Below are 70,948 nucleotides of genomic sequence, written 5' to 3' on the forward strand. Positions count from 1 at the left end.
CAGAGCACTAAATGGTACTAAATAGTACAGTGGACAGAACATTTGTCTTGCACGTAGCCAACCTAGATTTGATCCCTAGCACCTCACGTGGTCCCCCAGCCCTGCCAGGAGTGATGTCTGAGCAGAATCAGAATACTGCTGGGTGTGTTGTTCAAATATTTTAATAATAAAAAGTTATTTTTGGGAAGTAATGAGGGCTGGGGGTGGGCCACACCCCTTGGTGCTCAGGGCTTACTCTAGGCTCTGTATTCAGGAAGCAAAACAACCTGCTTCTAAGGGCTAGGAGCGGGGCTGGAGTGACAGTACAGCGGGTAGGGCGTTTGCCTTGCACTCGGCCAACCCAGGTTCAATTCCCAGCGTCCCATATAGTCCTCTGAGCGCCGCCAGGAGTGATTCCTGAGTACAGAGCCAGGAGTTAGCCCTGAGCATCACCAGGTGTGACCCCAAAAGCCAAAAAAAAAAAAAAAAACCCAACCAAGTGCTAGGAGCCTCGCTAGGCTAGTTTCATGGCCTCAGTAAGAGATCTGTGAAGGAAGAGGACCCCAGCCACCTCTAGTGAGGCAAACACAGGCTCTCTCATCACTGTCCCTCCCTGGGGAGAAATGTTCATGAATTTCTCTCTAGGTCTGGCCTCAGATCCTGAACAGAGAACCCTGAGCAAAACAGTGCAAGGCCAAGAACAGAGAACAGCATTTCGAGGCGTTATTCAAGCTAAGCTGCTGCTCCCCTTCATGGCTGGTTGCACATTCCCCATGGCTACTTGGGCTGGACACAGAATGGATTGATAGGTGATGAACCCCCAGCAGTAGAAACAAGACTTAGATCTTATGGGAATGGCGAATGTACACTGGGGCTGAGGGGGGAAAAATAAACTATTCCCAGGGGTAGTAGTTGGGGAATAACCCCAATTTCACCTGAGCGCCTGGAGATGGTAAAGTTATGAGTGAGAAAGCAACATCTTTAGGAAATGGCAGGTCAGTTTCAAAGCAACCAAGACGTGACAGTGACTTCCTGAGTGCCTGGAACGTGGCCAAGAGCAGCGGGCGCCTGGAGGAAAGCCATCCTTACCCATGGGGCAGCGGGTGTGGGAAGGCCCCATCCATGGTCCAGAGGGAGGAAGACCTTCGGCAGTGTAGACAGCAGAGGGTCATCACTGAATATAGGGCAAGCTGGGTCAGGATCCTGGGCTCAGTTATGTGAATGGAGAATGTAGGATGAAGACGGTGGGCGGGGCGGGGGGGGGGGGCGGCTGCCTGAGAGGGTCAGCCCTTCAGAAGAACAAGTCACAGGAGAAACGCACAGAACACAGCCTTTCCCCGTGTGGTGCCAACTCCTAAAAATCTCCAGGGTTGGGGCTGGAGAGATAGCACAGCGGGTAGGGCGTTTGCCTTGCACGCGGCCGACCCGGGTTCAAATCCCAGCATCCCATATGGTCCCCTGAGCACGGCCAGGGGTAATTCCTGAGTGCAGAGCCAGGAGTAACCCCTGTGCATTGCCAGGTGTGACCCAAAAAGCAAAAAAAAAAAATAAATAAAAAAATAAAATAAAAAATAAAAATAAAAATCTCCAGGGTTAGGGTCAGAGGGCAGAACCTGGAACCATCTCTTTCTCCTCCTCCCACTAACCAGACCAAATAGTGGCAGCTGGGTAGGGAAGGAGAGCAGTGGCTCACCAGGGATTGTCACGGGGGCCCAGACAGCTCCACAAGCGCCTGAGGTGGTAATCAGACTGAATACCCAGGATGGGGGAGAGGATCGCCTTGGACACCAGCTCTTTGGCTACGGATGAACAGCTGAAGGGTACTTATTTTGGTTTTGTCTTGGGGGCCACACCTGGTAGGAGAGTGCTCAGGGTTTATTCCTGGCTGTGCTCAAGCCGGGACTGAACCTGGGTGGGCTGCATGCGAGGTGAAGGCTTTCACTACTGTCTTATTGTCCCAGCCCTGCATTGCTTTTCGTTTTGGTTTGGGGGCCACACCCAGCTGCGCTCAGCACTTCCTCAGGGCTCTGCACTCAGGAATTACTCCTGGTGGGGTTTGGGGGACGATACAGGATGCCAGGATTGAACCCAAATCAGCTGCATGCAAGGCAGCCTACCTGCTGTACTATATGGCTCTGGCCCCAAGTGCTACTTTTAAACACGCTTCACTTGCACCTACAAAGATAGCTCCTGCAGAAATTAGCTGCATTGTTAAGGTCACCATCACTATCATTCCAGTGTTCATCGATTTGCTTGAGCGGGCACCAGTAAGGTCCATTGTGAGACTTGTTATTTTTTTCTTGGCCTACGAACATGCTATGGGTAACTTGCCAGGCTCTGGTTGATTCCAGAATATATAGATGTTTATCTATATAGACTCTAGAATCTTTTTTAGTGTTGTCACTGGTGAAATGGGGAATACACCATATGAAATGCTTAGTCCCTTAAACGCATGTAATATACATGGCATTTATTCTCCATTAAATATTGGTCATTGGGGCTGGAGCGACAGTACAGCAGGTAGGGAATTTGCCTTGCATGCAGCTGACCCGGGTTTGATCTTCGGCATCCCATATACTTCCCTGAGCACTGCCAGCAGTAATTCCTGAGTGCAGAGCCAGGAGCAACCCCAAGCATTGGCAAATGTGACCCAAAAGCCTGTATGTCATTAGGGGCTGGAGAGATAGTACAGTAAGGCCCTTGCCTAGCACATCCTGGTTCATTCCCACATGGTTCCCCACACCACCAGGAATAACCCTTGAGCACTGCCAAGAGTGGTCCAAAAACAAAACTTGGTCATTATCAGGAAAGTATCCACGATTTTATTCCAATGTGTAAATCCTTAATTACTTTTTTTTTCTGAAATAGGGAACAAATACAATTCAGCTCCTACACAAAATTTCCACCATTTTTTTTTTTATCCAATGGGGTGGGAGGTTCGGATGAGGCTCACACCTGGGGGACCCAGTGGAGGAACCCAGGTGTGCGGGACCCAGGGCAGAGATCCCCAAGGCTGCTCGGATCGGGACTGGGCCTCTTCCACCCAGATCCCCCATTTCCCAGTAGCTAGGCAGTCACATCCAGAAACTGCCCCCAGCGCCATGTAATCCCATCAAATGCCAACATCCAGAGACTAAAACCAAGCTCCTGGAAGAGAGTAGTCTCTTGCCCCTGTGCCTGGCTGTCTTCAATAGGTTGCACTTCCCTCTCTGCCCTGAGTAGAGCCTCGACTGTTAACGATCTCTGGAACCCAGCCACGGCCATGCTCAGGGCAACTCTCCACACGTTTGGACGAGCCTCACGCATGGGGGAACTGGTGGAGGAATCCAGGTGTGCAGGACCCGGGATCGAGATCTCCAAGGCTGCTCGGATCAGGACTGGACCTCTTCCACCCAGATCCCCCATTTTCCAGTAGCTAGGCAGTCATACCCAGAAACACTGCTCCCCTCTCCCCCACCCCTGCCCCCATGTAATCCCATCAACTGCCAACACCCAGAGACTATAAAACCAAGTTCCCAGAAGCATGTGACCGCATCTAACAGCCTAGTTCTCCCTCTTGGAGATCTTGACAAGATAGTCTACTGCCCGCTCGGGAGAGCCTGGCAAGCTCCCTGTGATGTATTCATATCCCAAATACAGTAACATATATACATACCTCTCGGAGAGCGTGGCAAGCTACCGAGAGTATCCCGCCTGCTCAGCAGAGCCTGGCAAGCTACCCATGGCGTACTCGATATGCCAAAGAAACAGTAACGATAGGTGTCTCATTCTCCTGACCCTGAAAGAGCCTCCAACTGTTGGGAAAGACGAGTAAGGAGAGGCTGCTAAAATCTCAGGGCTGAGTGTAACAGAGATGTTACTGGTGCCCGCTCGATTAAATTGACGAACAACGGGATGACAGTTATTCAGTGACACAGTGGGGTGGGAGGTGGGCACAATTGATTAACACCCAATCTAGCTTCATTACCTTAGCCCACCCAACTTCACTTTGACACTTTTCCAGTCAGGATTGGGTCAGGCAGGCAGAACGCAGAAACAAGTCCTTCCCACAGTACCTGGTGGATGTGCTGCCTGTGGGCATCAGGGCAGCCCTCAGGCCACTGGGGGAGAGGGACGTGGGGGGTCCTACACAAATTTCTGGCATCGGGCGCAGCTACTCACCCAGAGGCCACCTGGTGCTTCCCATGAACATGGGTGGCCCAGGACTATCACTGGAAGATGGAGGCACAGTGGGAAGGGAACAAGAATCAGGACCCCGGTTGTGTCAAGGCAGTCCCTTCCCCGGCCTGCCCTTCAGCAGGAACAGGACAGCTGTCCCAGGAGGCCTGGGAAAGACAGGGTGCTGGGAAGTGCGGCCCATTCTCCACACTCAGGCACGGTGGCTGCCATCTCAGCCTTTCGGGGGCTCCAACCCAGACGTGCGCAGGGCAAGCACAGGGCCTTGCTTCCTCCACGAGAACTCACGTGAGGGGGTCCCAGACTCCCCGACACCTTCCCAGAGACACAGACGTACTCAGCTTTCCATAGAAGTTTTTTTTTATTTTGAATTAGAAACAGCAGAATGAAGTGGTTTGTAGCTGAAACAACCTCCATGGGAAAGAAAACTGGAGCGCTCGCTCGTCCAGCAAAAGAACAAACTCCCAAAGTCAGAGCCCGCTGTCCCGCCGCCCCTGCACAGGGTTCGCGTACAGATTTGTGGGTGCGAAGGAGGGTACAAATTCCAGGGGTAACAGCTGGCAGCCCCCCCACCCCCACCACCCAAGTACAATTTTCCAAGTGGCCGCAGTTACAAGACAGGGTAGCAATGTCACAAGCAGCGCCTCTTCCGCCCCCCACGCCGTGGTTCCCGGTCATACAAATCCATCCTCCTCCCTCCAGAGGAGCCGTCCCAGGCTGGAAGGCCAATTCTTGCTGCCTCAAGGGAGGCAGGGCCTGTGACTGGTGGTGTCTGGGACCAACCTGGGAACACGGTAGAGAAGGGAGAGCGTGGACAGTGGCAGAGTTCTGTTCATTCTGGGGCAAACTCATTCTCTGTTGAAATTCATTCTGAACACCTTACATGGAAGAGGGGTACACATTTACACGGAAAGGTTACAAGTGGCCCGAACTCCAATGGGGTAAGCAGTGAGTGGAGACGTCAGCACCCAACAGGAAGCCTCTGTTACTGTGGGGGACACTGAAGTCACCTGGCGGGGGGGCGGGGGGTGAGCAGCACAGGGAGAGTCTCTGGCAGGAGTGGGGTGGGGGACAGAGTAGGGGACAGAGTAAGAAAGCCGTGCCTGATGAAAAAGCACATCAAGTGGAGAAAACCGCCAGAGTGAAACTTATTCACGGGGGGAGGGGGCAGGGGGGGAGAAAAAAAAGTTGGGGGGAATTAAAAACAATCCAGCGGTCACTGGGAAAAAATGACTCCCCCTTTTTTATTAAAAAAAAAAGATTTTTTTTGGTTTTTTTTGTTGTTGTTTTTTAAATTTTTTGGAACGTATTTTTTAAGGTATTTTTTTTTCCTTTGGAAAAAGAAATGCTTTCCCCCCCTAACCTAAGCAAGTGGAGTTGCCACTACCTAATTTCTCTCTATTGTCTTGCTAAGAGGTAGATAAAACAAAAGTGAACGGGGCTTCTATGAGGGGGTCCCTCAGAGGGTGGGGAGGGGCTAGGGCCGCCCACTGGACTCCCCAACTACAAAGACAGCCTGAGGGACCAGCGGGCCCTCAAGGCCAAGGCTCCAGCCCCCCCCTTCTCCTAGTGCCAACTGAGCTGCAGACGGAGAAGGGCTGAGAGTGGGGCTGGAGCACCTCAGAGAAACCCTGTTGGAGAGGTCTGAGCTCTGGCGTCCTGACTTTGGGGCCGAGTGGTAGGTACCAGGCCAAACCCCAGACTTTACCTCGAACCGGCCCCCTCTGGTCGGAGGAGAATCTTCCTTTCCTCGCCCTCTGGTCTGACACAGATACAGAGCTGAGGAAAACTAGAAAGGAGGGCGCAAAACCTGGGACCCCGGGCCAAGGCAGGCAGGAGGGGAGAGGCCATCGGCCAGCCCCCTCCCATCCCAAACGGTCTGAGTGCGGGGTCCGGGTGGGGCTGCCTAATCCCTCAAGGTCAGGTCAAGCCTTCCGCGGCACTGGCCTCGACTCACTTCTCGTGGCCGGGAGCCTCGTGCCCTTGGTTCCAATCTGAACTGTAAGGGTTGAGGTAGTTCATCCATTTACACTCGTAGCACCCATCACTGTGGTTACTCAGACACGTGCTCCCGGGGAGCTTCCTGCAATTTCCTTTCAGAAAAAAAAAAAATCTTTTTCTTTTTGTCTTGTCAGTCCGGATTCAAACCATACTAAGGCACCGGTTATGGTGCCCTAAGACTGTGCCCCGAGGGGCTGCACTGGGCTGAGGGGGGCAGGGCCTCTGGCCCTCAGCCTCAACATCCACCTTCAGTTACTAGGCCTCCCCCTCCATCCTGTACCCCGTCGGGAAGCCTTATGTATCCAAAGGGAAGAAACTCAAGTTTTAGCTGGTGTCACTCTACATCTGCATACAAGAAACTTTCTGCATCTAAATCATGGCGAGTTTGGGTGGAAATGGCTTTGAGTCCCCTGGCGTGAGGAGATGAGCATTCTCCCATCTTCCTGCTAGTCAGCTCAGGCCCTGCTGTCTGCCTTCTGTGTGTAGGCCAAACAGTTTCATGGTTTGGATGTCAAAGCCACTGGGATCTCCCCACTTGGGGGGGAAAGGAGACCCCACCCTGGACCTGGGCGAGCAGAGGGAGGGGAGGGAGGTTCGAGGCTTGGCTTCAGAGCCAGGAAAGCCCGAGCGCCCCCTCCAGGCTCTGTGAGGTAGTTACACGGCAAGGCAGTTCCCAGTTTGGCAGAGGATCTGTCTGAGGTGGGAGGAGGGGAAGGCACCCTGGAGAGCTAACTGAGGCCCCTCCTCGCTGCCAGTCTGCCAGCCTGAGAGGGAACTGGCCCGCCCACTAACTCTGCAGTGGGGGCTGGGAGAGGCGAGAGCATGTGGCCCCGAGGGGCCGCATCTCCCTTCCCCAAAGTGCAACCAGGAGCCCGTGGCCCCCTTTCTCAGCTCCCTACCCCTTGGCAAGAACCACCCAGACCTTGGCAAAATCCCCCAGGAACCTGTGAGGGGAAGCGACTGGTCTCGAGCTCACACTTTTCCCAGGAGCCCTCCCTGATTGGGACAGCCCAGGCGCGGGTTCGAAGATGGCTTCAGAAAGGGCCCCTCTCGGCCTCTGTCCGTCTTTGGCACAGAGGAAAACGGACACGAAGGAGCAGCTGGGGCGGCCATTCCGCATCCTCCAGGTTTTGCTGCCGGAACGAGGCATGACAGACTAGCTCCCAGCAGCCCCCAGGAAGAGAGCTGCAGGGGGAGGGGTGGAATGGCAAGGACTGAGGGAAAGAGAAGGAAAGAGGAGTGATCACACTCCCAGTCCCTAAACATGGCTCTCCTCCCGGGGCCCCTCCGGGAGCCCAGCCCGAGCTCCAGTGCAGAAGGCCGCCAGAGCCCCTGCGGGAACAAAGCCATGGTGGGTGGGGGGTGGGGGGGCGGAGGGGGGGACTGTCAGATGCAGCTTCCAAGTTAGTGAATGAAACCATCTTGGTTTTTCATGTGTTCCACAGAATTAAAAAATATACATATATATCCTAAAGAGATGGTCTTCCTTACAAACATCCACGCAGCACACACACACCTCTCAGAGCACAGAAGCGGTTTTGGAAAGTTGCTTTTCTCACATCATCTATGCCGGTGCTTCTCACCTGGAGACGGAGGCGCTATGTGGGAGGAGCAGAGACTGCCCCAAGACCTGGCCTTCCGGGGAAAGGCGGACCCACCAAAACGGGGTCCTCGACCCCGCCAAACCTTACCCACTGAATCCTAGTCCTGCTGCTTTCTGGTAGGGTGGTGTAGCTTTCGCAATTTCCTGCTGGCACAAGGGGCCATGCCCGACCCTGCCTGGCCACACTCTGGGTCTCCTGGGGGGAGGGGGAACTGGGCCCACCAAAAAGGGAGCAGACCCCCCCAGGAGAGTCAACACTGCAACAACTGTATTTCAGGTACAACTGCGGGCTTCTTTCTTTCCTTCTTTCCTTCCTGATGGTAGTCTGAACCGGATCATCAAAGCATGCTTGCTGCTGGAAACTCACACAATGGCCGATGTCTGAACTGGGATCTGCTTTGTTGGGGGGGGGGGATAAAGCATCTATAGAGCCAGAGATGGAAGTTGGGAGACCCTCTGTGGGGTTGGGCTGGATGGGTAGGACTCACGCTGGCCTGAGAGAAGCCGACATGGGCCCCTGCTTCCTCTTGTTCTCTGGGGTACAGTTCTGGGAGGAGGGGGATCAACAAGAGAAAGGAGGAAGACAATGAGACAGGAGCCTGTCCTGCTCCCGAGCGCCCTCCCCCTGCCCCTCATTCTCTACCTTGGGGTCCACTCTTGAGAATCTATGAGACCGACCTTAAAGAGGAGAGGGAGGAGGGGGCAGCTGTCTGACAACAGGGATCTAGACCAAGGAAACCACAAAGGTCGGAAGTGAAATAACAATGAGAAAATGAAAAAACAGTGCAAGGACACAGGGGGTGGACCCTGCGGGCGTGAGGGGACTTGCTGCTCCCATCAACGGAATCTTGGCTCCCATATTTCAGACAAGAGAAATAGAAGTGTTGTTGGGTTTTGTTTTTCTTTCTTTTATAAAAAAAAAAAAAAGGGTATTTTTCTTCTTAGTTATTATTTCTCTCCTCGATAAAACGGAGGCAATATTTTATATATCTTAACAGCACCGATGGTGGGGAAAGCTGAGTGGGACACCTGCCCTTTACCCGGGGGGGAGAGATGGAGACCAGGCTAGCTCGTGGGGGGCAGCAGCCGGGGGACACAGCCCTGTTCTCCAGGGAAGGTCCCAGGCCCCAGAGTGGAGGGGTCTCCCCTCAGTGCCCTGCAGCCCCGACCATGGCCAGTCACGGCCTGACAGCCTTCCCCAAAGGGCTACACTGGCTCATGTTGTAAGAAATCATGAAACATAACTTTCTCATTTTTTTCTTTTCATTAAAAAAATAAAATATTCAAGACTATCAGCTTCTCTTGCTTTTCTTTTTATATAAAATATCAGCAAGCTGCAAAAAAAAAAAAAAAAGGAAAAAATTTTTTAAAAGATTAAAAAAAAAAAAAGAGGTGGGGGAACAAAAAGGAAAGTAATCGCTGAGGTAACTTTATACCTTGAGGTAGTTTACTTGCGCACAGCATTACCTGACTGACTCCGCCCACTATCGTGGTTGTCTCGTTGTTACCTTTGTTGCAATGTGGAAGGAAGGGGCTCGTGCAGCTCTCCCAGACAGAGGCCTGCCTTCCTTCCCAGCACCCTTGCTAGCATTGTCCAGGGTAGCTAAAGTGCACCACCTGGCTAATATGCATTGGCAATCAGTCTCTCAGGAGGGGAGGCCTAACCTCGCTTAACTGATGGCTCCTGGGCTCCACGTGGGCTGAAGTGATTGAGCCTGGGAAATTAATAAATTAAGCTCATTTACCCCTTGTGCGTAATGGTGCTGGCAATTTGAGTTTTTTTTTCTTTTTTTTTTTAGGCACACCTCCTCATGGTGTCAGTAATACACGAAGGCAGAAGCCATCAGTTAAACATGCCTCTGAGAGAAAGCAGAAGTCAGTACTCTCCGTTTACTGAATACTCAGAGTCTACGCCAGATGACGGGCTTAACTCTGCAGGGGGCTCGGGGACGGGTTCCACATCCCACCACCACCAAGGGAACAGTGCCGTGGGGGGGGAGGGCCCGGCCACCCCTGCCCCTGGGGAACCAGCCCGCTCGGGAGCGTGCGGGCTGGGCAGAGGGCACAGCGACAGCCTTTGGGGCCACTCAAGTCCTCCATGGAACTGAGACTTTATCAAGGGGAGTTACCCTCCCCTTCCCAGTGCTCACATCCAATCATTAAAATAGACTAAAAAAATATAAAATCTGCCTGAGAATGACGGGAATCAGGGACAGTACAGTGGTTGGCCCCTACCCTGATGAATGCTCAGTACCACCCGGGCGCCCCGGACCGTGAAGTGGAACCTCGACAATTAGGAAGGGGTGAACGGGGTGGGGAATTTGGTGGGGCAGCCCCGCAAACTGGGCTGGGGGCAATTTTCATTGTGCCAATTTTCAGGATGGTGGCCTGGATGGGACCCTCCACCAGGGCACTTCTTTTAAACGTGGATTATGATGCGATCGAATCATCGTTCTCCCCAGCCCTTTGCTCTGATGGACTCCTCTCAGCCGGCCTGGGAGGGAGTGGAATTACATGGTGGGAGCTCAGGCTCCCTGAGTCAGTAACAAAGGGAGGCACGGGAGCTCCCACTTCTTTCTGGTGGGACTGTTCAAACTACTCGTGCGGCTACAGAAAAAGGCTATTGTCAGGGAGTGAGAGAAGCGGTATCTACTCAAAAAGTCCGAGGCAGGAAGAAATTTTGGGTCAAGAGGCAAAACCATCCTTTGAGGCTGATTAAAACACCCTTCTGCATGTTTTAAAAACCTGAAGGAAATTTTATTTCTCTTCCCACTGGGGTCTGACCCACCCTCTTGTTGGGACCTGGAGAACTTGAAACAATCCACGTTTAAAAGCACCCTGAGCTAGAATTCCCACGGGGATGCCCTGAGGGAGAGCCACTGTTGGGCCAAATTGGTTGGGTGTGTTTAGGGCCGAGAGATCAGGGTTCCTCACTGGAACATTGTTTCAAGCAAGTGGGCAAACCTGATCTGCTTCCCAGCCCCAAGTGTTCCTGATTCCCACTCATTCTCAGGCCTGCGGGGGGAGAACACGGCCTTGATTTCAGCCCGTTGTCCTTGAGTCAGGGGGGGAGAGAGGCTGGTCACTTCCTCCGGGCCTGGGCCTGATTACTCTGTCCCTTTTGGTGCAGCTGCTTAACTTGGGCCAGGATGTCTCGGATCTTCCGCTGAGCCATCTGCACAGAAACAGGCAAGAAGGGAAACGTGACACCCTCCATCAGCCCAGAGCCCGTCTGCCCAGGGGAAAGAGACCCAGCACCTGGAACCAAGAGGGACACGATGCAGGAGGCCGCCCAACCCTCACAGCACAGCACACGCATGCCGTTCAAGCCTCCTCCCCAGGAACAAGGTCTTGGAGGAAATCAACCACAGAACAGGATCTACCAGAATGGCTCCTTTTCTAGAAACTGAACGTTTGCTTCCTTGCCCACAGAACAAGTGGGTCCAAGTTTTGGGTCAGGAGATGGAAGCCACTCCTCTGGCAGACCCAGACATCGCAGTTTACAGGTTTTCATTTAATTCTCATGCTAACCCCTGCAGGAACCTAACATGCCCAGCCTCGCTGGGTGCAGCCTAAGATGCACTGTTGATATCCTCGAAAACCGCATCCTCCTCACTTATTATATAAATGAGACCGTGGTGGAGATGGGAGGAATGAGTGTGTACAAGCCAGTGAACACTGCTGGGTGTTAGAGGCATCCATTCATCACGGCCTCCGTGCTCTGAGGAATACTACTCCCCAAGAGTCTGTCAGACAAAGGCCACAGAGCAGCCAGACTTGTGGAGCTGACCAAATCAGCCTGTCTCCAACCCCCATGCTCCTGACCCCAACACCACATGACAATGACCCCAGGACAGGGAGAGGCACCACCTCCTGCGGAAACCTGACGGCAGGATCAGCCTTATTGGCCACGGCTGCCGAGACGTGCCGATCTGCTAGGACGAAAGGGGTATGTATGTCAGGTAACTGGCAGACCCTTCCAACCGGGGTCTCATCTCGGCAGGGTGGGGGAGGGAGGGAGGGAGGGGAGCGTGTGTGAGGGGGGGCAGGAAGGGAGGGAGGGAGAGAAACATCAGCTTTCAAATTCAAATTAGATTTCTTCCCCTAACTCATGGGGGGCTCAGGGGATCTTCACCCTCCGTTACAGGCACTGGAGTCGCCCAAGGCTGGCTGGCTGGGTGGGGAGGGACGCGGAAGGCGAAGGACAAGCTGGAGGGTCGCTCGGGGAAAGGAAAAGGGCTGCTCCAGCTGGCATCACTGCTATCATGACTCCATGTCTAAGACTGGGCATAGTTAGTACCAACTTCCTTTCTGATCCAGGGCCGTTAGAAGCACTATGACAGCAGTGCAAGATATTAATGTTCAATATGTGACATGATAAGACATAATAACATAATAGCATCCTAGACACTAGATTAAAATAACCGTTAAATCGTATTCCCTGTGGGTTGTCTCAGGGAATGAAGCACCTGTGTTACCATTCACCTGGAAGGGAAGAACAGTTCAGAAGCTGGGCAGAGTTCTACGAGGCAGCACTGCCTCTCTTCTCTCTCTCCTACCTCTCTCCTTCCTCCCTCCCTCCCTGTTTCCTCTTTCCCCCACTTCCCCACCTCTTTCCATCCTCCTTCTCCCTCCCTTTGTCTCTCCCCTTCCCTCTCTCTCTCTTCCTTCCCTCCCTCTCTTTCTCTCTCTCCCAACTCCTTGCTTCACAGCCCGCTGGGTTCCGCTGGGCTCTGCTGCCTTCCCGGGACATGAGGTCACACCTACCTGGCTGGCATAGAAATGCCCGATGATCTTGACAACGACCTGGTCATTCTCGTCCGGGGTCTGGTCTCTGGGCACTACCACCTCAGCTGCAGTTAAGTTTTGCAGCTCGTTCACCTGGTGGGGTGAGTGGGGAGCAGAGGGAAGTGAGTGGTCCCGAAGATGCAGAGTGGAGACGGGTGGGGAAGAAAGGCAACAGACCGAGCAGGCAGAGACGAGGAGCCAGGAGCCGAGCTGGGGGAGCAGAATCAAGGAAATGACACAGGGCGTTTGCAGCATAAGCAGAACAGGGGTGCAGGCGCGTGGGGCCGAGGGCCAGAGCTGCCAGCCCAGCCCTCCTCGGGGCTCACCGTTTTGCCGCCCTTGCCAATGACACGACCAGCTGCTGATGCTGGCACCCGGATATGGGTCTCCAGTTTTACTTCCTCCTTAGGACCAAAAAAGTTCTCTTCCTTGAGCTTTCCGTAAATTCTTCCCTGTGCCTGAGAAGAAGCAGTGGTTAATGTAAGGGTCCCAGATAGACACCATCTAAGGGAAAGGGCGTCAGGGCCGGTGCCCAAGCCCACCCTGAAGCTATTCTGGCCGTCAGGACAGAAGCTCCCTAGGCCTCAGGGGTGCCAAACAGAGGCTCACGGGGCTGGACCCCTCATTGTTCTCCCTCTTTAAAGCAGTGGAAGGGAAGACATTCTTCCCGCAGGCTGACCCAGCAGAGGCCAGGAGGGGCTGCATTTGATTCCGATGTGGTAGTCACTGGAAACTCAAAGTCCCAAATGGCACCTGAGCAAAGGAGGGACGGGACAGGAAGAAGGGGAGGGGCTGGCCGCACGCTCTGCATCCTCCCCCACAGGTCATGGTCAGGGGTCAGCACTGTGCTGTCAGTGGAGGCACTGGGGGTCGCGGGCCACTCCCTCCGTGACTGAGGCCAAGTGCCAGGAGTCCTCAGCCCTCCTCTCCCGCTGGCTTTCAGGAAGTGAAGAGAATGCAGAGGGGAGAAAATGAGACTTTGATGACCACTGAGTAAGAACCATGTGGGTCTATTGGCCGCAGGACATGAACACATAGTGCATGCTAGGGTGTATGTGTGCTGAGGTTGAAGGGGTTTGGGGTTTACGGAATATGTGTTGGAGTCTATGATATGTGTTAGGGTATGTGTTGGGGGTTGGGGGGTATGTGTGTTGGGGTGGGGGTATGTGTTGGGGTGGAGGCATGTGTTGGGGGTATATGTGTTGAGGTTGGGGGTATATGTGTTGGAGGTGGGGGTGTTGGGGTGGGGGTATGTGTTGAGGTGGGGATATGTGTTGGGGTGGGGGTATGTGTTGGGGTGGGGATATATGTTGAGGTTGGGGGTATATGTGTTGGGAGTTGGGGTGTTCGTGTGTGTTTTGGCCTGCCCAGCCACCCCCGACACCAGATCAGAACCTTGAACTGTGCCTCGGGGGGTCCAGTGATGATGACCATGCGAACTTTTGAGTCCGGAGTCTCGGGAGGAGCGATCTGCAAAGCAGACAGTGGGTCAGAGGGGAGGGGAGCTCCCTCTCCCCCACCCCCTCAGGCCCTCACCCTCACTCTCACTTCCACAGGCAGCTCTGAGGACTGGATCAAGGAAGCCCCAGGCCACTCCCCTCACCCACCGGAAACTGTGACTGCACGTGGCTGAGGGATACTTTCTCTCCGATTCTGCCTGATACCCCCAGCCCCAGCTCTAGGGAAGAAGGGACGAAGCCCACAGATGAGATGGGGCACGGGGGCAGGGCTGATCAGAAAGCCCCCACTAGCCCCCACCCACAACCAACTGTCCTGAGTGCCCCACTTCCCAGCACCCTTGGTTCAGAGTGGCCCCTTCCCTCCCATCGCTGTGCTGCGTGAGGAAGCAGAGGCTGGCGGGGCTGACCAGGAACCCTCTTGGAGGCCCCAGCTCTTGTTTCCGTTTCCGGTCAGACGCACAGAAGGCCCTCCACAGATGTGTGCCCAGCGTGCCGAGGGCAAAGCCCACGGAACTGTGACCCCCTGAGGGACAAGGTCCTAGCACCAGCCACACGGAACCCCGGGAAAGCGGAGAAGCAGGGAGGTCACCTTGATGGAGGCGCTGGCGAAGCGCGAGAGCTGCTTGATGTGCTGCCCCTTCTTGCCGATGATGGCGCCCACCGCCTGCGCGGGAATGAACACCTGCACCATCTCCTGCTCCGGGGCCTGCTGCCAAGACAGGGGGTGTCACAGCCACGGGCCCAGCACCAAGGAAGGAGGACGGGGAGGCACAGCCCACACCCCCACCCTTCAGCCCTGACTGCCAGTGAGGTGGGGGCACTGCTGCCCTGGGCCGCGCCCAAGGCTCCTCCCTGGGGCAGGGTCTCCTAAGTGCAGGCTCCAGTGTCTGGGCCAGGGGGGCCGGGGGGGCACTCTCTAGGCCTTTCTCCCTGCAGACCCCCCCCAGTGCCCGGTTCCCTGGGGAAGCCCTGCCCTTACCATGAAGGAGCTGTAGGGGGCAGCTCCGGTGACGCTGCTGGGAGGCGGCGGGACGGCGCTGGATGAGGCTGGGAAAAGGCCGACGGCGGCCAGGTTCAGGCCCGGGATGAGGTGGGACTGTAGCTGGTGGGGAAAGGGAAGGAGGACATCAGCTCTGTCCCAACAGGGCCCACTCAGTAGGTGGCCATGGCTGAACGAGAGGAGAGGGGCCAGAAGACAGTGGCCCCCAAACGGGAAAACAAGATGCTTCTCCATGAACCTGTCGGGGCCTCAATCTCTCAGACACAGGCGCAGATGGCCCTAGCCCTGCTCCGAAACGTTCCTATGAGAACAAGTGGCAAGAACCAAGCCCCCGACTTTCAGAATTTCCCCCTCTTCTGTCACGTACCCTCTACCTCACTTCTCTAAAAGCATCCCAAGAGTATCACAAACCTTAAAGCCTAAGACGCAACACTTCCCCGAAACCTAGGAATCAAACTGAACAACCTCTTATAACAAGGTAGTGCAGCACAGAAAGCAATTTCCTTGCACACCGCCAACCTGGGTTTGAAGCCCAGCACCCCATATGGTCCTGAGTCCCGCCCGGTGTGCCCAAGAACAGAAACAAGACCTCTGATATAAAGGCCTTTTCCCTGACAACAAGCTTAAGTTCCCTAGCAAAGCAAGGGGGCGAAGGCCTCCAAGTGGCGAGGAGCAAAAGGGCAGATATGTGGGCACTCACACTCAGGGCAGCAAAGTTCACTAGCAAAGCCAAGAGGGCAAAGGCCTCCAAGTGCCGAGGAGAGGAAGGGCAGAGGAGCGGGTACTTACACTCATGGCAGCCACGTCATTCTCATAGGCTTCACGGACTTTCTTCATGATTTCCTGCTCGGCCCTGCAGCAGTTCTCAATGGCGCCCTTCACCGTGATGGTCCTCTCAGGGTTATAGAGGGTGAGGTCCTGCAGCCTGGAAGGAAAGCACATGTCAGCCCCGGCGGGCAGCTCATCCACTAATGCAGTTGGTCTCACTTTTGGCCGAGAGCCGCCCTGGCCTGTGGGGTATCATCAGGCAGGGAGTGAGGTGCAGACGAGAGGCCCATCTGAAAGCCCTCTGTACTTGAGAGGATCCAAACGCAGGCTTAGGTCTCAGTCAAGCTGTGAGCAGCAGTTCCCGGGTGGGTCTGCCTGGGTGGCACAATTCCTAGGTCATCTGGGAAATGAGAAGCTGGAAGCCAGCAGAGGCCTCAAGGACAAGCACCGGCCCTCACAGAGAGGTGGCACCGGCCATGTCTTACTGCTTCTCTGCATTCCAATAGGCAAGACGGCACCCGGCATTAGGGGCAAGAACTAGGACTCGTGCATAGGGGCCGGATAGTGCTGTGTGTAGGGTGCTAGCCTCGCACGCAGTTGACCTGGGTTTGATCCCCAGTATCCCATATGGTTTCCTGAATCCTGATTCCTGAGTGCAGCGCCAGGAATAACCCCACACCCCCATTACCACCACCAGAAAAAATGTTTTGGAGGGAATTCCCTGCCATAGTGGCAGGGTGGGGTGGGGGGAGACGGGACTGGGGAGGGGGGGAGGGATGTTGGGTTTACGGGTGGTGGAGAATGGGCACTGGTGAAGGGATGGGTTATTGAACTTTGTATGGGGGAAGCATGAGCACAAAGATGTATGGATCTGTAACTGTACCCTCACGATGACTCTAATTAAAAATAAACTAATAAAAAAAAAAAAAAAGAAAGAAAAAATGTTTTGGGACGGGTGAGTCAAGAACTGCCCACAGGGCCGGAGCGACAGCACAGCGGGTAGGGCGTTTGCCTTGCACCCGGCCGACCCGGGTTCTATCCCCGGCATCCCATATGGTCCCCCCAAGCACTGCCAGGCGTAATTCCTGAGTGCAAAGCCAGGAGTAACCCCTGAGCATCGCTGGGTGTGACCCAAAAAGCAAAAAAAAAAAAAAAAGAGAACTGCCCACAAAGCCCTGGTCCCTCACTCACTTTCAGGAAAGCAGGGTGTGACTTACGAGGAGATGGTAATTTTCGTCTCCGTGTCCTGCTCCACCTTCTTCAGGTTGCGCCCTTCCTTGCCAATGAGACGTCCCACAAAGTTGTTATGGGCCAGGATCTTCAAAGGAACCTCATCCGCCCTTGGGGAGAGGGAAAATTGAGGGTTAAGAGCTCCTCAACAGGGAACCAAGTTGAGACTTAGCCAGAGGTGCAGTTTCCCGAATGAAGTGTGTTTTGAAAGATTATGAAAATAAGGGGCCGGGAGACAGCACAGTGTTTAGGGTCCATGGCAAGCACGCGCCTGAAACCAGACTTGATCCTGGCACTGGTCGCCTCGTGCCTGGGTCAACCTGGCGATCCCAAGCCCTTGCAGTGATCCTAGTGGGGTCACTGGTGCCTGATTCCCCAGGGGACATCAAGGGAGTCCCTGACCCGCCCGCCCCTCCCAAATAAGATTATGAGAATTGGTAGATCAGTAGTTGTTTGAGGATAGAGAAATGGGGACTCCGGAAACTATGGCTGCTGCATACATGTCACTGTGGGAAGGGGACTTAGACCGCATCACATGAGAGTGACACCATAGAATGCATGGCATGATTTGGTTTGTGCTGAAACACGTATGCCCACACGTGTGTATACACATATACACACACCTGGTTTCTAGGTGGGCAAGCCAGCCCAACCCCTGTGAAGCATGGGAAGGAAGATTGTCCATTTCTCTGTGTGTACACTTAAGTGCCTCCTGCCTGTGATTCCATCCATGTTAGTAATGTGTAAACTGCAGGGTCAGAGAAACTGCAGTGGTAGGGCACCTATCATGCATGTGGGCTGACCCTGGTTCAATCCCTGGTACCTCACAGGGTCCCCAAACCCTGCCGTAAGTGATTCCTGAGCACAGAGCGAAAAGCAAGTCCTATGTACCAGCGGCTGGGGGCCCCAAAACAAAGTGTGTGCTGCAGTGGGGCAGGTGGCAGTCCCCAGGTGCCATGACGGCCCGTGCCTTACGTTTTGGTGTCCTTGGCCTCCTTGTGCATAATCTCCAAGATCATTTTGCAGGCAGAGGAGCAGCCCTCGGGGGTGGAGTGGACGCTGATGGCCTTCTCGGCAGCACCTGCGTTTTCCTTCCTGTGCACGTCTATCCTGAGAAGCACAAGGACAAGGATGGGGACTGTCCCTGGACAGTCACACTGGTCCTCTCTGGGTCCCCCCGCAACCGCGCATAGGCACAGAGCCCACACTTGAAACAAGGTCATGCGCCAGAGCGGGCAGAGGAAGGATCACACAGCCAGCCTGTCTCAACCCCAAGGTAGCTAGACAGGAAGGCAGCTCCTCCAGCAAGGTAGGGTTTGAGAGGACCACGGCCCGAGAGCTGCACTTGCCCCCTCGAAAGCCCTTCACCACCGCCCTGGAACAGCTTTAAACAGGTGTTATGAATTAATGAGAGCGTAATGCAATAGTTCTTTCTTATCTTATAAGTCATGAAGATTAGGGAAGAAGGGTGGCTGTGCTGAATGGCGACAGCACGTGACCCATCTCAAAGTCCATGCTGGTCAGTATTGTTACCACCGAGAAGTGGTGCTAAAATCACAGAGCACCAAGAATGTGCCAACCCCCCAAGACTGGAACTGCTTGATACGAGTCTCGGGGACACACGACAGACCCCTTCCACTAAGGACCAGGCTTACACACTGCCACCCAAAGGCACCGCCCAGCCCAGCCCACCTCTCAAAGGAGGCTCCCTTGGAGGCAGTAAGCCCTGAATGAGACAGGACAGTGTCCAGGAAACACTCCTCAAGAGTCGGATGCCAACTGCTCTTGGCACGCTCCCGAGGGCACTCTCCTGCCCGACGCCGCCAGATGCCCCCAGCCCCGCCTCCACTTCCGGAACTGCCCGGACTCACTTGGACTGGGTCTGCTTTGTGATGTTGCGGATGGTGGCGCCCTCCTTGCCGATGATGGCACCCACATACTGGGTGGGCACTAAGAGCCGCAGAGGGATGTCCACTTGCTGCTGCTTGGCTGGGGCCCCTGCTGCCACAGGGGAGCCCTGGCGGGGCTGACCCCGAGAGCCAAAACCCCCTCGGCGCCCATTTTCAGGGCCCTGTGCGATCTGTTCGTCTGGAATGTAGGAGACCTTTAAGGCATGGTTCTCCAGCTGGTGGCCGTTCAGCTTCATGATGGCTCTGGAAACGGGACACTGGTCAGTTGTATGCACCCCAAGCACACCCAAAACCCACTGACAACAGAGAGAGGACGCCTGAGTCCACCATGTTGTGACGTCTTGACGATTTAAGAGAAATATGCTATTTCTACCCAGTAACAGGGCCAGGCCGTGCATGGGAGTCAAAGTGCCTATCTGACTGTGTCGGCATGAGAAGCACATGTTAAGCACGGGATGAAAGATTTGTTTTCATGTCTCTGTATTTGTTCTGGCACCTCCTGTATTTAAGGAACTGCATGGAAGAGAAGCAAACAAAGCCTTGGAGACTTGGAGTGCCCTGCTCACGCCTGGAGGTAGGAATTGCAGTGTTACGTGGGCTTTCGGTAAAGTGAAGGGCTGTTCCCTGGCTACTCACTGGTTGGAAATGCTAACAAGAGGCAACAGGTGGTAGGAACTGAGCAAGCGGGCAAAACGAAGACTGGGAGATTAGTCTCCCAAGGTGCATCAGGAAGCTCCACAGAACCCTGAGCATCTAAAAGAAAATGCTTGGGGCAGGGGATACTGCTCAACAGGCTGAGTGCATGTTCCACACGCAGGCTTGGGGTGAGCCTGGTTCTATCCTTGGCACTTCCTGGTCTCCTGAGCACCACCAGCAGTGATTAACCCCCAAGCACTGAGCAAGTGCCCAGAGAACTGCTGGGAATAGTGCCCCTACCACCTTAAATTTTAAAGTGATGGACACAATTTGTGGAAGTGGTGAGATTTCAATATCACTATATTAGAAGAAATGAATGGGAGATGGGGCCAGAGAACAGCACAGCAGGTAGGGTACTTGCCTTGCAGCCGACTGGGGTTCAATCCCCAGCACCCCATACCCATACCCTGAGCCTCACCAGGAGTAATCCTGAATACAGTAACTCCTGAGCACCGCCTGGTGTGGCCCCAAAACAAAACAACAAGAAGAGGGGCTGGAGCGATAGCACAGCAAGTAAGGCGTTTGCCTTGCACGCGGCCGACCCGGGTTCGATTCCCAGCATCCCATATGGTTCCCTGAGCACCATCAAGAGTGGTTCCTGAGTGCAGAGCCAGGAGTAACCCCTGTGCATTGCCAGGTGTGACCCAAAAAGCAAAAACAAAAAATAAATAAAACAAACAAACAAAAAAACCAACAAAGGAAAGATACAGATAGGAGAGAGGCAGGACGTTGAAGCAGGAAGGCCTTCAAAAGCAAAATATGGAGGGGGGCTGAGCAATAGTACAGTAAGTAGGGTGTTTGCGCCTTGTAAGCAGCAGGTTCAGATTCAATCCTTGGCATCCCTTATGGTACCCTGAGCAATGCCATGAGTGCAGAACCATGAGGGACCTCTGAGTGTGACTCAAAAAGCCAAAAAAAAGAAAAAGAAAAAAAAGGCGCAAAACATGGAGTTGTAACGGTAGTACAGCAGCTAGGGTGCTTGCCTCGCACACAGCCAACCCTGGTTTGATCCCCAGCCATCCCATATGGTTCCCCCAAGCACCACAGGATAATTCCTAAGTGAGGAGCCAGAAACAAGCTCTGAGCACTGCTGGGTGTGCCCATCCCACCCAAAAGAGCTAAACCTGGCAAAAAACTTCTAACAAATAAGGTACATACACAAAATGCACCTGTCAGTGCCAAGGAGTAAAAGGGTGACTCTATAACCAGATAACTTCGGAGCTAGGAACTGGAGGCGTGGTGAGCTACACTGGGCTCCGGCCCATTGCTCCAGTTAAACATCTGCCCACCCACCCCACTGATGCCTGGTAGAAGTTGCAGCTCCTCCTCACTGTCACTAGATGGCAGCATCCACACAGCAAAGAGCCCGGAGGCTGTTAAAGCAACTCTGATCTCCTATGGAGCATTTCCGGCGGCCCCCACCTTCCTGAAAGATCTCACATTTACTATCAACTGATTCTGGAGGTCTCTGAATCCTGAAGATGTCTGAACTCAAAGACAACAGTCCTGGTTGGCATGACAATGAGAACGCAGGGGTCATCTGGCTGGTCAGGAACCAGCCCCAGGTCGGCAGCAGCCCCCGAGGCCACAGACACACCCTCCCTCCCAGCCACTTCTCCCACTCACTGCCTGGTCTGCTCCCGGTTGGAGTAGGTCACATTCACCACTGCCGTCTCACTCTCCGTGTTCACTAGGGGAGAAAACAAGAGGCCAGAGTGTTAGAGCAGAGATTCGGAGGTGACAGGACATGGCCCAAGTGTTCGAAGCTCACCCTTCCATGGTCATACTTGCAGTCATTCTCCAATCAATATTTAGGATGGAACATTTGAATGACGCGGCAAAACATTCCTCTCTAGGCCCCTTTCAGCAGATTCCTAGAAGATTCCAATTAACCTCGTACCCTTCTCCCCAAGAATCTCTGCGTTGATTTCCTCACCCAGCCCCCGAGAGAGCTCCATATACAGTACACAGTAACCAGCACTTACACAGCAGGGATCATGAACAAAAACACATCCACAATAAATGTACGCAAGTAAAGTCAAAACAGGTTAAAAATCAACAAGCAAGGTACAATTTAAGGAAGAAAATATCTCCAGATATAAATACTCTGTACCTCTGAGGGCCAGAGAGATAGTACAGGGGCAAAAGTGGCCAACCCCAGCCCTGATGCCGTATGTCTGAACATTGCTGGGGTGGTGTACCCCCACTCCTCCTTAAAATATGTATCACTCCAGACTTGAGGAACACCCCTGTCCAACAAAGTATCCTCTAGGATGTATCAATATGAAATACTTTATGATCTTGCCAAAAGGGTGGGCAGGAATGGTTGCTATGAGGGGTGGGAGGGATACGCTGGCATCTTTGTGAAGGGAAGGACTGCCTGGCTAAAGTATTCCAAACATCTAGGAGAGGCCAGAGTGATGATACTGAGGGTAGGGCATTTGCCGGCACCCAAACGGCACCCAGGAGTGATTCCTGAGTGCAGAGCCCAGAGCAACCCCTGAGCACTGCCAAGTGTGACCCTCCCCACCCCCCACCCAAAATAGTGAATACAGATATGCATGGAAGCAATGACGGTTTGTGGGATCTTTCTCCCCTCTCTATCCCCATCCTTCCTGATGAAGACAACTGAAGACTTCATTGCCCAACAGTCATTCTGTCCTTCCCAGCTAGCAGGTGGGGTGGGCGCCTGGCAAGTCTCAGATCTAAATTACACTGGCTCTTGTCCCGGAGCCCACGCCATGTGTGAATGCTGTGCGCTGCACCAGGCAGTGGCCACCATGTGTCCTGGCATTTACAGCGAGCCCAAGGATCAGAGAGGGGAGTGTCTTGATGGAGTCAGCACTTTCCCTTTGGGCGCAGAAAGTTTTTAATCATGTATCATATTATTAGCTCACACTTTCCACAAAAACCTGAGTATGAAACTTCCTCTTAGTAGGTGATTACTAAGAAGGTTTCCCTTGAGGCCTACAAATGGGTACCATTTGTATTTAATGATCAACTCTTACGTGTGTCCCATCAAAAGCACTTCATATTTCATTTCCTCCCCATCCCGCTGAAAAATGAAGTTTACTATTAAGCAATGGAGACTCATGTGAAGCAGGGATATCGCTCAGTGGCATTAATCGAGTCAAGTGTGCTGAGGTCCTGGGTGTGAGCCCCAGCATATATACACAGACATAATTAAAAATAATGTTATGGGGGCTGGAGTGATAGCACAGCGGGTAGGGCGTTTGCCTTGCACGCAGCTGACCCGGGTTTGAATCCCAGCATCCCATATGGTCCTCTGAGCACCGCCAGGAGTAATTCCTGAGTGCAGAGCCAGGAGTAACCCCTGTGCATCGCCAGGTGTGACCCAAAAAGCAAAAAAAAAAAAAAAAAAATGTTATGACCACGCCAGAAAAATAGCTCAGACTATGAGTAAGTCTGACATGAGAGCCGTTGGTTCAGTTACTAGCACTGTGTGGTCCCCAAGCATCCCCCCGAACACCCCAACACTGCCTGGAGTGGTCCAAAATTTAAAAAATACACATGACTAACTTTGCTATATAAGACATTCTTTTTTTATATCCTTGTCATTCTATGGGCTCACTCTTAAAAGACTTTGCTTGGAGTTGGGGACACAGTGCTGAGGTTAAGACACTTGCTCTCCATGCAGCAGACCCTCATTTGATCCCTGCACCACATATGGTCCCCCTCAAGCATCACTTGGCAGGGGGAAGGGGTTTCACTCCTGAGTGCAGAAACAGAAGAGTGGCCTGTGAGCCCCAACTCCACCCCAAAAGACTGCCTTTCCAACCTGGGGAAACTGATCTTTCTTTTTCAAACACTTTAAAGAACAAAGATATATAGCTAAGGGGGCCCTCTGGAGTGACAGCACAGTGAGGGCACATGCCTTGCACGTGGCTGACCCGAGTTCAGTCCCTAGCATCCCAGAGTCCCCAGAGTCCCCAGAGCACTGCCACAGGTAAGTCCTGAATGCAGAGCAAGGAGTAGCCCTGGAGCATCACTGGTGAGTGTGGCCCAAAAATCTAAAACAAAACAAGACATGTAGCTTGGTCAGAGTTTCAAGTGTATTGAATATTACAGCCCCAAAGAATAACTTTGGAACTTTGTTGTTGTTTATTTGAGGGCCATACCCGGCAGTGCTCAGGAGTTACTCTCAGATCTGAGCTCAGAAATTATTTCTGGCAGTTCTCGAGGGACCGAATAGGATGCTGGGGACCGATCCTGGGCTGGCCGCATGTAAGGCAAATGCCCTACCTGCTGTACTGTGGGGCTCTGATCCCAAATTTTGGAGATTTTAAAGGAAGATAAAGACTTCCTTCATTTACTTTAAGACTTCCTTAAAGTAAATGCAGAAACGGCCATTCTCAACAATTTCCTACACCTGAGATCTTTCTACTGTGGCGATTGTTCCTGGCACCCCACTGAGGCACAGGAAGACTGGAGGAGGTTCTCACTAGATAACGCAGCAGCCTGGCTCCTGGCAGCACTGTCAACAATGGGCCACGTCGTGCCCGTGTTCTCAGTCCGGGGTAGCTCTTTCTGCACAATTTTGCACATTCTTTTGGTAGGCCAGGCAGATGATGCCAGGGCAAAAAATGAGACCAGAGCAGATTCCCCCGTCCCCATGTCCATCCCCCCGCCGCCACCCCGACCATTCTTACCTTGCTCGCAGTTCTCCACTGTACCATACTGAGCCAATAAACTGTCCAGCACCTATAGAGGAGGAAAGAGGGTGGAAAGGGGGGTGTCCAGCATCCCAGGAGCCTCACAAGGCCTGTCTCTGGGAGAACCCCCAGCACCGGGCACAGGCAGAGCCTTGCATGGGGACCAAGTGCTCCGCTTGCTTTTTCCGGGACACTATTCTCATGGTGGCTTCAAAGAACTTCATTCAGCTCTGCACAGAAGCAGACCCAACCACCTGAATCCATAGACCAACTTACGGCAACACGGTTTGGGACTCATCTCTCCCTATTGCCTCTTAGGCTACGTGTGGCCTGAAGAGGTAGAGCAGGGTTCAAATCAGCTAAGAACAAGTCCCGGGGCTGGAGAGATACTCCAGGAGGTAAGGCGCTTGCCTTCTCACAGCCCACCCGGGTATGATCCCCAGTACCTCATACGGTTCCCTGAGCCCCACCCACCAGGAATGAGCCTTGAGTGCAGATCCAGGAGTAATCCCTGGGCATTGCTGGGTGTGCCCCCCTCACCGAAGATGAGACCCAGCCCCCAGCCACTAAGGGAAGCCGTACAAAGGCCACTCAGCCCCCCAGACTCTAGGGCCTCCACCATCCCACACCACTTGCCCCCACTCACTTACTTCCCATCGAAGCTGAGGTGGAATGTTACGGATTTGGATTTTCCGACTCCTGAAACAGAGAACAGGGTTATAGTGGTGGTTCTGTGTGCTCAGGGTGTGAGCCCCAGCACACACTGTGACCTACAGGCTCCAACCCCCATGTCTCAGTGTACTCTCTTTACCTTCAGCTCAACAGTCTTCAGAGTCTATGGATGGGAAGACTTAGGAACGGTTTGGTGTAGGAGGGCCGGCCGCTCTTCCAAAAATTATCATTGGTGCTCACAGACAGAACCAAATGCCCTAACCAGAGAGTTATTCAACTCTCTAAAATAATTTGTTTATAGCACATTACCAGAGGTGCTGCAATCCATGTTAATTAAACCACATTCAAATGTCACTCAACTAGCAGTATGCAGTGGCACCTATGTGTTCAAAAGGCTAGAGAGACAGTATGGAGGCTTAGGTGCTTATCTTATATGTGACTGACCCCAGCTCAATCCCCAGCATCACATACGGCCCCCCGAGCAGCACCAGAAGTGATCCCCGAGCACAGCGTTGGGCTCCAACCACCTCCTCGCAAAACAATCTTATGTAACTTCATTCAAGCTCAGTTTCCTCTTACCTAACAGGAAGGAAATCTACTCAGGGTGGAAGAAGGGGTGGTATTATTGAATGCTAACCCGGAGGTGATTAATACTGAACAACCCAGGATTATCATAGCACCTTCACTGCCTCGGCCCAGCACCTAAACTCTCCAAATCTTCCAAGTGCTTCTTTTTTTTTTTTTTTTTTGCTTTTTGGGTACACCCAGTGATGCTCAGGGGTTACTCCTGGCTTTGCACTCAGGAATTACTCCTGGCGGTGCTTGGGGGACCATATGGGATGCCAGGGATCGAACCCGGGTCGGCCGCGTGCAAGGCAAACGCCCTACCCGCTGTGCTATCACTCCGGCCCCCTTCCAAGTGCTTCTTCGGGGCCAGAGAAGAGCAGGGCTCGCCTTGCACTCAGCCAGGCCTGCTTCAATTCCCAACACCAACATACGGTAACCCAAGCACTGACAGGAGTGAGCTCTGACCACCATTGGGGATGACCCCTAAGTCAACAAAACAAACCCCCAAAATAACTGCCTCTTTAGAATTCTTCCATGGAGAAAGCTTCTACCTGCAAGGCTGACTCTGAGCTCACCTACTGGTCAACAAACCTAATCCGAGTCCCTCTGGTTGCCTTGAACTGTGTTGGTCAATTTCAACACAGTTGAATTTAGGGAGGGACATGGCCCAATAAATTTCTAGTGGCATAAAGGAAAACTGTACTAAGAAGCAAGAAAACGTATTTCTAGTCCTTAAAACTGGATTTTTGAGTAACAAGAACACTTTGAGGCTTCAATGGAGCTAAATGATGGAGCCCAGGTGAACTCTTAATTCCAAGGTCCCAAAGTTTATTTAGCCTACCACTCCCCTCCCTTTCAGGATTAAAGAACTCCCTCACCACCCCCATGGAAATGACCTTCTTTAAGTGAACAGACAGAAAGCACCCCACATTGTTTCTGCTGATTCACTACAGAATGTCTCTTGCCTCTAACAGCCTCACTCAGCTCCCCCATTTCAACCTGTAATCTCAGGCTATGAAATAGGAAAGCAGGGATCTCTTAAGATCCCTTCTGGCTGACTGGGAAGTAGCAATCAAGGATATCTCTTGTGAAATGAACATCTGTCTGTCAGGGAACCTCTTCAGTAAATTTAGAGGGAAGAAGGGGCAAGTGGAAACCACCCATCTCCAGTTCTCCACCTGGGCTGGTCAGCTAACATTTGAGGATCCAACAAACAGCAGGGATCGGAAACAAGCTCAGATCTAGGTACTTGAATCACCACCCACCACGCTACCACCTTTGGGCTCAATTCGGGGCCAGATGGGAGACCAGGCACTTTCCCTACAACTCACTCGTGACGGAAAGGATGCAAATGCAGCGGTGAGGATGTTCTACTGAAAAGCGAATACTGATGAGACCCCACTGGATGATGGAGCAAGGAGGACCCAGCAAGCTGGGGCGGTCTCAAGCAACTCTTCTGAAGGGCAAGGAGGTAGAAGCTGCCTGCCTGAGAGTTCGAGCCAATCAGCAGAGTCTAAAGCAACACCACTGCAGAAGGCAGTTTGAAGAGCATTCAAGGCGGCCCCTCAGCATGATGTTGGGTGAAAGGTCAAATGTGCCCTCCCCTTCAAACTACTTCTAGGGGCTTTCTTTTCAGTTAGGAAGGGTCAGGGAGGGTATGGCAGTGGTGAAATCAAATCTCTGCTTGGGATGTTAATCCATATCCTGAAAGCAATGGCAGTCTGGAATGTCTGGAATGTTCCAGGAGAGGGAGGGGGAGGAGGGCAGGGCCACCCAACCAATGAAAAGAAAGGCATCCTGGAGGCCCACTCCCACACCCAATGGCAGACTCACCCACCCCTCTAGGGTGAGCACGAGAGCGAACACACACACACACACACACACACACTCTCTCTCTCTCTCTCATTCACTCTAACACACACACACTCTCTCTCTCTCTCTCTCTCTCATTCACTCTTTCTCTCTATGTCTCTTCATGCCTCCAAACCTTCCAACAGAGCCCCCAACCCTGGAAAAAAAAAAAAAAAAAAAACAGAATCCAGGAAGAACCTTTGTCTTCTCAGCCTTTGGTCTGGTTCCTATTACAGATGGTGCTACCTAATTTCTTTCAGGCCCAAAGCACATGGAGAAATGTTGGGAACTACCCAGTGTTCCCTCGCCCCGACCTTGCTAGCTCACGAGAGCTCATTCACCCCCACAGGCGTGTCCAACAGACAGGCCCAAAGGGGGTGCCCAGGGGCCAACCAGAGGAAGCTCCAGGCAAGCTCATTTCTTCTTAGCTCCATACTTGAGTCCTCCCCCTGGGAAACGGGAGGAGCGAGTGTGGTCTCCAAGGGGTGTAAGGCAGGAACAGGGCGCCTGTTGCGGCACAAGGCACCCATGTCTGTTGCCGGCCCCAGGATCCTACAGGTGCCCCGACAAAGCCTGGGAAGCAACAGGCAAGCAAGGCCCACAAAGAGCTGGTGGTAACAGCTGCTAAAATATTTAGGCTTCTGCACAACTTGGGAAGAAAGAAATCATAGGAAATACCAGGGCCTGGAGGAGTCCTCGCCGCCGCCACTCCCGCTTCCCAACACGCAGGGGGTCTTGTCTGCCCCACTCCAGTAAGCACCCCAGTGGCTGTTTCCACCAGACAGTGCCTTTGCCTTTCGGGAAACAGGACCCAGAACTTCTAACTCCTGGCACCCACTGTCCAGAAAGGGCAAAAGGTCTCCTAAAATGCTGAGAACACGCCCATCCTGTAGCTAGCAGGGAGGGAGGGCAAGAGGCAGAAAGGGCCTGAGTGGCGACTGGAGGGGCCTCATTCCTTCCCTGCAGCTCTGCCCTGACCCCCAGTATACCTGATCCAGAGCAGAAGCCAGAAAGCAGTATCTCTAGAGCTGCAAAGGACAAGGGGACATGAGGGCCACAGGAAACAAGGGCCGTCATTCCCAACTGCAGAGTCCTGTCCATGAGAGAGCTGAGGGGTGGTCTGTATGCAACAGTGCAGGGAATGTGGCAGGGAGAAGGGAACCCCGGGAGCTGGTGGCAGAGGGCCCGGGGCTCTTCCTAGCAGAGCAGGTCAGTCTGGAAACAGCATAACGCTGGAGGAACGGCCCAGCTCTCCAGACTCTGAGACGCAGCCCCTCCCCGGAGACTGCTGTTCTGCAGGTGGCATTCCCTGTTGCTATTCAGACCAAGGCTGGGGGCTTGAGTGCCTTCTCCAAGTTACATGGCTTTCAGGCCAGAGCCTAGATTTGAACCCGCAGGTTGATCTGATACAGGGATTGCTGGTAGGAGCAGGGAGATAACCCTGGGCTTCACACACACAAGCCCTTCCTCGGAGCCTCAGCCGGAGTCCAACCTTGCACTGCCCCCTGCCCGGGCTGCCTCTTTGATGGCAGGAAAGGGACAAAGCCTCTACCAAAATATAGCCAAGATAGGCTCGGAGACAGACTGAAAATATTTGGGGTTCACAGAGCACAGTGCGCCTGCGTGGGTGCCCCTCTCCAGTAAGTCACACGGCCATATTCCACCTTGGTTGGAGTGAATCTATGGCATGCCTGAATACTGAGGAATTTCTGGATACCAATTACTGTTTGAATTTTTCTTATTTCTTGGGTGTTTTATTTGGGGGACATGCCCAATAATACTCAGGAATTACCCCTGGTTCTGTGCTCAGAGATTGAACCCAGGTCAGGACACATGTAAGGCAAGTGGCTTACCCACTGTGCACTGTTTCTGACCTGGTTACTACTGTTTTTAAGTACAAAGCAATTTTAAAATCATGTCTTTGAAAAACAGAAAAACTAAAGCAGACCATATTCCACATCTATGCTTAAAAACAAGAATGGAGGGTCCAGGTGCTTAAGGGACTTACGTTACTGACCCAGTTTGATCCCCTGCACCCGGTAGGCAATCTTTGAGCGGAGCCAGGAGTTGTCTCTGAGCATTTTCAGGTCTGGTCCAAAAACTAATTAAAGCAATTTTAGAGGGCAGAGAGAACACAGGGCAAAGGGACTGCCTTGCACATGGCCAACAGCACCGCCCAGGAGACCAAGGCAATCCCCACACCTGCACACAGGCTATTTTAGTCCACTTCTTCGTGCCCTTGTACTCAACAGCTGGACTGGTTGGCTCAGATCTCCAGGAAGGGTTAGGGGGCCAAGAAGATGGTTCAAAGGGCTCAAGCTCAGGCTCTACAAGCAGGAGCCCACCTCTGATCCCCATTACATGGCCCCCCAAACACCACAAAGAACAGCTCCTCCCACGAGATAAAAGACTAAGAGAACTAAGAGAAATGGGGGGGTGAAAAATGCTCAGGCTGGTGGATACAGCTTCACGGCAGAATGCCTTCTCCGAAGCACGAGGAGTAATCCCTGCTGCACCACCGTTTGTCATCCCAAAGCCACAACCAAGCAGCAGAGTGCTGGCAAGCCCCACATGCATGTGTGTGACCCCAGTCATCAGGCAGTATCAATGACCATGCTCAGGGAAGGGGAAAGTGGAAAACTATAAAAAAAATTCTCCTTTACGGGGCTGGAGCAATAGCACAGTGGGTAGGGTGTTTGCCTTGCACGCGGCCAACCCAGGTTTGATTCCCAGGATCCCATATGGTTCCCTGAGCACCGCCAGGAGTGATTCCTGATTTGCAGAGCCAGGAGTAACCCCTGTACATCACCAGGTGTGACCCAAAAAGAAAAAAAAAAAAATTCCTAGTTTACTTATGACAGAATGAATGGCTCTGAATGAATGGGGTTGTCCAATGGTTGTCCTCTGCATAAGAACCCAGTCCATGAGGTAGGCGGAGGGAGTGACCCCTAGAAATAGAATGCACCCTGGGAACAGAGGCTGGGGTCTCTGAAAAAAAGAGACCAAACTGCCCCAGGGACCCCCAGAGATTGTTCTGTTCTTGTTCTAATCCTCTACAAACCTGTTTCTCTTCCCACAGCTCTGAGGGAAGGTGCCATCCTGGCTCAGGCAGATGGCCTCATCTTTCCCCAAAAAAGGTTCCTTCAAACCAGGGTGGGGGCAAGGTACAGAGGCAGCAGCAGCAGGTTTTGGAAACCTTGTCAGGCTTGGGCCCCAATTCCCAGAGGCCATAAGCATAGTCAAGCTGGACTTTCATCTCTGGCAGAGATCTGGGATTAAACTGGGATCACTCCAGATTAGCAACTTTACCTGGCCCTGCCCCTGCTGCAGCTTCTCAGAGGCCTGCAGGGCCAGTGGGGGCCTGGCAAGTGCTTTCAACCTCAATTCCTTTATCTGGGAAAGGGGAACCTGGACGAATCCATGTTTGGGCCACACCCAGCACAGCTCAGAGCTTACTCCTGCTGCTCATTTGGGGAGCATACCTTGCTGGGGGCGGGGGGTGGAGGAGAGGACGGGCGGGAAGACTATATAGGGTGCCAGGGACCCAACCCAGGTTGGCCACATGCAAAGCAAACACCTAACCTGCTATACTATCAAATTAATCCATGTTCATAGGGCCTTCTGTCCCAATAGACCAAACTTATATACCTGAAGAAAAAAATAATTTTTTTCTGTGAAGACAGGACAGAAAGAAGTGTTGTGAGTGCCAGATCCTAAAGGAATGATACATGCATTCTCCCTTTGCTTTCTGTCTCTACAAGAATACAAGATCTGATCTGGTCAGCCTGGAGCCCGCCTAAGTAGAGCCTCCAGCAGCCGCCTGCTCCCACAATCCAAAATTGCTGCCACACCCTCGACCAGACTCCACTGCCTCAAGACGAAACTCACCAAGACATAATCTGCTGAAAATTCTGGAATGCAGGTTTTGTGACTGAAATCTCCAGACTTTCTCAAGGTCGGGATGAGCTACCTCCCCACCACTTCCCTGTACTTCTGGAAGCCTAGGCAGTCACATCCACACCCCAAAATTGCCACCCAGTTAAAAAGCTGTTTGCAGGGGCCTGGAGCAATAGCACAGCGGGTAGGGTGCTTTGCCTTGCACGCGGCCGACCCACGTTTGATTCCCAGCATCCCCCGAGCACCACCAGGAGTAATTCCTGAGAGCATGAACCAGGAGTAACCCCTGTACATTACCAGGTGAGACCCAAAAAGGGGGGGGGGGGGAAGCTACTTCAGCCTTATCGTCCAATAAAAATATTGAATGCCCTGACCTCTTAATATCTGTATCACAAATCATAATGCACAAAAGGGAAAGGAGAGAGAGCAGGAAAGTGTCCCATAGAAGAAGGCTGGGAGTGGGGAATGGGGTGTCATGGGATGGCAGGAAGCAAACAGGGGACATTGGTGTTGGGCAATGTACACTTGTGGAGGGATGGGTGCTGGATTATTGTATGAATGAAACCCAATTATGAACAGCTTTGTAATGGTCTATCTCATAGATATTCAATAAAAAACTTTAAAAAAGTGATATGGAGTTCATGCCCACTTCAATCAGCTTAATCAATGGCTAAATAGCAATACTCCTACATTTAAAAAAGAAAGAAAGAAAGAAAACACTCCCTACTCAGGATAAGGATTTTTAGAAAGAATGTTCTTTTAGGTACCCATAGCAATAGTCCAGCAGCTAGGGCATTTGCCTGGCACGCAACTGACCCAGGTTCAATCCCAGACACGCTGAATGGTCCCCCAGCCTGCCAGGAGTGATCCCTGAGCACAAAATCAGGAGTAAGCTGGGTGTGCTCCCCACCCCCATAAACACAACCAAAATAAATAAAACAAAACCAAAACAAAAAAAACCCTTAGAAAAACACAAACACTGTATACAATTTCCAGATTTCAGGAATTTAGCCTGGGAATCTATCCATAAACCCAAAGTGAAAAAGCCACCCTTCTCCCCAATTCACTTATTTTTTTTTTTAATTCAAAAAATTTTTATTGGGTAGGGATTTTTATTGGGTAGGGGGGGTTATTGGGCCACATCCAGCAATGCTCAGGGGTTACTCCTGGCTCTGTACTCAGGACTCACTTCTGGCGCTGATGCTTGGGGGACCACATCAGGTGCCAGGCATGTGGTCTCCATACCTTGTCCCCACCCTGGTGTATGCCTTGGTGTGTGCAAGGCAAAAACACTCCCCCACCGTATTATCACTCTGGGCCTCTTCACTTGCAGTTGTAACTTTAGGAAAGCTGACCGATGTCTACTAATAGTGAGCCCCAGGCAGTTAGAAAACAAGCTTCCCTGGACTGGAGCTAGAGGTACTTACCACCTGGCCATTAGAAAAGAGTGAGCAAAGCATTCTTAGACCTAAGGCTCACTGAACCAGTCAGCCCACAGTAACTTTTCAGGCTCTTCCTCAGTGCCCCGAGGCTCCCCTGGTGGCCATCAGCATTCTATAGACATTCTTGGCCCTTAGTCTCACAATGGAGACATTACTGGTGCCCACTGGAGGACAGTGACAGTGATACAGTGATACAGAGAAGGTCAGGGTGATGGCTGCAGGGCATGCTCTGTACAGGAAAGGCCAGGGCTCAACCTGAGGGACCACATGGACTCCCAAGCACTCCAGAAGCAAACCCTGAACCGGGAATAGTGTGGGACTCCAAACAACAACCACAACAGAAATATAGAGCAAACACTTCCAATTAAAAACTTACCACCATAATGGATGAGGCTCTCTAGGTAAGATATAAAACCATAAAGCCCTACAACTAAGTAAACCCTTCCAAAGTACAACCTCATTGCTTATGTTGGTTGCACACCAACTGGATTATGTTCTGAATGTTCACTATCGCTCTTAGCGTCACTCATTTCATTTTTAATGTGACGATAAGGAACCAACGTTTACGTTTACAGACACAACTGGGTCTTCGAAGAACAGCCATGTACCTGGCTCCCAGGAAGCCCAAACCTGGTCCAGGTTGGAGAAGGAACAGGAGGGGCGGTTCTAGAGCAGAGGAAGGCTGCTCACGGTTGCCCTTCAGAAGTAGGGGACCCTTCAGTCCCCTTACAAAGTTCAGACACTCCCCCGCCACAGCCCCATAGGGCTGGCTCCCCTCTGGCCACTTCTCTCAGCACAAGTCACCCTCCAGGGACAGCTTCTGTTGTTTCCATGAGATCACTGCCCACCAGTCCTTCCGCCCCAGCCTGCCTCCCCAGCCCTATAGGATAAAGAGGTGGGAGAGAAAAATAATTGTCCAGGAAAGCTTCTGAAGGGGGCGGGCCTGGCACGCTCCAGGCATAGCAGTAGCTGAGAAAGGGGGTGGGACAGGGGAGGGGAGGAGGAGCTGGCGCGATGCCCTGGGCTCTGTGCCAGGCTGATCCAGAGGCAGGGCAGCCAGACAGGCGGGCTGTCGGGTGGGCTACGGACAGGAGTAGCAGCCAGAAAAGAAAACACTGACCTCTGGAAAGTGTAGGTCCAGGAAGAGGAGGTGTCATCCGTAGAAGAAACTCAAGTGGAGAGGGGACTGCAAGGCAAGGACCCCACTGACACGCATGTGGGGGCCCACAAACATGGTCTGAAAAGAATCTGGCACATAGTCGCCCATGTGTGCTCGGACTCGGACTAGCGCTGGGCAAGAGGCAGGAAGGAGGGAAAATAATCTCCAGGGCAGATGCAGACGCTGGACTGAGCCAGCAGAGCGACTGTCCTGTGCAGACTTCTGTCGGCAACTGCCGGCAAAAGGGGGCAAAACTATCCTCCTCTGTGATCAACGAATGACAGAGACGCAGGATGCCGGCACTAGAGGATCTGGGCGTAAGCAGTCCGGTGCCTACAATGCATCAGGAGAGGGTAAGCCCCAGGCCTAAGAAGGTCCTAAACAGTCCCCCTCATTTTAGACATGGGGAAACAGGCTCAAGGAAGAGACTCGGCGGCACTGAGGCAGGACTCTTCTCTCCCCTAGGCTGGTTCACGCACCTTTCACCAAACTACACCACTCTGGGCTGACAAGAAGTGTTAACACAGCAGAAGTTTGTATAGCACCGATGCCAACAGCAGGAAGAATGCCCATATTCTGTATGGCTAAGTGCGTGCCAACTGGCTTTGACTGCATGCAACTCTAAATTGGGCACAGGATTTAACTTGCAGAAGAGCTAACTACGCTCTAATACGGCTGATGACTGTCAGATTTGTAAGCAGAGTAAAGGGAAGACGTGACGTGGGGTGGGAAGACACTAAGTGGGAGAGAGGAAGCAAACCCCGAGGATGAATATTTTGCTCATTTCACTCATCTTGAAAACTAATGATTTGACAAGGGAGCTTGCATTTTGCTTTTCTACCCACCCTGCCCATCTGAGCAGCGCCAGCGGAAGCCAAAACAGAAGCTGAGAGAGCGGAGCTCTTTGGAGACCAATTCCAAGTGGGCCTGGGCCAGCTGCCACTCACTCCCTCCACCTTGCTCTCTGGCCCAAACACTGGCTCTTTCACCCAAGGGGTTCCTGGAGTCGAGCTGCCCACGAGAGCGCTACAATGAGAGGAAAGAGAATCTGGGGGCTGGCATGCTCTGTTCATTTTGCAGTGCCAGGGATCAAACCCTGAATCTCCTGTGTATAAAGCTCTACCACTGACCTGGTTCCCCCCCACCACACACACACACACTCCGGGTGTTTTTTCTAATCGAGCGGCACTGGGGGAGGGAGTTCAGGCAGTGATCAAGCCCTTGTTAACTCTAACTCCCTGGTGGCCCCAAGTCAGTGTGACTTAAGACAAAACCATCAGAATGAACTTAAAGCAGGGGGGACAAACGGGAAAGGGGGTGTCCAACAGGAAGCAGTAAGGACCTGAGAGGACTGAGGGCTAGGGGAAGCTGAGCGTGATGCGTGCGGCCCATGCTGACCCCCAGGCGCGCGCACATTCATTGCTCAGGACACATCCGCCTCAGGCTGGCAGTGGGGAAGTTTCCGGGATTTTCCCTGCTGGAGAGGGGCTGTGCCTGTAACGACCATTTCCTGCCCCGCCCCCTGCAGCCCGTGCCCCACCAGAGGTGTTGGTTTAGCTCTCAGTTCCCCCCAAGCCCCCCACCCCATGTCAGCATCCTCCCAGAGAGCTTAAGAGCCAAGAGCCTGGCTCGGGGAGCCCCGAGACCTGGCTGAGGATGGAGCAGTGAAGAGGACACGGAGCTGCTCCATGGATGGGGGGGGACAGGAGCAGCCTCCAGAACCATCAGGCTTTGGCGACTCTGCACCGCACAGAGCCCGGAGGGTCCGAAAGGGACTCACACGTGTCCCAGGCACACAGCCGTCTGAATCCCTCTACCGCGAGGCCAGCAGCCAAGACGGCCACCATGGCCCCTCAGCAGCCAACCAAGCCCAGTCGGTGCAGACTCGTGACCGGGAAGCGGGGGCTGGTTCCAAACAGGGCCCACAGCAACAGGCCCCTCCGCTGTGTAGGGTATGTGGGGGGGAGGGGATGGGGGAATCCCATCCTTATCCAGTAGGGTCCTCAGCCCCTGGGCCCTCTGTGGGACAGAGCCTCTCCCCGGGGAGAACAGCAGACATGGCACACGGGGCAACTGAGGAGGAGAGAGGGGCTGGGAAGGGCGGCAGCAGCTGGGGGTGGGGGAGGGGGCAGCAGCTGAGGGGGAGGAGGGGAGTCCTCATGAACGGGCAATTGAGAAGGTCTGAGCAGCTGAGCGGGCTGCGCCGGGCTGGCGACGCCTGGGCCCCACGTGGGCTGCCCCTTCCCCCAGCCCCTCTCACCTAACCCAGGAAACTCTAAGCACTTACCCGCCCCCCACCCAGCCCTGGGTGGGCCAAGATGGCAGAGCCTAGGAAGGGGAGAGATTTCCCCCTTCTCCGACCCACACGTGGGAGAGGGGGATCTGACCATCTAGAATGTTCTGCCCCCCAGAACCCCCTCGGTAACCCTGACTGGCTCTGGCTGGGTCCCCCTCGGCCCAGGGGGCCTCTGCTAACAGTGCTGGCCCAGGAGGGGGAGGGGACCCTGCGGGGGCTGCCGGGTGGGGGTGGGGACGGAGACTTTGCCCTTTGTCTCTCTTTGCAGAGCCACCGGCCGAAACCCGAGCCCATAGGAGCCAGGCAGGCAGCGAGGGGCAGACTCCCCCTCCAGGGTCCTTTAGTAAATCCAGACCCGACCTCCCCGTGGTCAGGGCTGTAACAGAGGTGGTCCTGTGGGGGAGGGGGCTTCCCGCCTGCAAACAGGCCTGCAAGCATTTAAGTGGGAGCTGGCTGGGGGTAGGGGGCTGGTTGGGAGCTGGAAGAGGGGCCGCAGAAGCTGGAGGGGAGAAAATGGCCTGGGGGGGTGGCATTCCTTAGAGACCTCGGCTGGGCGGGGAAGAGGCAGGGAGGCCTCCCACTGAGAAGGGGGGCGGCCTGGAGAGGGAGGGAACTTTGGGCCGGGCGTCACAGACCCTCTTCCAGAGACAGTCCCAGAGCACCCTGGGGTCTCCCAAGCAAAGCACAAGGGCGATTCTCACCCTCAGGGGGAGTGAGGCCACCTGGAGGGTGGGGGGACCGTGCCCTTCCTCAACTCTTTCTGGGGTGTCACCAATTAGGAACCATCTTATTCATGCTTCATTTTCACAGATCTTGGGTCTTAGGCAACTACCTCTGAACCTAGTGAACTACAACTACCTGTGAACCTAGACCTACCCGCAGGAGGTGAAATTTGCGCCTCTCAATCCCCAAAGGCGACAGAGAAGCTTCTGCAATTCAGAAAACAGGCTCAGAGATTGCGTGACCAGTCCAAGGTGACACTGGCCGCAAGTTACTAATGCACCATCAAGCCCGCGCCAGCTTGTCAGGGAAAAAAAAAAAAAAAGATAACCAGGATTCTTGTTCCTCAAAGACACGTATGAAGTATGAATTATGATTCTGTAGGCAAGTAGCAAAGGTCAACTCTTTGTCCCTTCCTGCCAGGAGAGGGACAGGGAAGGGAAGTCACTCCATTCTTGCCCTTCCCCCACCTCCCATTTTCCCCAGGGTTAAACCCAAACAAAAGGAAGGGGGAGGGGACTCAGCCTAAGGCTCTGGTGCCGACGAGAAGAGCCAAAAGGGGATGGGGGTGGGGGACTTCAAAGCAAAACCCTGATCCAGATAATTTCATGGAGTTCTTGAGAGGGGAGTATCGGATGAGTCTCAAGGAAGGTAAGGAAAAGATACTGACCCCCCCAGGCCCCCAGCTCACGCGTCTGGCAAAGGACCGGCAGGGCTGATGCCTGCGCTCAAACCCTTGTGCCACACAGTTGGGCTCCTTCATCTTTGCTCCTCCACCATCTCAGCGGCCAGAGGAGAGGAATTTTCTGTGGTCTTCCCCAGCCCCACCCCCCCACCCCTAAGCTCTCTGAGTGACTGAAAATGCCAATGGGGAGAGGAAAACACAATGTAAAATCAAGTCCGAGTGACCTGAGCAAGGAAGGCAGCTGGGAGCAGGAAGAATTCACTAAGGTAGGGCAGGCGTGATCTGCTGACCTCCCAACAGGACTCCAGCGTTGGAGGATCACGGGTTCCTACCTCCTAAACTCGCACGGAGGGAGGGAGGCTCCCGATTACCCCCAGCACCGCTAGTTACCCGAGGCAGGGCCTTGGCTGAGATACCCACTGGAGCCGCTTGTGTGGAAGGAAAGACACTATCTGCAGGGTCCTCGAGAGGGCCGGCCCCAGAAACAAAGACCTGCTCCTGGAACAGCGGAAGGAATTCACGCCTCTTCCACTGAGCCCCACGCACAGTGCTCTGGGCAAAGACTCTCAACCAGGAGGAAAAGTAGACATCTGCCAACCTGGGGGCTATCGGCCCCTGAAACAGGGCCCCTCGTAGTCCCTTTCCCCAACCCCCAGCGCTTCCCCTGACCCTGTGTCAGTTTGTTCTGCCTCTCCTCTCTAAAAAACAGCTGGGGGAAGGGGTTTATAAAAAGAAAGAGCTTAGCTCAAAGGTTTTGTTTTCTGTAAGGTGTCAGGGTCTCACACAAACAAGGCCACTGCTCTACTGCGGAACATCCCAATCCCAATTTTCATTCTTTTGAGGCCACCCACAGCCAGCGGTGCTAAGGAGACCATTTGGTGCCAGTGAGCCAACCTGGGGTTCCCACCTACTACAAAGCAAGACCTTCAGCCCTTTAAGCTCCTAGGGAATCTCTTTTCATGTATATTACAGGGAACCACACTTTGCAGTGCTGGGGGGCAGGGGTGGTACCAGGGCTGGGCTCAGAGGTTCAACGTGCCAGAGAGCCGCCAGGCCATCCACTGCCGCACACTCTTGGCCTCTGCACACTCTTGGCCTCTGCAGGCCCACGGCCTCCCCTCCTCCCTGATCTCAGTGGAAATACTGGAGTGCCGGGATTTTCTCGCCTCCACTTAGACAAAACCCAAATCACGCAAAATTAAAACCCAGGAAGTGACATCCCATCCGGACACAGGGGACAAGGAGGAGGAGGAGGCTACCATGTGGCAGTGGCCTGGACAGAGACAGCAGAAGAGCAGAGGGCTTCAGTGGCACAGAAGTGTGGCAGTTCCAGAGAGGAACAAATGGGACAGCCACACAACAACGAAAATGGATGTAAGACTGAGGCAGGGAACACTTAGAAATGGTCCTGGACACATGTGAAGTCACGTTATTTTACCACATGGAACTATTTTCTCAAATGCCCAGGACAAAATGAAAACCTGAAAGCTTCGAGAAGTGACTGACAACTCCTATTTCCTTCCCCCCTATACTCAGAGTTCCTGGCAGAGGGCAGGTCATGCAAGAGTCAGCTGTGAGTAAGAACAAGTAGGCGCACCCTATGTGCAGGACAAGGCACACACAGAAAGATACCACATCTGCATTCAAACACCAGCTACTGTAGCAGTTTGTATCATCTCATTAAAAATTTACTTACATGGAATTATTATAAATTTGCATACTTCCCTGCCCTACCAAGGACTGGTGTCTTGCCACAATATACCACTCACACACCTGGACTAAAGTTGCTGCCCAAAAGCCTTTAAAGAGATGAGCAAAGGCACACAAGCCTGGCCGGGTGTCATTCCTCTTCTGGTTAAAGGACATACTCATTCAAGGGGTCTGTAAGGGGTCAGGAAAAGCAAGACCATATAGGAAGTTCTCGAAAACTAGTTTATCCCAGCCCAGAGTCCTGAGGCCAGGCTGACTATCTTTTCAAAAGCCAGCATCGGTCCCGCTTCCACCTTGAGCACAAGGAGGGACTTCCCTTCTTTTACATGAAATAAGGAGGATGGAAGGATGAGTGATGCTCTACTAGAGCAAAGGAATGTCCTCCAAATCCTGCAGACTTCCCACATTAACCCCGAGTCCAGCTTCTGCGCTGAACACAGTGGCCACAGGCACACACGACCAGGTCTGTGTAGCTTTTACTTTAGGGGTCTCCAAATCCTGCCAAAGCAACTGCTCTCTTCAAAGAGGAGACAAGAGCTGGAGGGGAAGCAGAATCAATATTCCCAACTCTGAAAAAATAGCCTTGGGGCCAGTAGCACCAGGAGGAACTCTTGAGTCCAGTGCCAGGAGTAACTGAGCATCATGGAGTGTGGCCCCAAACAAATAAACAAAAAACAACCTCAACAAGTTTATACCACTCAACAAGCCCCTCTTTAGTTCCCTGTATTTTCTCCTACTCAAAGAACCTAATGAAAAGTTGACAAGCTCCTGGGGCCCCAGCAACAGTATAGCAGCAGGGCACTTGCCTTACACACAGACTGACTTGGGTTTGATCCCCGGCACCCAATATGGTCCCCTGAACACTACCAGGAGTAATTCCTGAGTGCAGAGTCAAGAATAAGCCCTGTGCATCGCTGGGTGTAACCCAAGAGTCTATACATAAATACACAAAAGTTGACAAGCCCAAGCCACCTCAAATGCCACTCCAGAAAAGAGGGTATATAAATCTGCAAATTGTAAAAATCTTTTTTAGTAACTGATTACGGTCACAATCACCTCCGGATTGGAAGCCTTCCCCCTACCCCCACGGAGAAGGCTGAATGCTCATTTCCTGGACTGAGATGTTAAAAGGAGCTATAGAAGATGTTAAAAGGAGCTACAGGCCTGTGCTTGGCACACGCACATGTGCACCCTAGAGGCAGGAAGAACTGAGAGGAAGTGGATCCGAAGGTGGGCTCTAAGCACATCTTTGGGGACTATCTCCAGACCAGACACAGACAAAGACACACACAGACACACACATACACAGAGCACACCTATAGCTGTGTCCTCTGTTAGAACAATGTACATGCCATCACTTCTCCCACCTCCCAAATGGTTAGAAATGTAAGACAAACATGATCAGGGATATAAACTCAGAGAACAAGCACATGCCTCCCATGTACGTAGCGCTGGGGTGACCCCCAAGTCCTCCCCTACAAAATGATAAGCCTTCCCATCTCCCACACAAAGGGAAGCTACTCTTGTTTTGCCCTTCTTCAGATTCCCAAGAGGACTCACACACTACCCTTCATTCAGAATCTTACAACGAAGGGCTGGAGCGATAGCACAGCAGGTAGGGCGTTTGCCTTGCACGCGGCCGACCTGGGTTCGATTCCCGGCATCCCATATGGTCCCCTGAGCACCGCCAGGGGTAATTCCTGAGTGCAGAGCCAGGAGTAACCCCTGTGCATTGCCAGGTGTGACCCAAAAAGCAAAAAAAAAAAAAAAAAAAAAAATCTTACAACGATGTGACCAGCGGGATTGAGGTGCTGTCCACTAACCAATGCCCCTACTCAAAATGCACCTATGACAACAGTATTGTTTTGCTAGTTTTTTGTTTGCTTGTTTGTTTTAGGGCCACACTGGGCGATGCTCAGAGCTAACTTATGGCTCCTCACTCCTGGAGGTGCTGTGGGACCATATGGGGTGCCAGGGACCAAACCCATTGTTGTTGGTCGCCTGCAACGAAAGTACCCTACCCACTGTACTATCTCTCTAGCCCTTGACAAGTGTGAAATCTGGGGCTGGGGCAAAAGTTTAGCAGGTTAACACTTGCCTTGCACACCGCGGACCCAGATTTGATCACCAGCACTCTGGTTCCCCAAGCACCACCAGGAGTAATCCCTGAACACAGAGCCAGAAATAAGTCCTGAGAACCAGCAGGGTATGATTTAAAAAAAAAAAAAAAAAAAGATTGATGTTTCAGGCAAGGGCCTGACTCAAGTTGAGAGCATGAACAATAGAAGCAACTGCCTAAATTCTCCTGGGCACAGCACTGGCCACCGTGCTTTCCCCATCTATGTGAGCATCTGGGCTAGGAGGATAAGTAAGAGGAGGCGTGATGGTGTGATGGTGTCTAAGACCGAGGGGCCCTGGGCTTTGCTCCAGCAAGCTTCATTTCCCTCTCCCTTAAACGAGTCTTTGCCGTTCAAGATACAGGGACCTAGCAAAACACCCTACACACAAAAATCTCCTTCAAAATTCCCATCCAGGGCTGAAGCAATAGCTCAATCGGCTGAGGAGAGCAGCCTGGGTTCAATCCACAGGTAACCACATGATCTTCCAGCACCTCTGGGAGCGTCCCAGAGTAGCTCCTGAGCAGTCAAACATGGGCCAAAATAAACAAACAAGTCCATTTGCCATGGTCCAATAATAATAGACATCTAATTTACTGTAGCTGACTTGAACACCCCAACCTCCTGCCTGTACTGCATGCACCAAGCTGACACACAGTCCAAAGACAGGAAGCTGAGGCCTGAAAACCCGGGAACAGCTGATGAGAGATGGCACCAGCTCATGGTCACAGGAATTCACAGAAAATACAGATGTTTCTTTCTGGTTCCCAAGTGGTTGCCAGACCTAGAAGCTTGTTTTCAACACTGAGAGAGCTTTCCTGGGGGTCCCTTCTGTCCGGGGGCCAGTGAGACCCAGAAGTGGTCAGTCTTTCCCCCTGAAGAGCATCCCCTCTACGGGCTTCAAATTCCAGAGAGATTCTTCTCTGGCTACTGCTGTCAAAACACTCAAGAGCCCAACCTTTACAGAGAACATTTAATTTCTGAATTCTCTGGTCTCTCATGAAGACTCTAACTCTAGCCAATCAACTAAACTAAACTATTCAATCGAAGTTCTCTCAGACTTAGCATTTTCTATGTCAAGTGGCCAGAACATCTGGATGAAGCACTAATTTTTTAAGTGAAACTCATGCTTAAAAAAGTTTGTGTTGCGGGGCTGGCGTGATAGCACAGCAGGTAGGGCATTTGCCTTGCACGCAGCTGACCCGGGTTCGATTCTCAGGATCCCATATGGTCCCCTGAGCACCGCCAGGGGTAATTCCTGAGTGCAGAACCAGGAGTGAGCCCCTGTGCATCTCCAGGTGTGACCCAAGAACAAAACAAAACAAAAAAAGTTTGTGTTAATCCTCCTTTCCTAAGGAAATGTCAGAAGGATAGACTAGAATCCAAGGAAATGTCAGAGAGGGAAAAAGACAAAAAAGAGAGCTCCACTTCTGCCTGCTCTAAAAGACCAGTCACATACACCTCCCTCAAACAGAAAGCAAAAGTCCCACCCATGCTCCAGGACCCTTATACACCTTTGCTCACCAAAACTCCACTTCCTAATAATCAAACTTGTTCTGAAAAATCTGGAAAATATCTATACTATTCCATCAAAATTTATTTTAATCATTTAGCAATTTGCAGGTATGTCACTCAAAAAGTGTACTGTGGGGTCAGAAAGATAATACAGAATAAATAAATAAAACTAAAAATTATTGAGCATTAGCCAGGCTTTCTATTCTTTCTGTTTGTTGGTTTTATTTGGGGTGGACCTGACGCTGGACTCAGCTAACACTCCTGGTGGGTGCCAGGGATCATATGGGATGCTGAGGATCAAACCGGGGTTGGTCACATGCAAGGCTACAGCCTTACCCACTGTACTAACGTTCTGGCCCTCTCTGTTCTTTTGAAAGGCACCAGAAAGCATCCAAAGCTGGGAGCCTAGATGGTGCACTAGAACTGTGTTTCTGGTAGTGGTTCTGTGCAGCTGGTTACAGCTTGGGTGTTTTTTCACAATCAGGTTTTCGCCAGTGCTGGGAAGCAATACACTTCACATTCCAGTGGTCTGTGTTCAGGGGGTGAGCTGGGGCAAACCTGTGGTTCCCTGAAGGTCTGCTATGGTAAGCAGCAGGTCTAGTAACCAAGTTGACTCTGCAATCCCCACTACTAGGACGACCCCTTACCACAGTAACACAGGCCACAAGTTCTTGCTGCTAGAAGAGACTAACTCAGGAGGGAACTAAAACATCTCCCTGCTTAGGGGGAGACAAAGTGCAGGGGAGATAAGGGGGCAATCACAGGCTCTCTCCTGTACCAAAGACTTTTGCCAAGAACCAAATGGGCATGCCCTCTACTTAGTGCCTATTTGGGGGAGAAAGGGAGACCTTTTCTTGCTTTTGTCCTGACAGGCATTTATAAGAAGTATAGGGCTGCAGGATAGTACAGCGGGAAGGGCGTTTTCCTCGATTATAGCGAAACCCAATGATCAACCGGAGTCCAGTCCCCAGCCTGGTACCTCGAGCTGCCAGGAGTAAGCCCTGAGCTTACAACTGGGTGTGGCCCAAAAATAAATATTAAGAGTGATATGCACAGGTGGAAATTAGGTGCAGACTTCCTTCCTATTAACTTGGAGTCAAAGTTCTCCCCAGGCCCTCTAGTTACTACTATTCCCTTGGTCTCTGTCCCGGCAGCCTTTGGGCGGGCGGGAGGGCAGGCAGACCACATTCAAGCCTGGAGATGGGGCTGCTGCCAGTCAAGGTCTCAAGTAGGGGCACCTCCATTTCCTCTGCACCTTGCTCATCCTCTGACTTCCCCCCCACCTTCACTTTCTTCCTCTCTCCTCTCCACTTCACATGTATCCATCAGCGGCCTTCTGTTTTTGCCTTAGAGCAGAAAGACTGCATGGAAACCCACCCAGAGAGGTGCGGGCTCAGCTGGGGGCCAACTCCATGCCTAAGCGAGATGCCGGGGGTTCCCAGACTCAGGCGAGACTGCTCGCAGGCGCCACACAGCCCCGGCTCTGGGGGGGGGGGGGGGTCTGGGGGGCTCTGGGACCAACACACCCTTGTTCACAGACCCAGGCATGCGGAGAGGCAGCCGGGGCTTGTTCGCAAAGGAGGAAGGGGGGGTGCAGAGGGCAAGGGGGGAATGCGGGCTGGGCCGGGGACGGGAGGGGCAGGGCAGCGCCGGCTCTGCAGGAAGAGCCTCCAGCACCGGAGACTTTTTCTGCTCGCTGAAAAGGGAAGGGAAGGCAGGCACTGGGAAAGCAAAAATAGCCTCGCCCTTTGCCCAATCTCCCACCCGTCTCGGAAACCCGGCCCAGCGTCTGCGCCTCCCTCTCCCGAGGGTCGTCGCTGTGCGCCTCCAGCCGCTCCTCTTTAAAAGGGAAGCGGGAAATCCACCCCAACCCCCATCTCTCTTTCTCTTTCCCCCTTCCCCCCGGGTCTGGAATTTCCAACCCAGGACTAACCTGTCTGATTTCTCCGGTCTCCCCTGCTGCTCCTTCTCCTCCCCTGCTCTCTCCCCTCACACTAGCATCCCAAAAATCTACACTGCCCTCTCTGGAAGACATTAGCCACATTTTAAGATTCTTTTAAGAGGATGGGGAGCGAACAAGGCTGCATTTAAATCCTAACAGCTGGCAAAAGGTCTGTTCTTCAAATGCCACTGACTCATGTATTTACTCAGATGCCCACATCACCACCACACACACACAAATCAACACAGGTATAATCAATACACATTTCTTCACCATAAAATCCCAAAGTGGCACCCCAACCGGCAGCACTTGCTGCCTCCCCCATTCTCCACTCAACTAAGCCAGATCTGAATCTTTCGTTTTTCAATGTTTTAAAATTATACACTCACTAGCCTCTCTGTACGTTATCTTTGTAAAATGGCTGTTACACATTAAAGCATAGAATAAACTCTTAAAAGTAAGCCTAAATAAGCCCAAACACATAAAATAGATTCAAATGACATATATTAAGGTAATTTTAGAAGATTCCAGAAGATTTTAGAAGATTAGAAGCTCAGAACCTTTGAATTAAGTTTCTTGCAATTACTACTGTCATGTAGCAAAACCTAATTATAAAAACGCTTTGCTCTTTTCCCATAGAAAGTTGTGTCATCAAAACTTTACATTTGGGAGAGCTAGCTACATTCTGAATAAATTAGTGATGAAAATAACAATTCCTCCCCTTTGCCCTGAGAAACCACTCAAGTAAATTTCATCTTCATACTAGAGGTCAGAAAACAAAAGTTTCTGGAGAGCTACAACTCTTCCCAAAGACAGACCCCACAGAGCTTACAGGGAGGGAGGTGGTCAGGGACAGCTCACCACAGCAAATGGAAGGGAACTGGGAATCTATCTAGCTGTTTTGTGAATTTGTACAATGTAACTTGGAGGTGGAACAGGGGAGATGAAATTCTGATTTCCACCTTCCTCCAGTGAAGAGAATTTAAAAAAAAAATTTTTTTTTTTAAAAACTTATTTAGGGGCTGGAGTGATAGCATAGCGGGTAGGGCGTTTGCCTTGCACACGGCCGACCCGGGTTCAAATCCCAGCATCCTATATGTTCCCCTGAGCACCGCCGGGGGTGATTCCTGAGTGCAGAGCCAGGAGTAACCCCTGTGCATTGCCAGGTGTGACCCAAAAACCAAAAAAAAAAAAAAAAAAACTTATTTAAAGGAGAAAGGAAGAATGTACTCATCTAAGAAAAACTTATACTGAAAGTGTCATAAACTGGCAAGAGTTGTTGACTCCAAGTCAGATGTATATCTTTCAACTGGAACTACTGAAAGTATCTAAAAAATGCCTTTTACTGCTGCAAGCCCTGTTTTTTAATTCCCCTTTCATTCATTCTCACCCTGTGGAACAGTTTTCATTGAAGACAAACCAATTTCTCAAAGAAAAAGAAAATATGCTTGTTTTCAAATTGAGTAGCCCAATTCTTTCTTTAGAGCTTCCACAAATCATTTTAAAATCACTTAAAATTTTAGCATTTATAGGACTTCATTTTGTAGATTCTTTTTTTCTTAAAGCTGAAAACTTCAGAAAAGTAAGCTGAAAGTCAGAACCAAGTTAGAACAACTTCCTCTTCTCCGAGTTCTCACACACACTTGTATGAGATTTTTTTTTTTAGTTTTAGCTGAGAATTAAAGGAAAGGATGATAAGGATGATAAAGGAACAGTGTGATCAGCTTTGAGGAAACAACAGTCTTTTTTAACCAGTCTTTTTAAACCAGAACACTATTCTTCATTCACCTAAAAATATTTACAATATATTGCTTTATTTTTAACAACAACACCTTTCCTTTTGATAGAGTCTGGTGACAGCAGGTATACAATCTTAAGGTCACATTCCTCTAGAGAAAGGCATATATTGTGGTTAAGACAAAAGTTTAAATTTCTTTAAAAATAAAGTTATTTCCTAAAGTAAGTAGCTCCCACTAAGCCAGTACTCTTTTTCCCTTAGCTACTCTTCAGTCTCTCAATTTAAAACACATAAACCCTTTCCACAACCGTTAAAAAATGCTTTTGATTTTTCTTCTTTGTCCCAACATGACAATGACTATATACAAATTCCAACTAGAAAGCTCAAACTGCTCACCTAAACTTAATTACAGTAAGGTGGTTCAGAGATTCAAATTAATTTGGTTTTGGCTTAAATGTATAGTGTCTTGTCTCTTGGGCTCTTATAAAAAGGCAGAATTTATATTTAACAAGTAGATACAAACTTAGGACAAACTATATTAATAATTCAAATTCAGATTGCTCAGGGCTTACTGATACAATATTATCTTTGGCTCAATCCCCACCCCACCCCCAAGAAACAAAAATATCACCTCAAAAAAGCAAATAAGGAAAGCCAGAAACGTGTAAGCTGATAAGTTTAAATGATATCTTTCAGAAAAGTTAAAGTCCTAATTTATTTGAAACTGAGTTGCATCAGAAGTAGTTATATCTTTCACTGTATATAATACAGTAAAAACACAAGTATTCAAACACAAACTACATGCAGTTGTTCATTTTGCTTAAAACATTAGTCATAGGTAATTAACTAGTTCCTCTTCTATATACACTCATTTGATTGAAAAAGTAACAAACCAACTGGAGAAATACTTTCAGACAGACTGAAAACGTATATATAACAGGCTTCCTCAAAGAACACAAAATGATAGGGCCAACTAACTTTATGCAAACAAACTTTATTTAATTCTAAAACTTCAAAGCTTGATTCGTTCTAGAAAACTGAAATGCCTTATCATCCCCACTACCCTTCCAAAAATAAAACAGGCTTGATTTGATGTTCATGCTCAAAAATTATTTCAGGAAAGAACAAAAGATCTAATTTAATATGGGTGTGGAAATGAAGATTTTGTACCCAATCTTCTCACAAACCCACCCCTTCCTAACTCAAAAGAGCCCTCAGTAATACATTTTGGAGGGAAGAAGGAGCTTAGAAATGACTTGAAAGCAAGCAGATGGCTCAGGGAAAAAGATCCATAAATACAGAGCACCATGGAAATTAAAATATAAATATTTAGGGTTCCAGCACATCTTACTATTTCTCTTGCTTTTTACTTACTATCCTTTAAATTTTAAACCATCTCAACAGCAAAATAAAAAATTTCCACACATTTCAGAATTTTTAATTATCCTAGATATTTCTTTTCATTTCAGTCTTCAAACGTCCACAATCTCAATAATCCCATTGGTTTCAGTATGTTTCTCTCTTATTTCCATCTCCAGGAAATACTTCAAAATAATAAATAAGACTGTTCTTTCCCATTTTATTGCCTCTTGACTCCTAAATCTAATTGCCTTTCCAATACCAGAGTATTTCAAGCACTTAAGGTTAAATCACAAGCTCTATAAACATAGTCACAAGCTATTATTGATCATCTATAGATACAATAGTTCCATATTATTTAAGTATCTCAAGCTATGCCAGAGAACCGACTTTTATCTCTCGTAGAACTTTCTAGAGTTTCAATTAACTGTCACAACAAAAATGCAGCCCTTCCACCCACTCTTCCCACCCAGAAGTTCAGGGCTCTCTGAAATGCATACAGAAAGTTCCAGGTAGAAATGGGGGGTCGGGGAGGGGCGTCAAAGATTTACTGGGAGCTGCAACAGGAGAGAAACTCTGCTCTTGTCAACACACCTACTACCATGGGATCTGAGAAAGCAGCAAGACTCTGCCCTTAACACTCCCCAGACTGAGTCCAAGGGATAACTTGAAATTCAACATGAATCAGATCCTGGCATCCCATTTTGCCAAAGAGAGGTTAAAGTACTGGAACAGAGGAACTCACACACACAGCATCCATCCAAGGAGTTCTCCAGCTCACAGCCTGAACACAAAGCTCACACCCCAGCTGGCCCTTCTAACAATGGACTGAAGGAGTTAGGGAATGGGGGGTGGGGGGTGGGAAAATATCCTACAGCCAAAGCTGATTTTTTGGAAAATTCAGTTGGTGGGAGGTGTTGATGAGAGGGCCCAAGCCCCCTGGAGAGATGGGGGCAATCCTTGCCTGTTGCAGAAATTTAAAGCACAAGCACAGAAGGTTCTGTTGGGGATGGGCACTCACTCCACGTACACCCTAGGGGGCCGAAGGGGACACCCCCCCCCACCCACACACACATACATACATAGACTTAAAAGCCAGGTAAGAGTGAAGAAAGCAAGAGCAGGCGGCCTGCTCCACCACTGCAGGGGGCTGGGGGCCAGTCGCTGGAACTCTTCCAAGGCAGCTCTGCCACAAAAACGGCCCCACACCCCAAAACCAACACCAAGGGCTGTCTCCCCCATTGATGTTTCCTTGTCCTACTAGTACCATCTCCTGACCCACCTCAACCCCAGCTTTATTTTTTTTTACAAGCTGTAAACCACCCATTACAAGATCTTGGCCAATCTTCCCTCCCTGCCCCCAACATCCGGAGTTGGGGGTGGGAAAGCCAGTAATAGGTTTCTTCCACTGGAGACACGATGGACCCCCCCCCCCCCCCGCTCCAGAACACAGTCCCTGAGCAACCCCCCCTCCCCGCCCAAAACGATTCTTTCCTACCTTTGTTTTTTGGGGACCGAATGTTCAATCTCGAGGCGTTTTCCTTGCAGTTCTACTTTCCCTAAAGATTAAAGAAAATTATAAAACATGAGACTTTGCACAGCAGTGGGGGGAGGGGGTCGTGCGGCGGGAAAAGGCAGGAGACAGACGTTTAGGGGAACCCAGGACTTGAACCGGTAAATGAGCTCCTAGGAAGCCCGGCCGTGGGGCGCGCGGCCGGATGCGAAAAGCCGGCTCTGGGAAAGGTGGCCCGCACACACGCGTTATTATATTTTCCTCCTTCTCCTTTCGCACCCCTAACCGCCCCGGGGCCAGCCCGGCGGGGGGCTGCTCTGCGCGCCCGACTCGGGAGCGGTCGAGGGCGTCCGCGTGTGCACGCGCCGGCCGCCCGGCCCCCCGCAGGAGCCTCGATGTGGGGAGACGCGTCCCGGAGAGAAAAGAGCGCCTCGTTTCCCGAACGGGCGGGGGGCGCGCGGACTGAAACTTTACTTTCCCGTCGGGCCGGGGCGCGGGGCGGTCACCTGCCGGGCCCGGCGGGCGTCGAGGGCCGGGGTGCGCTCGGGGCCCCGCTGCGAGGGGGTCCCCGGCGGCCGCGGCGCGCGCCTCCCGGGCCCCGCCTGGGCGGCTCGCGAAGCAGCATGGCGACCCCGCGCCGCCGCCGCCGCGCCACCGGCTCACGCCCCACTTTCAAATCAAAATGGCTCAAGCTCAGGCCCCGGGCGGGAGGCGGGAGCCCGTGTTCCCCCCCCCCCACTCCCCCGGGGCCGCCGTCCCCGCGGAAACGCGCGGAATCGGAAACGCGCGGGGCTCCCTTCCGCGCCGGGAAAGGCCTAGGGCGGGGGAAGGAGAGTGGGGGGCGTCCAAAAGGCGCCGCGTGGGGCGTTGGGGGGGGGAGCCCCGCCGCCGACAGGGAGGGGCGGACGTGGCCCTGAGAGCGCCCGGGCCACCCCCGTGGCCGCGGGGTGCGGAGGGGCTCCCGCCCCGTCGGTGGGGGAGGGAGGGAGGGCGGCCGCCGCCGCACCAAACCGGCCCGGCGCGAGCGCGAGGAAATCCCGACCCTTCGGCGCGCGGGCTGGGGGCGTCGAAGGCGGTGGGGGGCGGGGGGCGCAGGGTGGGCAGCGCCGCAGGCCCGGGGCGGGGGGTGGGGGGAAAGGAGTTGGCGGGCCGGGAGTGGGGGCGGGGGGCCGCCGCAGGGGTCGCGGGGCGCCCTTTTCGCGGCGGTGGGTGCCCTCTTACCCGAGAAAGTTTCGATGGCCTTCATGGCCCAGTGCTCGTCGGGGCAGTCCACGAAGGCATAGCCGGACTTGACCAGGAACTGGCCGCTGTAGGAGATCTTGTGCTCCGCGAACACTTTCTCCAAGTCCGCGGGGGTCACGCTCTCGTTGAGGTTGCCGATGTAGAGTTTGTTCATGGTGACGGGCTGGGGCAGGACGCGCGGTCCCGGGCAAGGCCGAGCGGGCGGCGGCGGCGGCGGTGGCGGCGGCGGCGGTCTCCTAGGCCGGGCGGCGCGAGCCTCAAACTTTCTTTGCACCCCACCCCTCGAGGGGTCCGGAACCCGGGGCGCGGCGGGCGGCGGGCGGGCGGGCGCGCGGCGGGAGCGGGAGAGTTCGGGGAGGCCCGGAGAAGTGGCCGCGGCGCGCGGGGAGGCGGAGGACGCGGCTCGGCTCCTTCCCTTCGGTCCGAAACCCCGGCGAGCGGGCTGGTGTGTCACGTTTCTCCGCGGCCGCCCTGGCGCCGCCTCTAAATAAAATCGACTTGAAAAAAAAAAAATGGAGCGGAAAAAAAAAAAAGGCGAAGCCACGTGGTGAAAGCCCCCACCCACCCTGCAGGGGAAGACCCCCGACGCCTCAGGCCCCCCGTCTGCCCTCCGACCGGCTCCAGCCCCCAGGTCTCCAGCCCTGGGGGGGAATGGGGGCCCGAGACACGCAACAGCCCCCCCACCCCGGTCCCGCAGCGGGTGGGGGCGGCTTTTCCCCAGCCCTATCTACCCCCTCCCCCTGGACCAGAATCTGGCCCCTAGGGAGGCGCCCCGCCCCCACCCAGCGCCCTCCCCCGCCTGGCTGGGGAGGGTGGTCGGACCCAGAATCACCCACCTCCTCTTCTAAGGTTAAAATGTGGCGGTTATTTTTTTATTGCGGGGGGGGGTAGAATTTGTCCACCCCACCCCAGTTAACTGCAAGCGACTGACAGGCGAGGGACCGCCGAGATAGACAAAGAGAAGCCGAGGACTCTGGGGTCTTCAGGAGGGGGTCGCGCGAGCTGGTGGTTTAAAAAGAGAGGCGCTTTTTTCCCCCTCAGGTTTTTAAGTGTGTGTATGGGGAGGGGGGGCTGGGGGGTCTCCACATTCCGACCCCAGCCGCGAGCGACTCCCTAGCCTTGCTCCGGGAAGCCCCGACCCAGGGGCCCTGCGAGCGCGGGACCGGGACACTGGGAACACGGAGGGTCGCGGTGGGGAACAAGGGGTCCACAGGAAACCGTGTGTCAGGAATCACGCGGGGGGTAAAAGGGGTGGTCCACACCCGGGTTTCGGCGGCTGGAAGCGAACGTCTCGGGGGATGGGGGGGTCCCGGGGAAAGGCGCGGCTCCAGCCCAGAATGACCCCAGAGAGAGGGAGGGGAGGGGAGGAGGAAGAGGAGTGGTCGCGCCCGCAGACCCCGGCGCACCGAAGGGGGAGGTCTCAGGGAGGGAGTGACAGGGTGGAGATCCGGACGGTCCCCGGCTCCCTCCCTCGGGCGCGGGGGGGGGGGGGGCGGACAGGTGGACGGCCCCGCGCCCGCGGCCCTCGGGACGGCGACCTCGGCCGGCCCCGCGCGGGGTTCGGCCGCGGGAACTTTGTTGGGGGCGCCGGGTTCGGGTCGCGGCGGGAAGGCGGGAGCCGGGCGGCGGGCCGGGGGCCGGGCGCGAAGCCCCGCCCCCGCCCCCAGGTCAGCCCCGCGGGGGGAGGGGGTGATTTCCGCTCGGCGCTCGGGGAAGCGAGGGGCGGGAGCGCGGGGAGGGGGCGCCGGCCCCTCCCCCCGCGCGCTCCCGGGGCGGCCGCGCGGACCCGCCCTGGTCCCTTCCCTCGCCTTTGACCAACTCGCTCCCGATCCCCCGGCCCCGGGAACCCCGGGGAAGGCGCCGACTGGGCCAGGGGCGACACGTGGGCGGTCGCACCCCCCGTCTCGGCGGTGGGGGAGGGGGCCGCGGGCGCGCGTTTCGGAGTGCCGGCGGCGGAGAACGGGGCGCGCAGTCCACGCGCCCCCGGAGCCCGGGCGCAGCAGCGGAGGAGACCAACGAGTTTCTGGCGCCGGGGGCTGGGGCGGTGCCGGGGGGCGGCGGAGCGCGCGGCCCGGGGACCCCGGAGCCCACTGGCCCGGCGAGGCAGGGGAAAGAGAGGCGTGGGCCCCCAGTGCTCGGCGAGGCTCCCGTGCCGCGCGGCCGCTCGGGTGCTGCGGGGGGAGAGAAGCAGTGCTCTCGGGGCACGTGTGCGGCCAGGGCAGGTGAGGAAGGGGGCCACTCTCCCTTTCCCGGTCCCCGACCCCATTGTCTCAGTCGCCTGCGGCCGGGGCCCACTCCGCAACACGTGTTGGCTACACCGATATGAATGCCTGGGATTTTTTTTTTCTTGTTATTATTTTTTGTTCGCAGAGTCAGCGAGCTGACTCCGACTTCGGCGCACCGCTCATCTGCCGGACGATTTTCTGCCCTTCGGAAAGTCGGGAGTTCAAAAGACAACCCGCGGCACCTTTGTCGTTCTCCGCCTCCCCCCCAGCCACCCTCCCCCCCGTTTCCCCGCGTGCTGAAAAGAAATGGGGGGCGGGGGCGGGCTTCAACTCGGTTTCTCCATCTCCACCACCTTCAAAACCCACCCTCCCAAGTCCGCGTTTTGTTCCAGGCAGCCACGTGTTGGTCGGCTTGGGGGGTTTCGTGGTGGTTTTCTTTCCTTAGGGGCGACAGAAATTAGAGTACCATGAGCTATCCGCCTAGCAGAACGCTTGTTTTCTATTCCACAAGGAAGGGACAGCTGCATCCCACCCCCCACACCTCCTTCCACCCTCCCCCCTGTTTCAGACTTAATATCTAGCCGGCTTCTAACCATAAACATAATTTTAAAACCAGCCGAAGAGCTGGAAACGGTGCCTGCCACTTAGTAGGTATTCGTTCAGCATTTTTGAAATGAAAAAGTGACACTAACTGCAGAGCAAAAAGAAATTAGGAGAAAATTAAAGAATCCAGAGTGGGGGGGGGGGAGAAAAAAAAAACCTCTTGGCCAGAATGTGTGGGTCTGTTGCCGGGGATTTATTTGGGTGGTGTGTGTGGACTTTTGAAAGGACTGAAAGATCTGAGAGGCTACTGTGTTCCTTGGCCTTTTCCTAAAGTCGCAACCCTTATCTACTTAAATTATTTGTTATATTGGGGATCAAGGAAAAGGGTACTAGGCAGGACATTCCACTGCCCAGAAGTGCTGTTTCCTTCGTTTAAATATTTAGAAATTAATAGACATCTTTCTCAGGTTCTTTTCTCTTGGAGAAACAAATCTACTACACTATCTCTTTAGTCCCAAAACAAAAGCAAGTTAGACCCCACAAAAAAATCACCATCCGGATCTCTAAATTCTAACAAAAGTCAGTCCACCTTTTCCCTATCCTGCTCTTAAAAGGAAACACAAGTTTTTTTAGGTAATTCAATTCAGTTCACTTTTGATTTTTTTTTCGCCATTTAAAAAACATAATAGGTAGAAATGACCTGAAATGGGTTGTTTCCAAATGTTTATAAATGACAGTAGAGGAGGAAATGTAAATTAAATTAAAATTTTACCAACTATTGGCAAATTGAAACTGATTGGTTCTTTTTAAAAATCAGCTGTTTTCACTGAATTCTAATCCCCCTGCCTAGGGCTTCTGTGTATAATCAGGGGCTGCCGGAGCACAAGAGAGGAGACAGCTGGGGGAGAGGAGACCTTTGTAGCCCCCACATCAGTTTTGCCTCGGTGACCTGGCTATTTTAGGCTGGGGCAGGGGAGCCTGCTTGATGATTGGTGTTTCATGTCTCCCCTCTGAGTGAGCCCAGCACTAAAATTAACCAGAGAGAAGATTCTAGCTTTTCAAGATTCACACTCCTGGGTTAAAAGAGGATTGACCAATTGATGCTCTCATTTTTCTTTTCTTTGTTGTTTTATTATAATTAAAATAACATGCACGGTGTATTTGTTTTCCCTTCCCCCCCTTAGTTTCCTTGGGAAAGACAGTCTTCAGAGCAGGGTAAAATTTAGTTTGTGAGAGTTAAAAATATAGCTGCAGGATTGTTTCATAATAATAATTTTTTATTGTACTCTTACATGATCAATTACAAAATTCAGTTGAGTGAATTCAGAAACAGAAATTTGACTACATTTAAAGATGACATTCTGATCCATTTTTTTATCAACTTTTTCAAAAGAAAAAGATAGAAATATAAAGCAAAAACTCAATTCCACCATTGTCATACAAATTTGATTTTACTTTAAATGTTTCTAGTATTTACCTTTTTGTAATGGTTTTACATTCGTCATTCTATTTTAAATCTTAATTTTTCACTTGCTGTTGCAAAAAGCGTTTTCACAAGTTGTCTCAAAGTTTTCATTACTATTATTTTTAGCAAACATACAACATTCACTTCAGTAGATGGAGTTCATACCATTTCAACTTTTTATGGTAGTACCAATGATATTGTTTTATACAATCGTTATTTTTAAATATATATTACATCAATTTATTTTTTAATTTTTCTGGAGATTTGAGTAGATATTTTGGGGCATATAGCTTTTTTCTCTTTTGCATTAGGAGTTTTGAATAAATCCCCAGAATGTATATTGCATTTTAAATCTAACATCTGTCAGTGACTTTCTATTTTTAAAGTTTAGAATGTTTTACAAAAGAAAGGACAAAAAAAAGGAAAGAAAACATCTAAGAAGTACATTAAGTTAGAATTTTTCTTTCTTTTTGTTTTCCCATGATTTTAGAAATTTAATTATGGTTTCTAGAAAATACAAACCATTTCATATTTTCTAAAACTGGTTGTTTTCACTCCAAAATTATGAGGAATTTAGTGTTTTGTTTGATTTTTGTTTATTTTGTTGTTGTTTGCTGGGTTTTCCCATTGTTATTTCTTGAGATATTTTTACTTCCTGCAGTTGAAGACTTAATGTGATACTTTTAAATACCTATAAGCTCTGAAAAAGTGTAAATTGGTTCCAATTTAAAAGCATGTACAGCATTTTCTGTGAAATAAGGATAATTTTGTGTTTAAGAAAACTTGTAAAATGCAAGAGAATGGTAAGCAGAATGGGAAAATGTTCCTCCTTCAAATTGTTACCCCAAAGAATTCAGTCTTTAAAAACTTAAAGAGAAATATGTTTATTCCAGAGGCGAGGCTCAAGAAGAAAAAAGAACTTCTAGAACAATTTATTTTGGTTTTTCTATAAAGCACAATGTATGACAAAATTGTTGCCTTTTGTTGTTGTTGTTGTTCAGGTTTGTAGTGTTGAAACTTTTAGATAAGGAAGGGAATAATTTATTCACTTTTAAAAAATGAATGTTTTCGTATTCAACTTGTTAGTAAATTCAACTACAGTACACTAATCCCTGTTAACATATGTAAAAGAAATGGTCAGTGACATTCTCACACTACACTTTTAACTGATTTTTGCATTTTTTCACACCAAAATAAGTTAAATGATAATGAACAGATTTACTTAGTCCTTATTTTGCACAAATACAAGGTAGATCATTCACTTGGGGGTAAATTGTATAATTCAAGAAAGATAAAGACATAAGTGTGTATTTCTTAATTAAATTATAGAAAACAGCAAAGGAAGAGGGACTCCTTACCTAAGCATTATTTTAGATAGGGATAGTAATAAGACAGTTTTGTACTTGAAATCTAAATATCTTATTTTTAAATTATTATGATTTAAATGAATCTGTTAGAGCATCAAACTTCATAGAATCATTACAGCTCTGTAACTGCTTTTTCAAACTAATAGAATACTACTAGCTGGAAAGCAAAGTAATTTTCTTTGCTTAAACTCTACTACTCATGATAAGGTTAATTGGTTTTACTTTTGTTTCTAGTCAGGTTTTTTTCACAAAACTGTCTCAAATATTTCAGAGTGTTTAACAGGAGTTGATGCTATGTATTTTTAAATATATGTTTAAGTTTAAACTTTTTAATCCATCCACTAGTTCACTAATATTACAAAAATATGCACTGAAACCACACTTCAATCTGTCATTGTAAAAAGCAGTTTTACAAAGGGATACAGCCTAATAGCATTTTGTTTTAGTACAGCTGATTGATTCACTGAAAAGCAAATTTTGAGAATTGTATGATTTTTGATTTTCATGGGTTAACAATCTAGAAAGAGCTTTGGTTCACCTACCTTTTCAAAAAAAAAAAAAACCCTCTTTAAAAAAAAATTATTAAGCAAACTTCTATCTTAAGCATAACCTGAAATAATTGTTAGCTTTTGTAGGATGGATGTATTTTTAATACATTTTTATGATTTTCATTTCTAAAATGTGTGTACAAAGTGTGTAGGAAACCAATATTAGTTATTTCTAAAACGCTTTGAAAAGAGGCTCTGAATCTCTTTCCTATCTTCTTCTTCCTCCCTGCCCCTCCCCCTCCCCTCCCCTTTCCCTCCCTCCCTCCCTCCTTTTGTTCCTCCATTTTTCTTCCTACTCCCGACACTGTCAATTCCTTTCCTCCTCCCCCTTTACCTTTACCCTCTTTTCAATTTTTCTTTTTTCTTCATTATTTCCCTTCCCCCTTTCAGTATTCTCTAGTGTCTCTTCCCCACAGACCCGTTCCCTCCCTCTTTTTAATCAATATACTAATCAAACTTTCTATCCTTTTCTGCAGCCTTACCTTTTCAAACCTTTCCTTCCCCTATCACTAACTTGTTATCAGTCAAATTGTTGTTTCTGCTGAAGGGGAAGGTTCAGAGATGCTTGAATTCTTGTGTACACCCCCACGAGAAACATGTTCCATTTTTGTGATCAGACTCCAATGCTACACACCCCTGGACTCCCAGACTTTTGTTATCTGAAAGTTCACTTGACACTCTTGCTGCTTTGTACCATGTTTTTTCTCTTCCATGCTCATAACTAATTTTTATTATCATCTTATGTATCACATCCTAGAAGACTAAATACTACCACCCAGAGAGTTCAGCATGGTGTTGAGAGGTATATTATATATTAAATAAGTATTTTTCATATCTTTCATATATTATATATTAAATAAGTATTTTTCATATCTTTCTATACTTAACGAGAAGACATGGTCAGAGTGATCAAATGAAGCATTATGTTCAGCCCCCAAGCACCTTTTCTTTCCTTTTCTTTTTCCTTCCCTCTTTCTTTTTTTCTTTGTGTTTTTGTCTGTTTGTTTGTTTTGCTTAAAGTGTGTCCCACAGTCATCAGCCTAGCCATAAGCAAATAAGACCATTCAAAAGACTGATTAGTTTGTGTGGATAGTGGAACATAGCAGCCAAGGAAATCTCTGAGCTAGTTGTTCCCTAATCTCCCTAATTTCAAGACCATGATGTTCCTTTCCCATCACAGGAGCTCTTTCTGTCTCTGGTCAGATCCCCTCAGATTTCTTCACAGTTAGAGATTTCAGGCAGTGTCTGGGCACTGTCAGTGCCTGCCACACCCCTTTGCCATCATGGTCTTCCTGGATGTCACCCAACCTGCACGGAGCTTCAAGGGACAGCCATAGGCATCTCCTGGCAAGATGGCTCTCAAGGTCTTTCTTCCACGAATGGTCTTATGTCAAAATTTGTCACTCTGTATGTCACTTCTAGGCAGCTCACCTCGGGGTTACCAGAGACTCAGCATCCCTTGCCTACACCAGATGTAAGAATGAATGAATGTTCTAGGACCAAGACAGTGGTAAACCTCAAGGAGAAGGCAAAACAATTTTTAGAGCAAGCCAAACTTAAAATTAAGCAGGTGGAGAAAAATAGCAAAGTTTTTGTTTATAGTACTCAATATTAGCAAAGAATTAAAAGCAAACATTCCATAAGACTGGGTGAGAGAACAAGTTGAAGATAGTAAGAATCTTTTTTTGTTTGTTTTTGTTTTTTCTTTTTGGGTCACACCTGGCGATGCACAGGGGTTACTCCTGGCTCTGCACTCAGGAATTACCCCTGGCCATGCTCAGGGGACCATATGGGATGTTGGGATTTGAACCCAGGTCGGCCGCGTGCAAGGCAAACACCCTACCCGCTGTGCTATCTCTCCAGCCCCAAAGATAGTAAGAATCTTTAAAAGTTCATCTTTGAGGGACTGGAGAGATAGTACAGGGGGTAAGACACTTGCCCTGCACGTGACCAACCTAAGTTTGAACCCCCAGCACCATCAAGAATGATTACTGAGCGTTGAACCAGGAGTAACCCCTGAGCATCACTGGGTGTGCCCCACCACCACCAAAAAATCATCTTTGAGGGGCCAGGAAGAAAGTATAACAGGCAAAGCATTTTTCCTGCAATGCTGACAGCCCAAGTTTGATTCTCTGGCACTCCATATGGTCCCTTGAGCAAGTCCTTAGCATCCCCCCCCCCAAAAAAAAAAAACAAAAAATAAGTAAATTCATCTTTTATTTAGTAAGCGTGCTTTTTAGTAACTTTTTTCTTCTTTTCTTTCTTTTCTGTTTTTGATTTGGGGCCACACTCAGCAGTACTCAGGATTTAACTCCTGACTGCACTCAGGGACCGTTCCTGGTGAGACTTGAGGGACATAGGTAGTGTGGGGATGGAACCCAGGTCAGCTAATTAAAGGTGAGTGCCTTACCTGCTGTTTGTAGTACCTCTCCAGCCCTTTTTATTTTTATTTTATTTTATTTTGCTTTTTGGGTCACACCCGGCAATGCACAGGGGTTACTCCTGGCTCTGCACTCAGGAATTACCCCTGGCTGTGCTCAGGGGACCATATGGGATGCTGGGATTTGAACCCGGGTCGGCCGCGTGCAAGGCAAACGCCCTACCCGCTGTGCTATCTCTCCAGCCCCCTCCAGCCCTTTTTAGTAACTTTTCTATCAAAGGTCCAGTATATAGAACATTTTATTAAACCTTTAAAGGTGGGGGTCAGACCAATAAGACAGCAGGGAGGGCGTTTGCCTTATAAACAGCTGACCCAGGTTCATCTCTGGCACCCCATATGGTTCCCTGAGTCTGCCAGGAGTGATCAATGAGTGCAGAACAGAGCCAGGAGTAAGCTTTGAGTACTGCCAGATGTAGCCCAAAAATGAAAGGGAGAAGGAAGGAGAGAAGGAAGGGAGGGAGGGAAGGAGGGAGGGAAGAAAGGAGTGAGGGAAAAATTGGGACTGGAGAGAGTTCAACAGGTAAGGTGCTTGCCTTGCATCATGGGGCCAACCAAGATTTGATCCTCAAAACCACAGATGGTTCCCCAGCATTGCCAGGAGTACCAGGAATGATTTCTTTTTTTTTTTTTTTTTTGCTTTTTGGGTCACACCCAGCGATGCTCAGGGGTTACTCCTGGCTTTGCACTCAGGAATTACTCCTGGCAGTGCTGGGGGACCATATGGGATGCCGGGGATCGAACCCGGGTCGGCCACGTGCAAGGCAAACGCCCTACCCGCTGTGCTATCGCTCCAGCCCCCCAGGAATGATTTCTGAGCAGAGTCAGGAGTAAACGCCCGAAAACAAATGAAAGATACACACACACACACACACACACACACACACACATACACACACACATACACACACACACACACACACACACACATTGCATCTCACTGACTAAAGCACTTTTATTTTAAGCACCAAGGAAGTCTGGGGAAAATGAAAAATATTTCTGTGAACTCGTGCATCTTGATTCACCTGGTAGCAATGACCTTTTTTTTGTTGTCTTTGTATGCAGTGTTTATTTAAATACCATACATAAGATCCAAGATAAGATCAAAGTGCACCCCTCCAGAAAAATGGGAACTATTACAGAACTTCACAAAACATGAACACCGCAACTGAAGCCTGAATGCTGCCAAGAGGATGGAGTTCTGAGGAAACGGGGAAGGTCCCTCTGAATCCACATCAGCTGCCATCAGGAAAGCCAGATGAGAGCTGTCTTTGGAAGGTTCTACAGGGATTCCATGCGCTTCTTGGTTGCACCCCAGGCTTAGGTGCCATTAAATCATTGTCGCTCAATTCCTGGCCAGCCAAACTCCAGAAGCAAAAAGTCCCAAACTAAGGATCAAGTTCCTCCAGAAGTTGCTCCTATAGGTATCGAAGCAGTAGACGCCCGGACGCCAGTCGCACCCATTGCCCAGCATGTCCATGGCGTTGGCTGCCCCGACTGCAGCACTCTTGCTGACCCCGCTGACCGCCATAGCCGCCCCTTGCCTTACAAGGACCTTTCTTGTGGAAAAAATCGTTTATTTTCTCCAGCCCTCATTTCAGTCTTTTTTGAGCCAAGCCCCCTCCACCCCTCATCCTGAACACACATGCACAACTCCCACTGCACAACCCACTCCAGTAGTGCAAATATATTGTCTCCCTACTCCCATGAATAGTGCACTCAAGTTTTGCACCTCTGGGAAAATCGCAAGAAGGAGCATGGTGATGGATCAACTCACCTGGGAAAACCAGCTTCGGATCATGGTTTCTCCTCTGCAAGTTTAAGTATGAAAAAAGAGAATGAGGGGCTGGAGTGGTAGCACAGCGGGTAGGGCATTTGCCTTACACGCAGCCAACCCAGGTTTGATTCCCAGCATCACATATGGTCCCCTGAACACCGCCAGGGGTGATTCCTGAGTGCAGAGCCAAGAGTAACCCCTGTGCATTGCCGGGTGTGGCCCCAAAAGCAAAAAACAAAACAAACAACAACAACAACAGCAAAAAAGAGAATGAAATTTTGATTCCTGCTACAGTAGAGATGAACCTTGAAAATATTATGCAAGAAAATATACCAGGGACAAAAGGACAAATACTGTGATTTCATTTGTGGGCATACAAGGAGTTGTCAAATTCAAGAGACAGAAAGTAATTTTCTGGCTACAAGGGAGTGGGGCAGGACAGGACAGCTAGTGTGTGGTTTCCACATAGGATGATGAGGAAGTTCTTTAGGTGGATAATGTTCTGGTTCACAACAGTGCATGTATACTTACTGTCATTGGATTTTGCAGGAGATAAAGCAATAATACAGTGGGTAGGGTGTTTGCCTTGCACACAGCCCATTCGGGTTCAATCCCTGGCATCCCATGTGGTCAGTCCCCTGAACTCATCAGGAGTTATTCCTGAGCACAGAACCAGGGGTAACCCCTGAGCATCTCTGGGTGTGACCCAAAACAAAAAACAAAAAAATCAAAACTAGATAAAAATGTGTCAATGATAAGGTTTTTGTTTGTTTGTTTGTTTGTTTTTAACTTTTTTGGCTTTTTGGGTCACAACCAGCAATGCTAAGGGATTGTTCCTGGCTCTGCCCTCAGGAATTACTGAGATTGAACCTGGGTTGGCCGCGTGCAAGGCAAACACCCTACCCACTGCGCTATCGCTCCAGCCCCAGATAAGGGTTTTTTTTTTAACGTGAATTTTTTAAAAAAATGATAGAAAATAACGAAGCTATTCATGATTGGGTTTCAGTCATACAATGTTCCAACACACATCCCTCTACCAGTGTAATTTCCCAGCACCAATGTCCCCAGTTTCCCTCCCACCCCCAATGCTAAGTTTCAGGGCCAGGAGATACTGTAGAGGATAAGCACGTGCTTTGCATCGCGACAACCCCGTTTGATAACGCATGTGGTCAGCACATAATCACACTGCCAGGTGTGGTTCCTGACCACACCGTCAGGATTATCTAAACCCAGAGCACTGCTGTGTGTGACCCCCCCACACACAAAAAAAAAAAAAGTAAACATAACAGGGTCTATCTAGAGCGATAGCACAGCAGGTAGGGCATTTGCCTTACACGCAGCCGACCCAGGTTCGAATCCCAGCATCCCATATGATCCCCCAAGCATCGCTAGGAGTAATTCCTGAGTGCATGAGCCAGAAGTAACCCCTGTGCATTGCTGGTGTGACCCAAAAAGATAAATAAATAAGTAAAATAAAAAAGTAAACATAACATTGTAAGTTTTTATTTATTTAATTTCTTTATTGATTGAGATTTGGGCCATACCTGGTAAATGCTCAGGAGTTATATGGAATGCTGAGGATCAGACTCAGGTCAGCCAAGTGCAAAGTGAGTGTCCTACCCATTGTACTATGACTCTGGCCCCAGAATTGTAGGTTTTTACTATGTATATTTTCCTGTGATATAGATAGCAAAAACAAAGTCACTTTTTAAAAAATCTTAATAAAAGGAAACAACAAAAATTGTGTTATGTGTAACTGTCAAGGAAAAATATATAAAATATAAATGCTTAAAAACAGGGCACAATTCAAGTAATGCCTTTTTTGTTTATTTTGTTTTGGGGCCACACCATGTGATACTCAGAGGTTACTTCTGGCTCTACACTCAGGAATTACTCCTGACAGATTTCTGGGGCCATATGGGATGCTGGGGATCGAACCAAGGTCAGCTGTGTGCAAGGCAAGAGCCCTTCCCAATGTACAATCTCTCTGGCCCCTTAAATAATGTCAATTACAGCCACTTAGTGAAATATTATGTAGCTATTAAAGCAAGCTCAGGAGGATTTAGAGAACTTGGGGGAAATTTACCAAAGTACACTTCACAAAGTTGAGGGATGGTGCTCTTGCTGTTCATTTATTAGAATATCTATTTACTTAAGGAGTGGAGGTGGGAATTACTTTCAATGGTGTTGGGAGCTCCTCCCAGTTCTGTGCTCTGGGATTACTCCCAGCAGTGCTGGGGATCAAAGCACGGTCAATGCAAGGCAAGTACCTTAATGCCCGCACTATCTCTCTAGCTCTGGGAACATCTTTTTAAAAACCCTGGGGTTGGGGCCAGAGTGATAGTACAGAGTGATAGGTCAGGCATTTGCCTTAAATTTGGCCAAGCCAGATTTGATCCCTGGCATCCCATACAGTCCTCCAAGCACTTTCAGGAGTAATTTCTTTCTTTTTTTTTTTTTTTTTTGCTTTTTGGGTCACGCCCAGCAATGCACAGGGGTCACTCCTGGCTCATGCACTCAGGAATCACCCCTGGCGGTGCTCAGGGGACCATATGGGATGCTGGGAATCGAACCCCGGTCGGCCGCGTGCAAGGCAAACGCCCTACCCGCTGTGCTATTGCTCCAGCCCCTCAGGAGTAATTTCTGAGCACAGAACTTGGACTAACGCCGAGCACCACGAGATGTAGCCCCCAAATCAAAAATAAATAAGTAAATAACCCCTGGGCCAGGGGCCAGAGTGATAGTACAGCAGGTAGGGTGGTTGCCTTGCATGTGGCTGACACAGTTTCGATCCCTGGTACCCCCTACGGTCCCTGAGCCTGATAGGAGTGATTATTGACCACAGAGCCAGGAGTAAGCCCTGAGCATCACTGGGTGTAGCCCAAAAACAAAAACAAAAACCCAATAAACAAAGAAACCTGGGCCAGAGAGAAAGTACAGGGTTAAAGGTGCTTGACTTGCAGACAGCAGACCCCAGTTTAATCCCTAGCACCGTGTATGGTCCCCCAAACATCACCAGGAGTGATTCCTGAGCAATGAGGCAGGAATAAATCCTTAGCACAGAGCCAGAAGTAAGCTCTGAGCACACCCAGGTGTGGTCCAAAACCAACACAAGTGTGGGCCGCCCAAATGAAACACAATCAAACAAAAAAATTAATAGGGTACCGAGAGAAAGCTCAATGGACAGGGAACATGCTTTGCCTGCAGCAGACCCAGGCTTCCTAAGAGCTGCTGTAAATTAAGTGCTATTCTTTCTCCTTTCCCCACGCACTGAGTCAGGAGAATCCCTGAGCAAAGTTGGGTGTGACCCCCCCAACCCCATCCCGCAAAATTAACTAGAATGTGGTCGATTTGGGGAAGCAGCACAAGGATAATTACAGAGGGGTTCACTGGTCACTTCAAAAAATTAAGGATATTGTCATTCTCGTTGTGTGATAGATACATAAGTGTTTTATTATTCTAAAACTGTGGCACCATAGCACTGTCATCCCCATTGTTCATCGATTTGCTCGAGCGGGCACCAGTAACGTCTCCATTGTGAGACCTGTTACTGTTTTTGGCATATCGAATACACCATGGGTAGCTTGCCAGGCTCTGCCATGCGGGCGGGATATTCTCAGTAGCTTGCTGGCTCTCTGAGAGGGATGGAGGAATCGAACCTGAGTTGACCACATGCAAGGCAAACGCCTTACCCTCTGTGCTATTGCTCCAGTCTTCATTCTAAAATTGTACATATAAATTTCATAATATTTTGCTTAGTGCAAATATATCATAATAAATATAATTTTTAAAATCTGGCCAGATAATACAGGGGTTAAAGCACTTGCCTTACATCCTACCTTACCCAGGTTTGAATCCTTCACACCACGGATGGTCCCCTAGCACGACCAGGTGTCACTCCTGAGCGCAGAGCCAGAAAAAGCTTTTTGAAAACCACCAGCTAGAACTCAACCTCCCCATATTGCTATTTTTAAAAGCAAATAAAATAATTTAAATTTTCAAATCAAGAGGTCAGAGAGATAAGGTGCTTGCCTTGCAAATACTGGGTTCTATCCCTGGCACTACATATGGTTCCCTGAACCATGCCAGAAGTGATCCCTAAGCAGAGAACCAGGAGCTAGCTTTGAGTACCAGTGGGTGTGACCCTCACAAAAAATAAGTCTAAAAACACTTAACAGTATTTATTAAGAGCTATTCTTATTTTATTATTATTATTATTATTTTGGTTTTGGGGTCACACCCGGCGATGCACAGGGGTTACTCCTGTCTCATGCACTCAGGAATTACTCCTGGCGGTACTCGGGGGACCATATGGGATGCTGGGATTTAAACCCGGGTTGGCCGCGTGCAAGGCAAATGCCCTCCCCACTGTGCTATTGCTCCAGCCCCCTTAAGTGCTATTCTTTCTCCTTTCCCCAAACACTTCTCTCACTGACACCACTAAAAGTTTTAAAGGTTTCTATAATATTTTTTATCATCACACTTTTAAAGTCAAATTAATATACCAAAAAAATCATCCCTGGTATAAGCCAGATAAGGAATAGTTTTGGATCATCCTCTGTTCCAAGATTTGATGCTGCCAGAAATTCTCCTTCCATTAGCAGCCAAGGTTGAGGGTTAACTGCCTCTCACCCTCATCGCTCAGGGATGTGGCTTGACTTTAGCTAAAGGTCTGATTAATTATACATGTTTTCATAATAAAGGGAGGTGGTATGTGCTGAAGCAGGATCAGCCTGGCAAGCAACTGAAAACAAGCACTCAGGTTCACACCTGTCTAGTCCGCCCTGGATTGTGCAGGCACCACACTTTTTCTTTTTTCATTTTCTCTACTTTCTTTTTCTTTTCCCAATACTGCAGACAGAACCCAGGGTCTCACCCAGGCAAGGCATGGAATCCACCATCCAGCCACATCCCAGCCACAAAGCTCCTTTTCACCTCCCAAGCGTGAGTCATTTGCACTCGCAGTCACTGGAGCCCTCTACAGGGAAGCCTATTTCTCTCTCATCAGCCCGGGAGTTTCTTGCTGTGCAATCATGTCTTTCAACCCCCAGGAAACCACAGGGCAAGAACCACGTCGCTTCCTTTCTCTAAGTGAGTGCATTCCATTGTTTTCATAACCTTAAGACGTAGGGCCGCTTTGATCACTGTGCCGTGATCCCAATGTTTTAGAAAATGTTGCTAGCAAAAAAAAAAAAAAGAAGAAGAAGAAAAAAATTCCCACAGAGGAGTCAGAGAGACAAACGGGAAATAAGGTACTTGCCTTGCATGCAGCCACAACCTCTGGCAAAACTCTGGCAACATATATGTTCCCTTAAGCACCGCCAGGGGTCACTCCTATGCACAGAGCCAGGAATAGCCTCAGCACTGCCCCCCTCCCATCCCATTAATAAATCACTGTATCACTGTCCTCCCATTGCTCATCAATTTGCTTTAGCAGGCACCAGTAACGTCTCCATTGTGAGGCTTGTTGTTACTGTGTTTGGCATACAGAATACGCCACGGGCAGCTTGTCAGGCTCTGCCGTCTGGGCGGGATGTTCTCGGTAGCTTGCCAGGCTCTCCGAGAGGGACGGAGGAATCAAACCAGGGTTGCCTGCGTGCAATGCAAATGTCCTATCCATTTTTTTTTAATTCTGCTAAAGAAGTTATAAGAAATTATTCCCCTATTGAAGAGCTCAGCAGGACTTTTCTCTACACAAATACTTAGAATTTAGAAATAATTCCGCCAAAGTAGAAGGAGCACACACTTGCTTTTACTCTGGATGCAAAATTTCTTCTCTTTGTTTTATGGTACACATCATTTTATTCCATCTCATCCCATCTTCTGTCTCTCTCTCTCTTTCCCTCTCTCTCTCTCTCTCTCTCTCTCTCTCTCTCTCCCCCCTCACCTTTCTCATATCTCATATTTCTTTCCTAAATGAGATTTCTTGTTTCACAGATACACACGGAACAAAGGGACTTGGACTCAGAATGAACACTTCTGTGTACCTCAGCTCGCCTTGCCTTGGGAGAATGTCTGCTTTGTGTTGGATGTCCTAAGTGGCTGAAAATATCTCACAGAGCCCACTGCACCCGGTAGGCCTTCCTTCCTTCCTAGAGCCCTGAGTCAGGCAGATGGGGAGGGGGGGGGTGATGAGAAAGTTATTCAGGGCTGACTTTCCCACGTCTTAGGCTTTGCCTGGGAGGGGAGCAGAAAAAGACAAAGAGAAAAGGGTAAATACCCTGAGGTGAATAGTTTCAATGGTTTCACTTTATAAATAAACTAAGCTACAGTGCAGGGGTCAAGTCAGGATTCCAAGCCAAAAGTACCTGGGGCCCAAGTCCTTGCTCTTACCTTCATGCCAAAGGAACACTTAAAAATTGTTCCTGTGCATGGAGCCCTGCAATGTAGTACAGCGGGGAGGGAGATGCCTGAAACATGGAACTCAGGTTTGATCCTCGGCACTCCTCCTTAGGGTTACCCCCCAGGAGTAATCCTTGAGGACAGAGCCAGAAATAAGTCCTGAGCACCACCGGGTGTGACTCAAAAAAGAAGAAAAAACATTTTTTTTTTTTAGGGACTGGAGTGATAGCATAGCGGGTAGAGTTTGCCTTTCACGTGGCTGACCCAGGTTTAATTCTCAGCATCCCATATGGTCCCCTGATCACCACCAGGAGTAATTCCTGAGTGCTGAGCATCACTGGGTGTGACCCAAAAAGAAAAAGAAATTTGTTTTTTCAGTGGAGGGGCTTGGAGAGATAGTGCAGTGGTTAAGAAAGACACACTGCCTACCCAGGTTCAAGTTCTAGTTGCACATAGGGTCCCTCAAGCACCACCAGGAATGACCTCAGGGCACAGAGCCAGGAGTAAACTTGAACATAACCTGGTCTGCCTCCACCCCCACCAAACAAAATCAAAAAAGACCCAAAAATGGGGCTGGAGCAATAGCACGGCAGGTAGGGCGTTTGCCTTGCACGCAGCCAACCTGGCTTCAATTCCCAGCATCCATATGGTCCCCTGAGCACTGCTGGGGGTAATTCTTGAGTGCAGAGTCAGGAGTGACCCCTTGCATCACCGGGTGTGACCCAAAAGTTAAAAAAAAAAAAGACCCAAAATGGCAGTGCATGCTACATGTGTCACTTTTGTTTTATTTTTCTAGGGCAAATCCTAGCAGTGCTCACAGGCAAGAAAAGCATATATATTTAAAATAATAACATTTTTTTTCTGAAGTTCCACTTAGCAGCTCGGCTTTTTATTGTGTTTCTGGTATCCTATATAAGATATCTTTGCCAAACCCAAAATAAAATTTTTTTTCCAATGGTCTTACACTTTTTTGGTTCATATTTAATTCTATGGTCCAAATGATTGCATTTAGCTCTATAAAGTTTGACAGGAAATAGCTAAAGGGAATGGAGTGCACACACACTTTGCATATGGGAGACCTGGATTTGATCAGTGTGGTTCAAGCACCAAAGAAAGTGCTCTTCTTGCTCGCCCTCTCAAGCCCATATTCTCTCTTGAACATGTGTCTCACTAGCTTGGCACTACCGATCTTTGCTTGCTTTTTCCACTCTGGAAACATCTGCATTTTCTCCCCTCCCCTCTCCTCTCCTCCCCTCCCCTCCCCTCCCCTCTCCTCCCCTCCCCTCCCCTCCCCTCCCCTCCCCTCTCCTCCCCTCTCCTCTCCTCTCCTCTCCTCTCCTCTCCTCCCCTCCCCTCTCCTCCCCTCCCCTCTCCTCTCCTCCCCTCCCCTCTCCTCTCCTCCCCTCCCCTCTCCTCCCCTCCCCTCTCCTCCCCTCCCCTCTCCTCCCCTCTCCTCTCCTCCCCTCTCCTCCCCTCTCCTCTCCTCCCCTCCCCTCTCCTCTCCTCCCCTCCCCTCCCCTCTCCTCCCCTCTCCTCTCCTCCCCTCTCCTCCCCTCTCCTCTCCTCCCCTCCCCTCCCCTCTCCTCCCCTCTCCTCCCCTCCCCTCCCCTCTCCTCCCCTCCCCTCCCCTCTCCTCTCCTCCCCTCCCCTCCCCTCTCCTCCCCTCCCCTCCCCTCCCCCCTCCCCTCCCCCCCTCCCCTCCCCCCCTCCCCTCCCCTCCCCTCGCTTCGTTTTTGCTTTTTGGGTCACACCTGGCGATGCACAGGGGTTACTCCTGACTGCACTCAGGAATTACTCCTGGCGGTGCTCAGGGGACCATATGGGATGCTGGGAATCGAACTAGGGTTGGCCGAATGTAAGGCAAATGCCCCACCTGCTGTGCTATTGCTCCAGCCCCCCTGCATTCTCTTTTAAACACATACTTTCTCTCTTTCTCTACCTTCACATCTTTCTTTCTTTCTTTTTACTTTTTTAATTGTTTTTGCTTTTTTGATCACACCCAGTAAGGGGATACTCCTGGATCTGCACTTAAAATGGCTACTGGTGGTGCTGGGGAGGGGGGGGACCATATGGTATGCTGGGAATCGAACCCGGGTTTGCTGCATGGGAGGCAAACGCTTTCTTTACCAACTGTAGTATCGCTCCTATTGCTCCTATCGCTTCCCCCTCATACCTTTCGAACTAAGTTTGGTTCAATAAAAAAAAAACTACCTTGTGGTGGAGTGGATGGATAGCACAGCAGGAAGGGCATTTGCCTTGCACGCACGCCACTGACCTGGGTTCAATTGTTCAATTCCCATCATCCCGTATGGTCCCCCTGAGCACCGCAAGGAATAATTCCTGAGTGCATGAGCCAGGAGTAACCCCTGTGCAATGCGGGGTGTGACCCAAAAAGCAAAAACAAAAGCAAACAAACAAAAAACTGCCTTGTGGGACTGAACAATAACACAGATTACTAAGGCAGAGCTCTTGCCTTGCACACAGCAACGCTAGTTCAATCCCCAGCACCCCAAATGGTCCCCTGAGCCCACCAGAAGTGACCTCTGAGCACAAGAGTAAGCCCTGAATACAACTCAGTATAGTCCCAAAACAAAAACAACAACGAAAGCTATTTTGCTTCACACATACACAAACACACACACAAATTTGCTATTCAAAAGATTGAGATAACAAGTCAGAGTGGGGGGGAATTATAAAGCATGTATCTGATATCGCTCTTGCATCCAAAATATAGCACTGTCATTCTGTTGTTCGTCGGTTTGCTTGAGCGGGCACCAGTAATGTCTCCATTGTGAGACTTGTTACTGTTTTTGGCATATCGAATATGCCACAGGTACGTCTGGGTATGGCCCAGCACAAACCACAGGGCAAGGTGTGACCCAAAAAGCAAAAACAAACAAACAAACAAAAAAACTAATTATCTCTCCCCAAAAGGGAACCTGTGGGTATAGTAAAGAAGCAAGATATGTGCTGTTGACTCTAGTTCTATCCCAGCATCATCTATGGTCTTCCGAGCACTGTCAGAAATGACCTCTGAGCACAGAGCACAGAGCAGGCATAAACCCTGAACATAGCCAGGTGTGGGACAACACCTGCACCAGAAAAAAAGGATGCTTTAGACACTAATATCATTGTCGCTGTCATCCCGTTGCTCATCAATTTGCTCGAGCAGGCACCAGTAACATCTCCATTGTGAGACTTGTTGTTACTGTTTTTGACATATTGAATACGCCACAGGTAGCTTGCCAGGTTCTGCCTTGCGGGCAAGATACCCTCGGTAGCTTACCAGGCTGGAGGAATCAAACCCGGGTCGGCTGTGTGCAACGCCCTACCCGCTGGGCTATCGCTCCAGCCTGAAACTAACATAACAGATGATTTATAAATGGCAAATAAACCTCAAAAGATACTCAATATGATTAGTCACCAAAGAAATGCAAACAACAGTGAGATATCACTAAATGTCTATTCAAATGGCTGTGATTAAAAAGACTAATGAGGAGGGCCAGAGCGATAGCACAGCGGGTAGGGCGTTTGC

The 70,948-nt window shown here is 50.6% G+C and overlaps 1 protein-coding gene across 2 annotated transcripts; it reads right to left on the minus strand.

Annotated features, from left to right (window-relative positions):
• Positions 1 to 10,841: 10,841 nt before the first annotated feature.
• Positions 10,842 to 50,863, minus strand: IGF2BP1 (insulin like growth factor 2 mRNA binding protein 1). 2 transcript variants are annotated; one of them, XM_055132812.1, is made up of 15 exons: positions 50,689 to 50,863; positions 49,453 to 49,513; positions 24,935 to 24,983; positions 24,282 to 24,333; positions 21,238 to 21,301; positions 18,877 to 19,158; positions 17,981 to 18,115; positions 16,993 to 17,115; positions 15,797 to 15,932; positions 14,987 to 15,109; positions 14,597 to 14,716; positions 13,943 to 14,017; positions 12,874 to 13,005; positions 12,527 to 12,640; positions 10,842 to 10,934 (listed from the first exon to the last, which is right to left on the minus strand). In XM_055132812.1, exons 1-15 carry the CDS (start codon positions 50,861 to 50,863, stop codon positions 10,842 to 10,844), a joined length of 1,734 nt encoding a protein of 577 aa, XP_054988787.1. The 2 variants fall into 2 exon arrangements, with proteins under 2 accessions (XP_054988787.1, XP_054988788.1); XM_055132813.1 differs by lacking the exons at positions 17,981 to 18,115; positions 18,877 to 19,158.
• Between the last annotated feature and the right edge of the window lie 20,085 nt (positions 50,864 to 70,948).

Source organism: Sorex araneus, chromosome 3 (assembly GCF_027595985.1).
Source record: "Sorex araneus isolate mSorAra2 chromosome 3, mSorAra2.pri, whole genome shotgun sequence".
NCBI classification, from domain to species: Eukaryota; Metazoa; Chordata; class Mammalia; order Eulipotyphla; family Soricidae; genus Sorex; species Sorex araneus.

Excerpts from the sequence above, each read along its gene's own strand:
- IGF2BP1 (XM_055132812.1), bottom strand. The coding sequence starts at position 50,863 with ATGAACAAACTCTACATCGGCAACCTCAACGAGAGCGTGACCCCCGCG. Across the intron at positions 19,159-21,237 it reads AACCGGGAGCAGACCAGGCA|AGCCATCATGAAGCTGAACG; the intron begins GTGAGTGGGAGA and ends TCCCGTTTCCAG. Across the intron at positions 10,935-12,526 it reads GGCATTTCTATGCCAGCCAG|ATGGCTCAGCGGAAGATCCG; the intron begins GTAGGTGTGACC and ends GTTTCTGTGCAG.